General features: G+C 38.8%; 2 protein-coding genes across 2 annotated transcripts; both read left to right on the top strand.

Moving 5' to 3' along the window:
* Positions 1 to 49,358: 49,358 nt before the first annotated feature.
* Positions 49,359 to 49,889, top strand: LOC124775472 (protein FAM200A-like). The gene is made up of 2 exons (XM_047250304.1): positions 49,359 to 49,656; positions 49,735 to 49,889. Exons 1-2 carry the CDS (start codon positions 49,359 to 49,361, stop codon positions 49,887 to 49,889), a joined length of 453 nt encoding a protein of 150 aa, XP_047106260.1.
* Positions 49,890 to 55,466: 5,577 nt separating this feature from the next.
* On the top strand, positions 55,467 to 71,602 carry LOC124775470 (wiskott-Aldrich syndrome protein homolog 1-like). Its single transcript, XM_047250303.1, has 10 exons — positions 55,467 to 55,480; positions 55,961 to 56,038; positions 56,121 to 56,184; positions 57,716 to 57,918; positions 65,411 to 65,465; positions 69,773 to 69,876; positions 69,918 to 70,560; positions 70,849 to 70,987; positions 71,151 to 71,193; positions 71,566 to 71,602. The coding sequence occupies exons 1-10, from the start codon at positions 55,467 to 55,469 to the stop codon at positions 71,600 to 71,602; spliced, it is 1,380 nt and encodes a 459-aa protein (XP_047106259.1).
* The last annotated feature ends 487 nt before the right edge of the window (positions 71,603 to 72,089 follow it).

Raw genomic sequence — 72,089 nt, 5'->3', positions numbered from 1 at the left:
ATCATTAGCCCCTGCCCAAATGAGTGCAAAATCTTCATTTGTCAGCTTATGAAGGTCATTGCATTTTTGTAATATTACACTAATTGGGGCACCTGGTATCACCTTCTCTTCAATTTCATATTTATTTGAAGCTAAATTTAAAGTGTTTCTTGCACAGTCTCTGCTGTGGCTGTCACAGTCAATGAATATTTTGGGTCTCCTACTCACTATCTGACTCTCAGGAGCAAAGTTTTGCATTTTCATTGCTGCACCCTTAGATTGCTTTCCCTTCAAAATGCCTTCTTAGTTGTGATATGCACACCGTGTTGTGAATCGATCTTTATGTTGGATGCCTCGAATCTGTAGTTTTTACAAATTTCTTTCTTGGCTGATTCTCGCTTCTGGAGTTCGTTTGTTAGTACATAAGTAATTGTTTTCATATACTTGAGTTTCTTTCTTCTATTTTGAATTCGTTCTTTAACTTTTTGCACACACACGTTTTTAGCAAGTCTGTTTTGATTTCGTCCATATTGTCACATTCAGGATGAAAACAATCAATGCATTTCCAGCTTTTCACTCTATTTGTTGCATTTATGAACGAGTAATGGAATTTCCTCTTACACTTTGCACAACTTATGACTTTTTTTGCTGTTTTGTTACAGGAACATGGTTTATTTCACTCTTCCTCACTTATTTCATAAATAGTATTCAAATTTTCCAATCTGATAATGGCCATTGTGCATGAGTTAGCTACAAAACACTATATGTCCCTGTTATTTCAACAGATCACTATACTTTTAGTTATGCACAAAGAACAATTACTAATCCACATGTACACATAATAATATGTTTAGCTTAAGCTCATTATACTATCAAAGTAACTTATTTCATGTACATTATCAGTATACAGCCATTCCAAAAATCGTCCAGACTAATGCTGTTACTTACCTAAAGCAGACAAAATATAAAGTACTGCAGTTGACCCATTACCTATATATCAGTATTAACAGTTCCCTCATAAGGGAAGTGATTTGTTTGTGGTGGAACATGACAAAGCAAGAGCAAATCACCCAGACCATGGAACGAGTGAGACTCATCTGCAGTGTGGATGAGAGGAGACAGAGATTAAGTCAGAGATGTGTGAAAGAGTGGGTTAGACATGGTACTGCATAAGACAGCTTTAGTAGTATCTGAGCAGAGTGGCAGTGACAGGTTTTCAGAGGTGAATGAAAGTCATACTAAAAAAGTACTTCCACATATACAGTGAAACCTCTTTATAACATTCCTCCATATAATGTTTTCCTCTATATTACATCCGTTTTTTTCGGTCCCGACAAATAGCCCATATAAACAATGTTAAATTTTCCTCTTTACTGAGTTTCCTCTGTATTACAATTTCCTCCATGTAACACTCGTATTTTTGGAACCCTGGTCAATTATTTACCTCTTTATAACATTTAAGTGACTGGATGTAGACACATAGTTTTCCGTTCTGTGGATTCACAATTTGCACCAGCTCAGAAAGCCCGCGCTCAGCGTGTTTCATAGCTCAGTGGCAGAACCCGGTCACATGACATGTGATGCACATTCTGCTTGTGATCTTTTTGGTGCCATTTCAGTCAATGCTTTGTATTCATAGCGCTTTGTGTGAGCTGAGCAGCAAACAGTTTGTGTGTCTAGTGAGAGTGTGTCTTCGATATAACTTTCATCAGTGGACATGAGTGGAAAGTGGAAGAACATTTCTCTGGAAGAAAAGTTTTCTGTTATTAAAAATGTGGAGGCATCTCCTGGTGTGAGTCACGGGGAGCTAGCGAACCAATTTGAACTAGCCCCCTCAACACTCAAACTACTATGAAAAACAGATCGTTGATGATGGAAGGGTTTGAGAATTGTGAAAATTCGAAACGTATGCGTGTGAAACCATCGACTTACAGCGAAATGGAGGAAGTTTTATTAACTTGGTTTCAGCAAGCACGTCCTGCAAACATTCCTATAAACTGAACTATTCTGAAGGAGAATGTGCTTCATGCAGTTAGGAGTGGAAAATTTTAAGGCATCCAATGGATGGATTGATAAATTTTGACAGCATCATGGTGTTGTATACAAAGCAGAATGTGGAGAAAGTAAAAGTGTGGATGAACCAACTGTAACTCAGTGGATGCAGACTCTCCTTAATCTGATACATGGCTACAAACTGTGTGACATTTATAACGGTGATGAAACCAGCATGTTTTTCAATTTAATGCTGGATAAGACATTTACTTTTCGTGGGGAAAATTGCCATGGCGATAAGAAGAGCAAGGAACGTCTTACTGTTTTGTTGTGTACAAACGCTGATGGCAGTGAAAAACTGAAACCTTTGGTTATCGGGAAGCCAAAAAATCCGAGGTGCTTCAAAAAAATTTCCATGTTTCCGTGTAAATATACAAACAATGCCAAGGCGTTGATGATGAGTGATATATTTTTACGTTTTCTCAGAGAATTTGACGCCAAAATGGTGAGTGCTGCAAGGAAAGTGCAGCTGTTTGTGGATAGATGTGTGGCACATCCACCAGATGTATCCTTTCTGAGAAATGTGAAAGTAATTTTCCTGCCACCCAACTGCACCAGCCACCTGCAATCTTTGGACTTGGGAATGATATACACCCTGAAGGTTAAATATAGGACAGCCCTTGTAAAAAAGGCCTTGAATTTGATGGACCAAAGAAAACCGGGAAGCCAGCAAAGCTCACAACTGAAGCTGAATATTTTACAGGAAATGAATTTAATTATGCACTCGTGGAGGAAAGTCAGTGCTGAAACTATTAAAAGCTGTTTCACAAAAGCAGATTCTGTGAGAATGAGATGGCAGCTCCAGTGGAAGATGTTGCAAGTGATTTGCAAGAGTTTCAGGAATTAATACGCAGTGATTCTGTCACTTTTGAGGACTTTGTGGCTGTGGATGACAACGTGGCAACCACAGGAGTACAAAGTATTAAGGAGTTGACTGCAGATAGAAGCTTGGAGAATAATAGTGGTAGTGAAAGTGACAATGACAGTGACAAGGAAGATGACCCTGTGCCCTCATATACTAAGGCAGCTGAAGCCTTTGAAACATTCAGGAGATACATGATGACCCATAGACTTGAGGACAGAACGAGCAAGAAATGAATGCCATAGAGTCAAGGAGAAATAGAAAACAAACATGCTTGCTTGAATATTTTAAAAAATCATAGGTATGTGATTTTCAGATTGCATAGGTTCCTAGAGTTTTGTGCAAATTTAGGTTTCATTTCATAATTTAATTATCAAAGTAATTTTTTTGTAACTAATTCTTTTTTAATCTGTACCACTTACTGTGTTTTTATGTAATATGTGCAGTATATCATAAAAAAAATTTGGCTCATATTCTATAATTGGGTCAACTGAAGTATGGGATACCACCTGTCAGCTTTGGACAATGATGTCATATCTTAAGAATCTATTATAACTTTTTACTGTACAAACTGATCCATTTACTTTCACCCATCCACCTACCGGGCCCCACGTTTTAATTACAAAATACTTATCATTTGATACATTGATCATTTGCAATGAATATCATATTACAGTATTGTGAAAATGTAAAATGTCATCTGTGGTACCACTTGTCAAAGCTGATTAGTGGTATCCTTATCTTCAGTAATGCCCTATAATTATTATTTGGAAGCCTTCCTCTTTATAGTGTTTTCCTCTATACAGTGTTCAGAATTTGTGGTCCCTTGAAAAACGTTATACAGAGGTTTCACTGTATTGATTTGGGCTACAGTGGAACCCTTCAGGAAGAATAAATGCCAGAAGTGTAGACAGTTTTAGAGGAACGATTATATTGTGGGGGGAAAATCTGAACTGAAGACCAAAGGGCAGATGCAAGATAAAATAGAAGCAGGAGAACATGATTTAAGCCAACTCATATGCAGGAAAGCTAAAACACAAGACATGCAGGGGCAGACAGCATAAGGCCATTTGCCCAGTAGGAGGTCTCAGGCACAAGAGAATGAGTTTCAGAAGCACCTCTCTGCAAGAAAATGTAAGAAGCATTCACATGCTCTCCCTCCTGTGCCTTCAGATTGTTTATCAAAAGAATGCTCTGCTATGTGGTGTCTAAGAGCAGTCTCTGTACTGTCTTTTAGCTAATGATAATTGATATTAGGCACATCTAGCTGCCTGCTATGGTTGAGTACTGAATGTAAAATTACAGGTAGATGGAAAGACTTGTCAGGACACCTGGTATCACCTTCCCTTCAATGTTATATTTATTTGAAGCTAAATTTAAAATGTTTCTTGCACAGTCTCTGCTATGGTTGTCAGATGCAAAGAATATTTTGGGTCTCCTACTCACTAACTGATTCTCAGGAGCAAAGTTTTGCATTTTCATTGCTGCACTCTTAGATTGCTTTCCTTTTAAAACCGTGTTTTCAGTTGTGATATGCACACTGTGTTGTGAATCGATCTTTATGTTGGATGCCTCGAATCTGTAGTTTTTACACATTTCTTTCTTGGCTGATTCCCGCTTCTGGAGTTCGTCTGTTAGTACACAAGTAATGGCTTTCAAATACTTGAGTTTATTTCTTACTATTTTGAGTTTGTTCTTTAACTTTATGCACACACATGTTTTAAACAGGTCTTTTTTTATTTTGTCCATATTGTCACATTCAGGACAAAAACAATCTCTGCATTTCCAGCTTTTCACTCTCTTTCTATATAACCTTGCAACCAAGCAAGGAAAGCTATCATACTGGAAGCTACAGCTACTGGCACTAGACTTCATAAAATTCTTAGTAGAATACCAACTGATCCAGGAGGTACTCCAAGGGAGGTGGAAGGGGATATACAAGGACAGCACCTGAGTTGTTGGATGTGCTCCTCAAGACCCACTTCCTTCAGTGCACTCTGGCAGATAACACAGACCAGAGGTATTGCTTTAGAGTTAATCAAAGGGAAAAGTTTGAATCTGACAAAGAATATGTTTATTTAAAAAAAAAAAAAAAAAATCCAATGCGTGGTGGGAAACTTTTGATCATTCAAATCACCAGGCCCAGATGGATTCTTTCAGTTTCTGCTGCAACAAGCAAGAGTTGGTTAAATTGAATTCCTTTGTAGGTGGTGTAGGATCAGCCTAACAACAACAACCATTCCAAATACTTGGAGCTTAGTAATGGTTTTTTCCTTTGAATCCAGGGAGAACTGACCATACCAAGGCTAAGGAAAAAAGACTGACCTATTTGTTCTCCTTTCTTCTAAAGACATAAGATAAACTGGTTAATTTTCATGTTAAGGAAAGAGGTTAACTGAGTTTCCTCTGCATGTAAACAAAAACATTTATCAACCAGGGAAATTATGTGAAACAGCACTTCACCAATTTGTTGGGAAGATAGAAAAAGCTCTACATTTTCAGGAAACTGCTCTCTGCAACTTCCTGGATATAGTGTGGTTTTTCTAGAAATATGATCTTTGAATACATGGCCAGAGTTGCAGAAGAGCATGGCAGGTGGGTTAAGAACATGCTAAGTAGAAGAAAGGTAGAAGCCACCACCATGAAAGTGAAAATGGTGATCAACACCACCAGGAGTATCTGCAAGGTGGGGTTTTGTCCCCCCTGCTGTGGAATCTATAGTGGTGAATGAATTCATTGAAGAGTGATAATACTAGTTGCTACTTTTTCTAGGTATTTAGTCATAGTAATACTTGGCAAATTTGATAGTAATGCTAGAGTAATGGCACAATGATCACTGAACATTGTGCAAAACTGGTGCCAAAAGCAGGATCTGAGAGTCAGTTCGAAGAAAACCATTGTAGTACCTCATACAAGTAAGCATATTCAGCACAGGTATCACAATCACAATCTCCTTGATGAAATCATACCACTAAAGGGTATAGTGAGGTATCTAGGTGTACACCTGGATGCAAAAATATCATGGATGCCTCACATAAAGAATATACATTTCAACACTAAAGGCACTTAGAAAGGCCTGCGATAAAAACTGTGATTTATATCTCTGCAGTATGTGCTGGATATATACCACAATTGAACAAAGCTCCGGGGCCCAATGGATTCCCTATCAAATTCTATACTGAATTTGTGGCTGAGATAGCCCCTCTTCTAACTATAATCTGGTGTAGATCATTTGAACTAAAAACTGGGCCCAGCTCTTGGAAAAATGCACATGTCACACCCATCTACAAGAAAGCTAGTAGAAGTGATCCACATATCTGAAGTGATCCACATATCTACCATCCAGTATCCTTGTTGTAAATTTTTGTAGAATCTTAGAACATATTCTGAGCTCAAAAATAATGAGGTATCTTGAACAGAGTGACCCCCTGAATGCCAAACAGCATGGATTACAAAAACATTGATCATGCGAAACTTTTCTCACATGATGTATTGAAAGCTTTGGATCAAGGCAACCAGGTACATGTAGTATATCTGTATTTCCAAAAATCATTTGATTCACCACCAGACCTGTGCTTATTGTCAAAAGTATGATCGTATGGGGTACTGCATGAAATTTATGACTGGATGAGGACTTCTTGGTTGGGAGAACACATTATGTTATCTTGGGTGGAGAGTCTTCATTTAAATGTAGAAGTAACTCCATTTGTGCCCCAGGGAAGTGAGTTTGGACCCTTGCTGTTCATGTTGTATATTAATGATCTTGCAGACCATGTAAACAGTAACCTCAGACTTTTTGCAGATGATGCAGTTATCTATAAAAACAAGATCATATGACTATAATATCACTGCTGAAATTGGCCAACTCATAAAAATACTTCAGTGTAACAGTTTGTAGGGATATGAAATGGAATAATCAAATAGGCACAGTTGTGGATAAAGCAGATGGTAGACTTTGGTTTATTGCTAGAATACTGGGGAAGTGCAATCAGTCTACATAGGAGATTGTTTACAAATCACTCACGTGACTGGTTCTATAATATTGTTCAAGTGTATGGGATCTGTACCAAATGGGATTAACAACAGATGTTGAAAGTATAGAGGGAAGGGCATTATGAATGGTCTCAGATTTGTTTGATCCATGGGAGAGTGTCAGAGAGATACTGAAGGATCTGACCTGGAAGACTTGAAGGCAGATGTAAGTCTATTAACAAAACTTCAAGAACTGGCTTTAAATGAAATCTCTAGAAATATACTGCAACTTCCTATGTATTGCTTGCATAGAGATTGTGAGGATAAGAATAGAATAATTACCACACACTTTAACAACCTTATTTGTTATGCACAATTGGGTGACCGTTAATTGTAAAAACTGTTTGTGGCCAGCTCTAGTGGTAGTTTTGAAGAAAAAATACTTATCTTGTTTTTTGAGGGTCTCCTTCAATCAGTTGCTTGAATTTCTTTTGTCAGGAGACCAGATTCTCTTGCAGGTCTGGAAACCTAAAAGGTTGACCTGTTTCTTGAATAACATAGATGACGAACTGATTTGTATGTAAATTTCATATTTAATAGTCCTAGATGCCTTGCTCCCATCAATTATACTGTTTACTCAGTAGAAAAACACTGCATGTGCACACAACTTGAATTTGCATTTTGTCCAATAATTGAGTACAACAGAAAAACTTTACATCCCTCCTTCCTTCCCGCACTGAAAAAATGCAACACAACTCACACACTGTTAACATCATTCCAAAGTACATCAGTAAAGATAGTGTTCATACTAAGATTGAAACATAGAACATTAAGGGGCTCCGGAACGCCCTATACTTGCAATGTTAAAGTAACGCTTATAAATTACATCTTTCCTCACAAAGTATTTGAGGTAGGAAGTTGAACTTTTTACAGATTATTTATTGGAATATGGGCTACAACTTAACACAGGGATTTTACAAAATTTTAGTTCAGTTATTAAAGATGATTTTTTTTTCAATTGTAATGAAAATTCACAACATTTTTTTGCAATTTTTTATTTATATATTCAAAAATATACAGTTTTTTGGAAAAAGGCTGTGCTAAATTATGCAGAAGGTACTGTGTAACATTTACTGAAAGTTTGAAACAAATATGTTTGGAAGATCCCTAGAAAACATGTAATTAGTATGAGAAAATAAAAGTTTTGGGAATCGAGCGACAAAGATTGGATTAACTTTTTAGTGCATTCCAGGTCCATAGGATGGATTATCTTCATCCTCTGCAAACTCCTCCTCCAGCTTCCTCTTGTTCCTCCTCCTGTTTACTCTTGCTTGTATTTCTAGACTCTTTACAGCCCTGTCTGCAGCCTGAAGGCGTTCCTTGTCTAAAGCAAGCATCGCTCGTTGTTGTGTTCGTAGATTTTGCTACCATTTTCTTCAGTTGCAGTTACTGCAACACTGTTCCAAAAGGTGGTCATGTATGAACACTTATCACATTTCAGTTGTATTTCACTAGCAAGTCCTATGTGCTTTATTATGGAGAGTTCTAGACCAACTTCACTACAATGAATACATCTTACACAGTTTGAAAAAAGTCCTTTGAGAACCGACATATCAAATATTTCATTCACATCCGATTTGCCCATAAAACATTCATAGTTTTCAGTCATTGAACCAAGCTTCTTCTGTGAAGTATTTTCTTTCCCACTCTGACTGCTATGGGCAGGTGTACTTGAAAGGTTAGGTTCACTCACTTGGTTATCGTCTTTATTGTTTACAGTAATAACACAGACCTTTGGCTTTCCAACATTTCTCCTTTTCTTAAAAGCCTTCAGAGGATTTCTAATAACTTTACTTTTACTCATTATTATACTTCAACAAAACAGAGACTCAAGAAACAGAATTAATTACGAATATTTTTGAGATAACGACAGAGTAAATAAACATGAAACAATCGACAATCACACCAGCGATATATATTGAACCATCACAGGTTAGCCACAACACATACTTTATCTCACATCACTAAAATGTACCTGATGAACACGGACGTTAATAATAACACCATTTGACAGCAGTTTAACTGCGCCACAGTGGGTCACGCCCATGTAGAACACATTTCAAAAAAAATTTAAAAATAGTTGTAGTCTTCGGAATTGAATAAATTATATATCTATTAAAAGGTAATAGTCTGCAGATTCAGAAAACGCAAAAAAGTAAAAATTGAACTTTTCATGATTTTGAGCCTTTACGGAGCCCCTTAAATCAAAATAATTCACTTAACAGCACAATAGAACAATTATGATAATATATATTCACATAAACAAAAATGTATCTTTATGTAGTACAGTAATTTTATGAAATTTGATTTTTTAATCAGTTTTGCAAGATTTTGTAAAATAATTATTTTTTTTTATTCCTCTTTTTACTTAGGCATTTTTAGTTTGTTAAATGAGTTAAGTATTAAGTATCAGATTTTAAATATATTTTTCCAGTGTGAATTTTTTAGATGAATTAATTTCATAGGTGTCAGAGAAAATTTTATAACTGTGTTAGCATGACGTATACTATTACACAGTCAGAGTTTAAAACATTTCAAATAAGACTGAAAAGAGAATAAGATCATAAATTTGAGAATATATATGGTCCAAATGGCTTATTGCACATTACAAAACACAGAAGCATTCAGACGATCATTCTTCCTGCATCCCAAATGAGCAAAGAACGGGAAGAAACACTAATAACTGGTACTGTGGGATGTGCCCCTTGCTGTGCACTTCATGGTGGTTTGCAGAGTATAGATGTAGATATAGATATAGAAGGAAGTGGTGGAAGAATGAACCATGACACAGGTCTGGGGATATGGTATGGTTTACTGTGGTAGAAAACAGATGAAGCTGCTGTGCCCAGATTATGTGGGGTGCAGCCTAGACCAGCAATGTCTCTTTTCAAGCTGGCCACAGTATTCTCAGATTGTTGCAGAACGCCATGAAGCCCTTGTAAGACTAGGGGAAAGTAACAGGGTAAACCTACTGTGAGTGCCTTTTCAGTGAGTAATTAGTCACAATGAACAAGCTAAAAGACTGCCAGGAGAGATCTGATGACTCCATTTATTGGATTGAAACCTGTCCTCACCATCTCTAGGGTGATGATAAAATCAAAACTGTGTAGCTGTTTGAGGAGGCAGCAAGTACTGTAGGCCTATATTATGCTACTTATTAAAAGACAAAAATCTTTGTAGAGGTGTCTGGCCATTCGGATTATGTTTCTTGTCTCACGGACAAGTACTTCCTCACTGCTGCTTTGAAGAGAATTTGTCATTGTGTGTATGAATACCGTTTGTAGTTTGGCTGGATTTGTCTAATCATGTTTCTTCCAAACACAATATGTTACTCAGATGTTGACATATCTGCTGAGATTTGATTCCACTATGTACATAAATTTTTGCATCTCACACATTAAAGTTTTTTAGCATACTGTCACTTATAATGAGAAACTTGCTTTTAATATTTTTCTCATTTTCTTGTTTATGGTGTACAATAACTGGAGTTTCCACAGAAATGCAATTCTCTTGTTGCTTCAAGTCTTTATTTTCTTCCATCAATAATCATGTCTCACTTTTCAGTACATCTGTATCACTTAACTGCCATTTTGTAATTTGATGTTTCAATTCCACTGACAGTAACAGACACACATTTTATTCTTCCCAACAATCAGAACAGAACCACTGTAAATTCTTGCTAATGAATTTAATCTTACTTTGGCACTTAAACATGTGACTGGCAATCACTTTGCACATCACATTATAAGTGTGATAGTGGAGTTGTGATAAACAGCAAACATTCCAACAATATGTGCAATACTTCACAATGTTCAGAGCTGCATGTTGCTTGAGGAGCTGGGCATTAAACACTGACATTGTTCATGTAGTAATTGTCCCAAGATAGTAGTGGTGGTTGTGGTGGTGCTGATATGTGTAGGATGCTCAACTGCAAGGTCATCATTGTCAGTACTCAACTAATAGAATACCAGTGTGATTATGAGTTGTGAGAAACATGCAACAAAAGGAATTGGCTCCAGCTGACTTCCTCATGCATCACAACTGGCACTCTGTTTCACCATGTGACATCTAGGACTTTTATTTATATCACTTCCTTGTAAGGTAACAGTGGAAAAACAGCACAAAATTCGTATAACAGCTCCTTACACAATCTTCAATAAAAACACATTGTAACTGTGAGCACTGAGTTCCGATTTCATTTTCCTTATAGAGCTGCATCATACTCTTAACTATTGTATGCAATACCTGTAATTTCAAAACTTCTTCTTCACTTGTGGCTAAATTTTTGTATGTGCCATTCATACTGCTCTTATAATTCTTGAGCGTTTTAACAAATATTGCTACCCTTATATTCTGATCTGCAGAAATAAATTTTGTAAGAACATTGTCTTTTATAGTAAAGCTGCTTATCTGATTGTCTTTTAATCCATGTTCACTTAGATGTGAACATGGATTAAAGGGAATGAAATATGCAGTTTTACTATAAAAGAATATGTTCTTGCAAACTATTTCTGCAGACTGGAGTATAAGGGTGGAGGAGTATCAGTATTTGTTAAAAAAGCTGAGAATTATGAGAGCAGTATGGATAATACAGGCAAAAATTTACCCAAAAGTAGAGAGATATTCTGGAATTATAGGCATTGTGCACAAGAGTATTTTGTGTGTACTGACCATCAAGTGACGAAATTAATATTTTTCTACAAAAAAGTCCAATCTACTACACTGGGTAATATGCTTTGATTTTAATATTGATGTTGGAAGAGAGACAAAAAGAAAGCAAAAATTTGAGGAGCTGCTAATACAGTACAACATGCGGGTGTCTGTAATGGAACCTTGTAATCTTACTCTCCCATGCATCACTATTGAAATTCACTATCGCTGCACAAATTGTGAAAGCTCCAAGAGGTATAAGATATACAAAAGCAAAACTTTTTACTTATCTTCATTTTCTCTTGTTGTTGGCTGCAGTTCTCACATCTAGGAGTACATTCTTGAGGCTGAAATTTTGATTTTGTAGGTTCCTGTTGATTTGAATATTGTATGAATATTTGCCTGTTTTACTCTTGAATTATATTTTTTGTCATGTTTTTCAATGTCACACCATCTTTACAGTTTCCACTTCTATAACACCACAGATTACACTGTTAGTGTCAATCATACAAATATGTCTGTCTCCATCAGATGCATACCAACTATTCCTAGCATTATGCAGAACTCACAAAATTTCAAAGAGTTTACAAAACAAATGAGTTTACAAACTTTCTTGGCAAAAGAAGAATCTTCAAGTTATATCATTTTTTTAATAATGAATCCAGAAATAAATTTAATAATTAGCAATAGATTGTGCAATTAATAACATAAATTTTAAGCATGCCAGATATTTTGTAATTTCAAATATTTCAAAAAGAAGAATAATTTTAACATACCAATTGTAACAAATGAATTTCTTTTACTACATTTTAGCCTGGAATATAATACAGAATACACAAAAGCAAATGAAATTCTTTCAGTGAAACAGCTGAGAAAGTTCGCCTACACAAGATTTATAATAGTTTTTGGTATCGTCTATTTCTATAAAAAAAGTTATATTAGAAAAGGGTGTCCCATTACAACCTGCAACAGTAACTTTGGAGACTGAGTCAATTATTGATAATATCATCTCCAATAGAGAGTAGCAATGCATATAAAACAAAGCTTCCACAAACAGAACATTCTGATCATTTTGGATAGCTATGTGAAATATATGGAAATCTAAAGTCAAAACAGAAGATAAAAATGTAAAAAGAGATATTAGGCTTTTAAACCAACAAAACATCGACATATTTAAAGATATTTCTGAGAAAAGAGCAATGGGCAGATATCCTTCAAGCCCAGGGAACAAATGAAAAGTACAATGTCTTTCAAGAAACCATAACACATTACTTCAGTATAGCATTTCCAAATACCAAGAGGAAAAGAAAAATTCTCAAAAACAAACAGTGGATCATGGAAGAAATAACAGAACTTAAGGTAGCCTTAAGAGTAAGAAAACAGAGGCAAATTGCAAACAGCTCTAGAAGGAGTACAGGCAGTTGATAATACAAGAAAAAGCCAAATCAATTAATCAGATTACTTCAAAATCAACAAATAAAATGAAAACAGCCAGGGATATAATTAATTCCAAGACAAACAGCAAAAAATACACACAGAGAACAAATGAAATACAATGTATGAAAATGAGTGACAAAATCATTACAGATAAAACAAAAATTGCTAACATCCTGAATAATAACTACTTAGATACAGTAAAAAATCTAAAGCATGAATGTAATAACCAAGAAAGTCACCATACCATGATGACAGATAGAACAAGACACTCAGTGTTCTTGAAACTGGTACCTAAAGAGGAAGTGACAAAGGTTATAAAAAAACTTAAAGCATAGATGTCTGCTGGACATGATGAAGTGTCTAACTACCTAATCAAGTAGATGGAAGCAGAAATAATTACACCACTGTTGGATATTGACAACTGCCCATACCAAGGAAGAGTGTTCCACAATCTACTCAAATTAATTAAAATAGCACCTATACAAAAAGGAAAGGATGATGATCATAACAATTAAAGACTAGTGTCCTTAGTACAAGGCATGTACAAAATATTAGAAATGCTCATGCTCAACAGACTGCATACCAGGAAATGCATAATATAGTAGTAACTCCAGCATAGCATGGATACCAGAAAGAGAAATAGTTGTACTGCTAGTTAAGTTGGCAGTGGTACCTTAGTGCAACTTGACTTTCTATGTTCTTCGCTACAATTTTATCACCTGTGTAGTAGTCTTTTGTGTGTGTACAAGCATATAGAGAGCAAAATAAAATGTGTGGTTTTTATATGAATGTATTACTGTACAACCCAGTACAAAGCCTAACAACTGACGTGAGAAATTGAAGGAGAACTCAATGTATGAGCCTTTGTGTATAAATTTTTGCTGAAATAGTGTGTGGGGGGAAAATTGTCTGAATTAACTGTCAACTACATCCATGTCAGACACCAATAGCAAGTGTGAGGACAAGCAACTAGCAAAGAAGATTTAGGTGTCTGTGGACAATCCCAGTGTCATTGCAATGCCTATGTTCACAAAACAACTGCAGTGGGGTGTGTAGATTCAGATTCAGATTCATTATTGGTCATTCAGCATTATTACATGCATAGACTTCATCAGTTCACTTAACCTATTAATTTTACAAAATAAAGTTTTACATATTTATGTAATAGAGGGAAACATTCCACATGGGAAAAATATATCTAAAAACAAAGATGATGTAACTTACCAAATGAAAGCATTGGTATGTTGATAGACACACAAACAAACACAAACACACACACAAAATTCAAGGTGCCAATGATGTGTACAGGAATGAGTTACTGAATGCTGTGCACAACTTAAAGAAATTTCTGGACGGTACTAAGATGCAGAACATGATTGTCACTAGCATTCCTTTTAGACATGACCTTATCCCCACTTCGTGTGTAAACAGTGAAATTAGGGAAGCCAACTCACAATTTCAGGAAATATGCAAAATGCATCCAAATACAAACTTTCTTTGTACAGATTTTCTTAAGAGAGACTGCTTCACGAAACATGGGATGCATCTGAACAAAAAGGGCAAGAAACTTTTGTGTGGGAAAATCAGTGAAATGTTAGAGAGACTGAACAAACATAGTGACAGCAGGTCATTACCATTAGCTCCAGCAGTTTTAAAGCAAGCACCAGCAGAAGTATTTCCACAAAAAATACTAAAAGCATCAGAAACAATCACAGCAACAACAACAACAAAAGCAGCAACAGCAGCTACATCAACAGCAGAGCCACTTCTGCTACCAGCAACGGCAACAGAATCAATGGCAACTGGACCAACTCCGCCAAAAGTAGTAAAAGCATCAAGAACGGTTACACTAACAACAACAAATGCAGTAACAGCTCCATCAACTGCAGAGCCAGCCCTAATACCAGCAGGAAAATCAACAGCAAAAGCAACAGAACCCTCATTAGCAACAGCAGAACCATCCACAATAGCAGCAGAATCAACTCCAACATTAGCAGAACCAGTACTGTCAACTAAAAAAACTTAAGACAGCAGATGGAAGCCAGTGCCTCCATCCCATCTAAAGGATTTTGTAGTGGAGACCAGAAAGAGGAGAAAGCCCACAAGAGAAAGAGAGATTTGACCTTATTTAAGTCAGTAAAGCAGAGAAATCTACAACAAGGTATTTACAACTTTAAAATAATCCACCAGAATGTACAGGGCTTGAGCAAGAAACACGAACAATTAGACGTGTTTGTAAATGAAACTATGCCTGATGTACTTGGTATTGGTGAACACTGGCTATCTGATGCCAAATTAGAACTTTTTAAACCTCTAAACATGGTACTAGCTAATAAGTTTAGCAGATCTACTATCAGAGGTGGGGGTGTATCAATGTATGTAAAGAGCACATTTGATTTTAATTCTGTAAATGTAAGTAAATATTCATTAGAAGGAACAATTGAATTATGTGCAGCACATATAAAGATACCAAATGATGAAATTTATGTTATATGTTTATATAGACCGCCAGGTGGAAACTTCGAAGTTTTCTTAACAAAGTTTTGTGACATGATAGAGAATGTTTTTATATCCCACCTGAACAAGTTAGTAATTATAGGAGATTTCAACATAAATGTATTAGCAGATAAGTTACACACTAGACTATTCGAGAACACTCTGCTTGAATATAATGTAAGATACCTGATAAACACTGCAACCAGGGAGACTGAAACGTGCCAGTCTGCAATAGATAACATATTCACTGGTATTCATCTTTACGATCTCACATCTTCTGTTATTGTAAGTGCTTTGTCAGACCACCATGCAGTAGAACTAAGTGTGCACATAAATAAGGTTCCTACACACAGTTGCTATAGATATACACTCCTGGAAATTGAAATAAGAACACCGTGAATTCATTGTCCCAGGAAGGGGAAACTTTATTGACACATTCCTGGGGTCAGATACATCACATGATCACACTGACAGAACCACAGGCACATAGACACAGGCAAAAGAGCATGCACAATGTCGGCACTAGTACAGTGTATATCCACATTTCACAGCAATGCAGGCTGCTATTCTCCCATGGAGACGATCGTAGAGATGCTGGATGTAGTCCTGTGGAACGGCTTGCCATGCCACTTCCACCTGGCGCCTCAGTTGGACCAGCGTTCGTGCTGGACATGCAGACCGCATGAGACGACGCTTCATCCAGTCCCAAACATGCTCAATGGGGGACAGATCCGGAGATCTTGCTGACCAGGGTAGTTGACTTACACCTTCTAGAGCACGTTGGGTGGCACGGGATACATGCGGACGTGCATTGTCCTGTTGGAACAGCAAGTTCCCTTGCCGGTCTAGGAATGGTAGAACGATGGGTTCGATGACGGTTTGGATGTACCGTGCACTATTCAGTGTCCCCTTGACGATCACCAGTGGTGTACGGCCAGTGTAGGAGATCGCTCCCCACACCATGATGCCGGGTGTTGGCCCTGTGTGCCTCGGTCGTATGCAGTCCTGATTGTGGCGCTCACCTGTACGGCGCCAAACACGCATACGACCATCATTGGCACCAAGGCAGAAGCGACTCTCATCGCTGAAGACGACACGTCTCCATTCGTCCCTCCATTCACGCCTGTCGCGACACCACTGGAGGCGGGCTGCACGATGTTGGGGCGTGAGCGGAAGACGGCCTAACGGTGTGCGGGACCGTAGCCCAGCTTCATGGAGACGGTTGCGAATGGTCCTCGCCGATACCCCAGGAGCAACAGTGTCCCTAATTTGCTGGGAAGTGGCAGTGCGGTCCCCTGCGGCACTGCGTAGGATCCTACGGTCTTGGCGTGCATCCGTGCGTCGCTGCGGTCCGGTCCCAGGTCGACGGGCACGTGCACCTTCCGCCGACCACTGGCGACAACATCGATGTACTGTGTAGACCTCACGCCCCACGTGCTGAGCAATTCTGCGGTACGTGCACCCGGCCTCCCGCATGCCCACTATACACCCTCGCTCAAAGTCCGTCAACTGCACATACGGTTCACGTCCACGCTGTCGCGGCATGCTACCAGTGTTAAAGACTGCGATGGAGCTCCGAATGCCACGGCAAACTGGCTGACACTGACGGCGGCGGTGCACAAATGCTGCGCAGCTAGCGCCATTCGACGGCCAACACCGCGGTTCCTGGTGTGTCCGCTGTGCCGTGCGTGTGATCATTGCTTGTACAGCCCTCTCGCAGTGTCCGGAGCAAGTGTGGTGGGTCTGACACACCGGTGTCAATGTGTTCTTTTTTCCATTTCCAGGAGTGTATTAGGATGAATACAGACCAAAATAAAACTCAGTTGAATAATATGCTAAGGAATGTGGATTGGAACAGTGTTCTAACAACACTTCATATTTATGGCAAATTCTCAAGTGAACTATTCCACATTCTTAACCAAGCCTGCCCAATAATAAAAAAGAGAATTCAGTCACATGCTGTAACCCGAAACTGGATATCAAGTTCAGTCACTGAGGCTAGAGAAAACTAAGATGGTTTGAGTATGCTATGTTAAATGACTTGAGCAATAAAAAATTAAAAGAAGAGTTCAAAAAATATCAGAAATACTATGTAGACCTCCTAATTTCAGAAAAATTGAAACATTTTTAAAGTGTCATTCAGAACTGGTGTGAAAAAAATCGAAAAAGTGTTGGTAAAAGCTGAGCTATGTTGATCCTGTGGTGAAATTGGGTTGGTAAACAACGATGTGCACAAAGGTTAGGTGGTTGTGTTGCCGCCAAAACACGTTAAAGGGCGGAGAAATTTGGAAAAATTTCGAAAAAACTGCGTGTAAATGTATTAAAAGGAGTGGTTTTGTGGTGGCAGATTATGAAAATGAGGCTAACAATTGCCTGACGAAGAAATAATGACGTTAAAACCTGTGGGAAGCGGCTAAAAATGATCAGTGATTTGGGAAAAACGGAAATGGAAATAAAGAGAAAGTTGTTAGAACTAAGCATAATGGTTGTTTAATAGGTGAAAGGAACTGTTTGTGAACTGGGAACGGTGGATTTTATAGCAGCGGTAGTGTTGAAAGCGGAAAAAATTGTTTGGTTATGGTTTGGATATGGTTACGTATTATTGAGTATACATAGGCAAGATAAAATTGTATGGTGGATTATGGTAAAATGGAGAAAGTGAATACAAAGTGAAACTACTTGCACAAACACAAAGAGAAAGTAAGATGACAGAAAAGATTTTGAAATGCAACAGTGACAATAACAAACGTAATTGATGGGTTCAAATTAATGATATGAATATAATAGAGAGGAACATTCCATGTGGGAATAATATATCTAAAAACAAAGATGATGTAACTTACCAAACGAAAGTGTTGGTATGTTGATAGACACACAAACAAGCACACAAAATTCAAGCTTTCGCAACCAACGGTTGCTTCATCAGGAAAGAGGGAAGAAGAGGGAAAGACGAAAGGATGAAGGATGTGGGTTTTAAGGGAGAGGGTAAGGAGTCATTCCCATCCCGGGAGCGGAAAGACTTACCTTAGGGGGAAAAAAGGACAGGTATACACTTGCGCACACACACATATCCATCCACACATATACAGACACAAGCAGACATATGTAAAGGCAAAGAATTTGGGCAGAGATGTCAGTCGAGGCGGAAGTACAGAGACAAAGATGTTGTTGAATGACAGGTGAGGTATGAGTGGTGGCAACTTGAAATTAGCGGAGGTTGAGGCCTGGTGGGTAATGGGAAGAGAGGATATATTGAAGGGCAAGCTGCCATCTCTGGAGTTCTGATAGGTTGGTGTTAGTGGGAAGTATCCAGATAACCTGGATGGTGTAACACTGTGCCAAGATGTGCTGGCCATGCAGTTATAACAGCATGCCACCCTCTACATCCAAAAACTATCCAATCTCCAGGTTTCCCACCTCCAGAAAGGCAACACACTCACCCTCTTCAACCTTTTCAGCAAACCTAAACCTCCTGTCATTGCACACAGACCCAGTCTCTCCCATCTACTCAATCTCCCACTTCCAGCTCCACTCCCCCCAAAACCTCAAAATTCTAATCAACACAATCTGGAACCAAAACACCCTAATTCAGTAGTTAACCTTTCCTCCAAACCTCTCTCCCAATCCGAAACCTCTGTCCTATCCAAAGGCCTCACCTTGAGCCCTACTCCCAGATTCAACCAAACAGCCCTTGTCAAAGATTTACTGTCCTACACTCGTACTCTCTGCTGGAAATATCACTTTGCCACAAAGAAAAATAATCCTAATCCTACTCCTAATGATCCAACTCCCCAAGACACTATCCAAACTGAACCCTGCGTGGAACAGTTCCGTCCTCCGTCACAGTGGGACCCACCTCCTCTTCCTCAAAATCACCCTCTCCAAACCTTCCAGGAATTTCTCACTTCCAGCCTTGCCTCTCAATCCTTCTTGAAAAACCTTAATCTCACTCCCAACCTCACCACTGCTGAAGTCCAGGCTATCCATGATCTGAAGGCTGACCTATCCATCATCATTCTTCCGGCAGACAAAGGTTCCACGACCATGGTACTTGATCGTTGGGAGTATGTGGCTGAGGGACTGCATCAGCTTTCAGACAACACTACATACAAAGTTTGCCAAGGTAATCCCATTCCTGACGTCCAGGCGGAGCTTCAAGGAATCCTCAGAGCCTTAGGCCCCCTACAAAACCTTTCAACTGACTCCATCAACCTCCTGACCCCCCCCCCCCCCCCCCCGACACCCCGCACCCCTACCTTCTACCTACTTCACAAACCCAATCATCCTGGCCACCCCATTGTAGCTGGTTACCAAGCCCCCACAGAACGTATCTCAGCCTACGTAGATCAACACCTTCAACCCATTACATGCAGTCTCCCATCCTTCATCAAAGACACCAACCACTTTCTCGAACGCCTGGAATCCTTACCCAATCTGTTACCCCCAGAAACCATCCTTGTAACCATTGATGCCACTTCCTTATACACAAATATTCCGCACGTCCAGGGCCTCGCTGCGATAGAGCACTTCCTTTCACGCCGATCACCTGCCACCCTACCTAAAACCTCTTTCCTCATTTCCTTAGCCAGCTTCATCTTGACTTACAACTTTTTCACTTTCGAAGACCAGACATACCAACAATTAAAGGGAACAGCCATTGGTAGCAGGATGGCCCCCTCGTACGCCAACCTATTTATGGGTCGCTTAGAGGAAGCCTTCTTGGTTACCAAGGCCTGCCAACCCAAAGTTTGGTACAGATTTATTGATGACATCTTCATGATCTGGACTCACAGTGAAGAAGAACTCCAGAATTTCCTCTCCAACCTCAACTCCTTTGGTTCCATCAGATTCACCTGGTCCTACTCCAAATCCCATACCACTTTCATTGACATTGACCTCCATCTGTCCAATGGCCAACTTCACACATCTGTCCACATCAAACCCACCAGCAAGCAACAGTACCTCCATTATGACAGCTGCCACCCATTCCATATCAAACGGTTCCATCCCTACAGCCTAGGTCTTCGTGGCAAACGAATCTGCTCCAGTCCTGAATCCCTGAACCATTACACCAACAACTTGAAAACAGCTTTTGCATTCCGCAACTACCCTCCCAACCTGGTACAGAAGCAAATAACCAGAGCCACTTCCTCATCCCCTCAAACCCAGAACCTCCCACAGAAGAACCCCAAAAGTGCCCCACTTGTGACAGGATACTTTCCGGGACTGGATCAGACTCTTAATGTGGCTCTCCAGCAGCAATACGACTTCCTCAAATCCTGCCCACAAATTAGATCCATCCTCATGAAATCCTCCCCACTCCACCAAGAGTGTCTTTCCGCTGTCCACCTAACCTTCGTAACCTCTTGGTTCATCCCTATGAAATCCCCAAACCACCTTCCCTACCCTCTGGCTCCTACCCTTGTAACCGCCCCCACTGTAAAACCTGTCCCACGCACCCTCCCACCACCACCTACTCCAGTCCTGTAACCCGGAAGGTGTATACGATCAAAGGCAGAGCCATGTGTGAAAGCACGCACGTGATTTACCAACTGACCTGCCAACACTGTGAAGCTTTCTATGTGGCAATGACCAGCAACAAACTGTCCATTCGCATGAAGGGACACAGGCAGACAGTGTTTGTTGCTAATGGGGATCACCCTGTGGCTAAACATGCCTTGGTGCACGGCCAGCACATCTTGGCAGTGTTACACCGTCCGGGTTATCTGGATACTTCCCACTAACACCAACCTATCAGAACTCCAGAGATGGGAACTTGCCCTCCAATATATCCTCTCTTCCCGTTGCCCACCAGGCCTCAACCTCTGCTAATTTCAAGTTGCCGCCGCTTGTACCTCACCTGCCATTCAACATCTTTGCCTCTGTACTTCCGCCTTGACTGACATCTCTGCCCAAATTCTTTGCCTTTACATATGTCTGCTTGTGTCTGTATATGTGCGGATGGATATGTGTGTGTGCGTGAGTGTATACCTGTCCTTCCTTCCCCCTAAGGTAAGTCTTTCCACTCCCGGGACTGGAAAGACTCCTTACCCCTCTCCCTTAAAACCCACATCCTTTCATCTTTCCCTCTCCATCCCTTTTTCCTGATGAAGCAACCGTTGGTTGCGAAAGCTTGAATTTTGTGTGTGTTTGTGTTTGTTTGTGTGTCTATCAACATACCAATGCTTTCATTTTGTAAGTTACATCATCTTTGCTTTTAGATATGTTTTACATATTTAAGTTGATATTGGGCATTTCACAAAATTCTTCTAATGAATAGAATGGATTAGTTAACCAGAACTTATGTACATTTTCTTTACATAGTTTGTCAGGCTTGAATGACACATTCTTAGACAATTTGTTGTATATTTTCTTTGTCATATACTTGTAACTATTGTTAGTTTTAGCTAATCTATTTTGTGGCAACAGCAGAGAAGTACTGGTTCTTGTATAGTAGTCATGCCTTTGATTTGTTACACTTAAAGTAGGTAGTTCAGCATGTATGTAGTTATCACTGTCAAGAATATATTAATTAATAACTGTTAAAATTCTATATTTAATGAATAATGGTTTACAATGTGTCCTATTATCTACCTTAGCCATTACTCTGATTGCTTTCTTCTGGATCACCATAATTTTATTTATTTTTCTGCTGTTTCCCCAGAGTATTAACGCATACCTTAAAACAGATTGAAAAAAGGCAAAGTACACTGTCCTTATGTACTCAAATGTCACACAACACATCAGTCCCTTCAACAAATATATAACTCTTGACAACCTAACAACTATGTGGTCAACATGAGAGTTCCATGTTAGACTGCTGTCAAGTATGATACCTAAAAACTTTGCCTTTTGTTTTTCTATTTTTGTAGTCACTGATAGACTGAACCACATATTCTGGGTCCTTTTCTCATTTAATAGTAGACCATTTGCATTAAACCATGATGTTGCATTTTCTTTTGCCAATTTCATACCACTTACAAGGTTATCAAATACATGGCTTACAGATAGAAAAGTTGTATCATCTGCAAACATGTATGTCTTTACATCTATATTTCCTGGTTAGTCAATTATGTGTACAAGGAAGAGAAGTGGTGCCAGTTTAGATTCCTGTGGCACTCCATGTTGAACCTTGAGTGTGTTTGACAGATGACTTCCTGAACTCACTACCTGTTTCATTTTATTGAGGTATGATTTGATGAGTTTTAAACTTTTATCACATATTCCATAGTTCTTAAGTTTACAGAGCAAAAGTGAGTGGTCAACAGTGTCAAAGGCTTTGCTCAGATCACATAAGTTTACCTGTGTGTGAGCATGGTCCTTGAATGCTGCTAAAATGTCTCTGACTAAGAGCTCCATGGCATGTGTAGCTGACCTTCCTTTTCTGTAACCAAACTGTGAAGCACTTAACATATCATTTAGTTCTAGGTACTTGTACATCTGCTGATATGCCTTCAAAGACTTTTCCTGGTACTGGAATTAGTGAAATTGGTCTGTAGTTTGCAGGACCTGATTTGACCCTTTTTAATGACTGGAGTTACTTTGGATAGTTTGAGAGGATCAGGACAAACCCCTTCTATGAGACACAGGTTTATAGAATATGTTAATGGTGCTGCAATGTGATGTATGATGTCTTTCAATAGATTGTCTGACATATTAAAAATATTTGTACTGTTTGAATTTTTCATTTCTTTGACTATTTTAAGAACTTCATGTTGGCGTACCTCTTTAAAATGTTTCAATGATAATCTGGCCCTATTATGATTTAGATTTGCACTCTTAAGATAATCTATATATGTTACATTGGGTTTACTGATCAACTTTTTGATGTCATCAGCACAGCTTACAAAATAATTGTGGAATGTATCTGCGGGTAATGGGACTGTCTTGTCAAAGTTTCTGACTCAACCTTTAACAGCATTAATTACTGATCAGGCTGTTTTGCTTTTGTTTTTACTATCTTTTATGAGATTTGTGTTGCATCTTTGTTTCGCCAATTGTAACTCTTTCTTATACAGTTTCTTAGTGGTTTTTTCGAGATACTTAATTTCATTAGAATTATTTACTTTGCCAAGGCACTTTAACAGCAGTAGCTTATTTTTTTTAGATTCTCCAGTTCTTTGGTGTACCACAATTTACCCTTTCTTGTTTTATGATATTTCTTTTGAACAAGATGGGCTTTTAAAGTACTTGTTAAGTAATTGTGGAATGTTTCATATACTGTTTGGGCACTGGAATCACAGTTTTGAAATAATTTGTCCCAATGCTCAGCTGGTGTGTTAGTTTTCTGAGATTGTGTTTTGTTAATATTAAGGTATTAGATTTTGTTAACTTTTGTGCAGCCTTGCTCTCATCCCCTTTTATACAATCTCTTAACTCTACTGTTAACATGGAGTGGTCTGAGAAAACAAATTCCTTTGCCTTGGTGGAGCACATATCATAACCACAGTTGACAAAAGCATTATCTAAGCATGCTTGTAGTCTTATTGGTTCAGAATTTACATGATGGAAGTTGTGCTGCCTTAACATATTCAGTAACTTATTTACACTGGGTTTGTTACATGTTACATCAAAGCTAGAATTAAAGTCTTCCCCAGTTACAGTTACATATTGTTACCACTTTGTTATGTAGCAGAGTACACTGTCTACATTATCTGAAACAAGTTTTATCATCTGAGACTGGGGTAATTTTAAAGTGTGTGTTAAACAATTAGATACTCTTTTGTTGTACTTACGTAGAAAAAATAGGGGCATGGTAGTTGTTGGGGATTTTAACATAGGTTTCTTGGTTAATTCTCCCTGCAAGGTGGAGTTTGAAAATCTCATGTGCACGTACAACCTTGTTCCCGTGGTTAGCTCGCCCACCAGAACAACAACCTCTTCCAGTACTCTCATTGATAACGTTTTTGTTGATCAGAGTAAAGTCAACCATGTTAATATTGAAATGGTTATAAATGGTTTGTCTGACCATGATGGACAACGAGTTACTTTCAACAGCTTGGGAATTCCTCTGAGTGACACCTCACTTAGATGGAAAACATTAAGGAAAATAAGTGAGGAAGCTATTCAAACGTTCAGATCATGTCTTCAGCATACTGACTGGACACCTGTTTATCTAGCAGAAACTGCTAATTCAAAATACAATTTATTCACAAATGAGATAGCAGGTACCTTTGAAAGCGTATTTCCAAAAAAGTCATACAGAGTCCAACCTGCTAGGTCTGCAAAAAAAACCATGGCTCACTAAGGGCATCATAGCTTCCTGTTAGAGAAAAAGACAACTCTACATAGCATCAAAGACTTCTAACAACCCTGCTCAGCTAAAACATTATAAACTCTACTGTAAAATTCTTGCCAAAGTAATTAAAAACTCTAAAAGTATGTGTATAGCATCTGAAATTACTAATTCTGAAAATAAAATTAAAACAATCTGGAATGTGATAAAGAGAGAAACAGGGAATGTAAACTACACCAAAGACAAAAATATTGTTTTAACTGTTGACAACTCAGAGATAACTAATAGTGAGGAAATTGCTGAAATCTTTAACCAACATTTTTTAACTGTCCCAACACAGATAGGTTGCCATGGTTCTGTAGATAAAGCTGCCTGTATAATGAAAAATAATTTTCCAGAGCCTTTCAGTAAAATAAGTGTGCTTCCCATTACTGCCAATGAAATCAAAAAAATCATACAGTCTTTGAAAACTAAACATTCTGCTGGTATCGACGATATTTCAAGCAAGCTGTTGAAGGCTTGCTGTAGTGAAGTGGCCGAAGTTTTGTCTCACATCTGCAACACATCCATGCAACAAGGAGTGTTTCCAGACGGAATGAAATACTCTGTTGTCAGGCCCCTGTACAAAGCAGGGTTGGTTGGTTGGTTTGTTTGGGGAAGGAGACCAGACAGGGTGGTCATCGGTCTCAGCGGATTAGGGAAGGATGGGGAAGGAAGTTGGCCGTGCCCTTTCAGAGGAACCATCCCGGCATTTGCCTGGAGTGATTTAGGGAAATCACGGAAAACCTAAATCAGGATGGCCGGACGCGACATTGAACCGTCGTCCTCCCGAATGCGAGTCCAGTGTCTAACCACTGCGCCACCTCGCTCGGTACACAAAGCAGGGGATGCTACAAATGTGTCAAACTATTGCCCTATCTCTCTATTAACAATATTTTCAAAAGTCCTAGAAAAAGCTCTGTACAACAGGATTGTGGCACACCTTGGTGACCTGAACATCATTAACAGTCAGCAGTTTGATTTTCAAAAGGGAGTTTCAATAGATAACGCAATTTTCTCATTCACAAATGATGTTCTAGAGTCTATAAACAGCAAGAGGCTGTCAATTGGTGTCTTATGCGACCTATCAAAGGCGTTCGACTGTGTAGATCACCAGATACTCTTCAAGAAGGCCTGTCATTATAGAATTACAAGACCTGTTGGGAACTGGTCAAAATCGTACCTCGAAAATAGGAAGCAGAAGATTATTCTAGATGTTTCAGATAGTGTATCACAATATACAGTGGACTCTGAGTGGGGAATTGTGCAGCATGGAGTGCCACAGGGATCAGTGCTTGGGCCCTTGCTGTTCCTCATATATGTTAATGACCTGCCTTTATCCATCAATAAGCAGTGTAAATTTACAATGTTCGCTGATGATACGAGCATTGTGGTGGATAATGTGTCAACTACTGACTTAGAATCTGAGGTCAATGATATCCTTAAAGAAGTTCTGGGTTGGTTTAGTATTAACTCCCTTTCAATAAACCTGAAAAAAACCAATTTTATCCAGTTCCAGACAACCCACAAAAACCCAAAAGAAATAGTTATCACACAGAATGATCAGATGATAAAGCAAGCATACTTATCAAAATTCCTAGGCGTATACGTGGACAGTAGGCTGAACTGGGAACATCACGTTCTACAAACACTAAAACGGCTGATGTCGGCAACATTTGCTTTACGAATTTTGTCACGCTTCAATGACATTACCATCTCAAAGTCAGCTTACTTTGGCTATTTTCATTCAGTCATGTGTTATGGCATCATCTTCTGGGGCAATACACCTGCCGCAAAGAAAATCCTCACAGCACAAAAAAGAGCAATAAGAATCATTTGTGGTGTACCCCCATGAACCTCATGTCGAAATCTTTTTAAATGACTTGAAATACTGACAGCAACATCTCAGTACATATATTCACTGATGTGCTTCATAATAAATAACCCCACTCTTTATGAAATGAATTGCCTACATCATGAACATAACACCAGAAGAAAAGAGGATTTCCACTGTGAGTTAAAGAACTTGACACTTATTCAGAAAGGGGTAAAGTACGCTGGAACGAAAATTTTCAATTCCCTACCCAACAGCATCAAAAGTATAAGGAGTAGTACATCAGCATTTAAACGTAGCTTGAAAAATTATTTACTTGAGACCTCACTTTATTCACTAGAAGAATTCTTTCAGAGAAATAAATAAAACCCAGATTGGAAATATGTTTTTAAATTTTTTTGACACTGTTTACTGTTAAACTAATGTAATAATGCCCTAATGTAAAAATTCCTGTTTTTCTCATTTCCATTTATGGGTCACTTTTAAACCCAAAGTGGGAAGTTTTGATTACTGTTCAAGGTTAAAATAAATGCAATAACGCCCTAAATATGAAACTGCTATCTTCACATTTATGTTGACTAGTTTTTAAGCTAATAAGTATGACTTTTGTGCACTGTTATTAATACTATAACAATGTCTTTATTCTATGTATTTTATTATGTATATTGACACGTTCCACATCTGAGTGACTTGCTCACATGTACAGATATATGGAACAAGTATATAAATAAATAAATAAAATAAATAAATAAAAATGGTAGATACATACTATGATAAGTTTCATTATATCCTGATAATTTCAAAGTGTTTCTCTACACATGCCCAACTAAGATCTAATGCTCTACTCTCTATTTCATTTGAAACATAGATAACAGTACCACCATTACAGTACTGAGATCTGCAAACACTGTTTCCATGTCTATAACCTTCTGGTACATAGTATTGTATTTGTTCTGGTTTAAGCCAATGTTCAGATAGTCATAAGAAAGGATACTTATTCTGTGACAATGACTCCTCCAGAATTTCAACTTTACTTTCAAGACCCTGAATGTTTAAAAATAAAATGTTGCTGTGACTTATTTGAGTTAGCAGGCTGGTTTTTCACATTTTTATTTTCTTCTTGGCTTGAAACCATAAAAAATTATCACTGAATGACACAGATGTATTTTTCCTTTGGCTCCTCCTTAAGCATTGCTGTGTTGTTGCTCCAGTTGTTGTTGGTTCTGCTACTGCTGCTGCTGTTCTTGTTGCTGTTGCTGTTGTTGCTGCTGCTGTTGCTGCTTCTGATGATAATGATGGTGCTACTGCTGTTACACTTATTTCTGGTGTTTGTTGTTCCACAACTGCTCTGCCTTTCAGTGAACTGTTACCATTTGGGGTGTTCACTTGTATTAATAAAATTTCACGTTTGTCTTGGAGAGGTGTAGCTTCACTGACAGCAGATTTCATATTTGAGTCTCTAGGTAACAAACACTTCCTGTCCATGAGAGGTATGACTTTTCTATCATCACACTGCACATTTGAGATTTTATTTACTTATTCTAAAATTTTTGTTACTATTACATTTTTTGCAAGGGCATTTAGATGAGAACCATGTGTTGTGTGAAATCTTTCCCCTAAATTGCTGATGTTCACAAATGTTACATTTTAAAACTGCTTACAAATATTTTGCATCTCTTTATTTGCATTCTCAATTTCTTTATTTACATTATATTTACATATATCTATTACGAAAAATAAGTTCATTGTGCAAACAAACTACCTACTGAGTCTCATCGGATTTGAGTATGCAGCTCTTACCAGTGACCTACCATATCCTCAGAAGCCAGATAGAAATGGACTGAATACTAGTGATAAAAAAGTAGAAGCTGTGCAGAAAGCTTTGAAGCCAACAACCCAAACTCAGATCTTGTCATTTTCTGGTATGATGAACTATTATGGAAAATTTTTACCAAACTTGTCTAGAATTCTAAGTCCTCTGTATTCAAGTGCCAGCAAACCAAAGTTTGAATGGAATACAAATAGTGACAAAGCATTCAAAGAAGCTGAATGTACGTTGCTGTTTTGCAAATATTTGTATCATTATGACCCATCATTGCCACTAGCTTTAGATTGTGATGTTGCTGAGCCGGTGAGTGCATGTCTTTCTCATGTATATCCTGATGGAACTTAAAGACCATTGATGTTTGGTAGTTCCACCTGGAGCAAAGCAGAATAGAATTATTTTATCTTGGGTAAGGAAGCTAGAGCCATTTTATGGAGTGTAAAAAAGTGTGATCTGTACCTGAGAGGTCATCACTTTACTGTGATAACAAATCATAAACCACACATTTATAATTTCAGTCACTGCCTTCCATTTGTGATAGGAAATGGCAAAGATGGGCTGAATTTTTATTTCAGTATGATTATGACATGAAATAACATAAAAACAGTGAAAACTGTAATGCTGATTGTTTATCAAGACTGTTGTTACCTGGGCAGATTGAACCTGATGATTGTGCTGTGTATGTAAATTTCCTCATGCTTGATAGTGGTGCTGTTACAGCTAAATAAATTTCCAAAGAGACATTCAAATATAAAATACCACCTGTGTATTGAACTGTGTCAAAAATAACCAATGGCCAAATAATGTACCAGACATTCTTAAAGAGTATTCAATGCATTGAAATGAGTAATCTACTAATCATAACTGTGTTGTTGAAATCCCAACTACTCTAAGGCCTCAGATTTTAAAAGAAATACACTCAGGCCATTTGAGACTCACAAAAATTAAGTCTATAACTCGAAACTTCATATGGTGGCCTTGGATTGAATAAAGAAATAGAACAAACCATAGCTGTTTTGCAGTGGATGTTCTAGAGTCTGCTAAGGCCCCTTACCATGCATGGGAATGGCCTAGAGAGCCATGGGAGAGGTTTCAGATTGATTTTGCAGAATTTTATGACTCTGTATCTAATATTTGTAGGTGCCCACAGCAACTGGCCAGAAGTAAACAAGATGCCCTCTACCAACTTTTCATCATTTTGCATAAAAAATGGAATTAGGCATTTAACCACTGCACCTTACCATCCCAATTCAAATGGCCAAGCTTACTGAGATGTCCAAAGTTTTAAGCAGGCACTGAAAGCCAGTATGTTTGAAGAAACATTAACATTGATAAATTGTATACATGGCTACTTGCATATCGGAATGTAGAACATGTATTCTCAGGCCAAAGCCTAGCCATGCTTGTATTTGGGAGGTATCTAGGGACTTGATTAAGCCTAATCAAATCATTTGACACCCAGCGACAGATCAGACCAAATTTAATACAAGAGAAGAAGTTAGAAGCACTAAGTGCTGCACACCTCAAGAATCTGTAAAGGGATCTATCTTATTCAATTTATTTGTAAATGATGTATGAACATATGAAATGAAAATAAGGTACCGTATGCAGACGGTATGACTATGCGAAATCTTTCCAGCAATATTGAAGCACTTGTGAAAATACAGCAAAATGGCTCATGGAAAATGAGTTACTTATCATTCTGAAAACAATTACACTGAACCAAAACATTATGACCACCTGCTTAATAGCTTTTGTGTCCATCTTTATAATGAAATATTTCACTGATCAAGTATACCAAGGATCTGACACTTTGTGGACATATGTGGCTTTAAATGTCTACACACAGGTCTACATCTACAGGTCTACATCCCAATGGTGTGTGGTGGAGGGCACTTTACGTGCCACTGTCATTACCTCCCTGTTCTGTTCCAGTCGCATATGATTCGCGGGAAGAACGACTGCCGGAAAGCCTCCGTGCACGCTCGAATCTCTCTAATTTTACATTCGTGATCTCCTCGGGAGGTATAAATAGGGAGAAGCAATATATTTGATACCTCATCCAGAAATGCACCCTCTCGAAACCTGGACATCAAGCTACACCGCGATGCAGGGCGCCTCTCTTGCAGAGTCTGCCACTTGAGCTTGCTAAACATCTCCGTAACGCTATCACACTTACCAAATAACCCTGTGATGAAACACACCACTCTTCTTTGGATCTTCTCTATCTCCTCCGTCAACCCGATCTGGTATGGATCCCACACTGATGGGCAATACTTGAGTATAGGCCAAACGAGTGTTTTGTAAGCCACCTCCTTTGTTGATGGACTACATTTTCTAAGGACTCTCCCAATGAATCTCAACCTGGTACCTGCCTTACCAACAATTAATTTTATATGATCATTCCACTTCAAATCGTTCCGCACGCATACTCCCAGATATTTTGCAGGAGTAACTGCTACCAGTGTTTGTTCCGCTATCATATAATGATACAATAAAGGATCCTTCTTTCTATGTATTCGCAATACATTACATTTGTCTATGTTAAGGGTCAGATCTTCCTGCATTTCGCTACAATTATCTAATGCTGCAATTTCTCTGTATACTACAGCATCATCCGCGAAAAGCCACATGGAACTATCGACACTATCTACTAGGTCATTTATATATAGTGAAAAGCAATGGTCCCATAACACTCCCCTGTGGCACGCCAGAGGTTACTTTAACATCTGTAGACGTCTCTCCATTGAGAACAACATGCTGTGTTCTGTTTGCTAAAAACTATTCAATCCAGCCATACAGCTGGTCTGATATTCCGTAGGCTCTTACTTTGTTCATCAGACGACAGTGCGGAACTGTATCGAATGCCTTCCGGAAGTCAAGGAAAATAGCATCTACCTGGGAGCCTGTATCTAATATTTTCTGGGTCTCATGAACAAATAAAGCGAGTTGAGTCTCACATGGTCACTGTTTCCAGAATCCATGTTGATTCCTACAGAATAGATTCTGGGTTTCCAGAAACAACATGATACGTGAGCAAAAAAACATGTTCTAAAATTCTACAACAGATCGATGTCAGAGATATAGGTCTATAGTTTTGCGCATCTGCTTGACGATCCTTCTTGAAGACTGGGACTACCTGTGCTCTTTTCCAATCATTTGGAACCTTTCGTTCCTCTAGAGACTTGCAGTACACGGCTGTTAGAAGGGGGGCAAGTTCTTTCGCATACTCTGTGTAGAATAGAATTGGTGTCCTGTCAGGTCTACATCTACTACATCTACATCCATACTCCGCGAGCCACCTGATGGTGTGTGGCCGAGGGTACCTTGAGTACCTCTATCGGTTCTCCCTTCTATTCCATTCTCGTATTGTTCATGGAAAGAAGGATTGTCGGTATGCCTCTGTGTGGGCTCTAATCTCTCTGATTTTATCCTCATGGTCTCTTCACGAGATATACGTAGGAGGGAGCAATATACTGCTTGACTCTTCAGTGAAGGTATGTTCTCGGAACTTTGACAAAAGCCCGTACCGAGCGCTACTGAGCGTCTCTCCCGCAGAGTCTTCCACTGGAGTTTATCTATCATCTCCGTAACGCTTTCGCGATTACTAAATGATCCTGTAACGAAGCGCGCTGCTCTCCGTTGGATCTTCTCTATATCTTCTATCAACCCTATCTGGTACGGATTCCACACTGCTGAGCAGTATTCAAGCAGTGGGCGAACAAGCGTACTGTAACCTACTTCCTTTGTTTTCGGATTGCATTTCCTTAGGATTCTTCCAATGAATCTCAGTCTGCTTTACCGACGATCAACATTATATGATCATTCCATTTTAAATCACTCCTAATGCGTACTCCCAGATAATTTATGGTATTAACTGCTTCCAGTTGCTGACCTGCTATTTTGTAGCTAAATGATAAAGGATCTATCTTTCTGTGTATTCGCAGCACATTACACTTGTCTACATTGAGATTCAATTGCCATTCCCTGCACCATGCGTCAATTCGCTGCAGATCCTCCTGCATTTCAGTACAATTTTCCATTGTTACAACCTCTCGATACACCACAGCATCATCCGCAAAAAGCCTCAGTGAACTTCCGATGTCATCAACAAGGTCACTTATGTATGTTGTGAATAGCAACGGTCCTATGACACTCCCCTGCAGCACACCTGAAATCACTCTTACTTCGGAAGACTTCTGGGGTTTCACATGACTGTCTTTTTCGAAACCCATGCTGATTCCTACAGAGTAGATTTCTAGTCTCCAGAAATGTCATTATACTCGAACACAATACGTGTTCCAAAATTCTACAACTGATCGACGTTAGAGATATAGGTCTATAGTTCTGCACATCTGCTCGACGTCCCTTCTTGAAAACGGGGATGACCTGCGCCCTTTTCCAATCCTTTGGAACGCTACGCTCTTCTAGAGACCTACGGTACACCGCTGCAAGAAGGGGGGCAAGTTCCTTCACGTACTCTGTGTAAAATTGGACTGGTATCCCATCAGGTCCAGAGGCCTTTCCTCTTTTGAGCGATTTTAATTGTTTCTCTATCCCTCTGTTGTCTATTTCGATATCTACCATTTTGTCATCTGTGCGACAATCTAGAGAAGGAACTACAGTGCAATCTTCCTCTGTGAAACAACTTTGGAAAAAGACATTTAGTATTTCGGCCTTGAGTCTGTCATCCTCTGTTTCAGTACCATTTTGGTCACAGAGTGTCTGGACATTTTGTTTTGATCCACCTACCGCTTTGACATAAGACCAAAATTTCTTAGGATTTTCTGCCACGTCAGTACATAGAACTTTACTTTCGAATTCATTGAACGCCTCTCGCATAGCCCTCCTCACACTACATTTCGCTTCGCGTAATTTTTGTTTGTCTGCAAGGCTTTGGCTATGTTTATGTTTGCTGTGAAGTTCCCTTTGCTTCCGCAGCAGTTTTCTAACTCGGTTGTTGTAGCATGGTGGCTCTTTTCCATCTCTTACGATCTTGCTTGGCACATACTCATCTAACGCATTATGTACGACGGTTTTGAACTTTGTCCACTGATCCTCAACACTATCTGTACTTGAGACAAAACTTTTGTGTTGAGCCAACAGGTACTCTGAAATCTGCTTTTTGTCACTTTTTCTAAACAGAAAAATCTTCCTACCCTTTTTAATATTCCTATTTACGGCTGAAATCATCGATGCCGTAACCGCTTTATGATCGCTGATTCCCTGTTCTGCGTTAACTTTTTCAAATAGTTCGGGTCTGTTTGTCACCAGAAGGTCTAATATGTTATCGCCACGGGTCGGTTCTCTGTTTAACTGCTCAAGGTAGTTTTCAGATAAAGCACTTAAAAAAATTTCACTGGATTCTTTGTCCTTGCCACCCGTTATGAACGTCTGAGTCTCGCAGTCTATATCCGGCAAATTAAAATCTCCACCCAGAACTATAACATGGTGGGGAAATCTACTCGAAATATTTTCCAAATTATCCTTCAGGTGCTCAGCCACAACAGCTGCTGAGCCAGGGGGCCTATAGAGACATCCAATTACCATGTCTGAGCCTGCTTTAACCATGACCTTCACCCAAATCATTTCACATTTCGGATCTCCGTCAATTTCCTTCGATACTATTGCACTTCTTATCGCTATAAACACGCCTCCCCCTTCACTGTCCAGTCTGTCTCTGCTGTATACATTCCAATCTGAGTTTAGGATTTCATTACTATTTACATCTGATTTCAGCCAACTTTCTGTCCCTAGTACTATATGGGCATTGTGACTGTTTATTAATGAGAGCAGTTCTGGGACCTTTCTGTAGACGCTCCTGCAGTTTACTATTAGCACATTAATATTGTTATTCCCTGTTGCATTTTGCCTACTCCTACCTTGCTGCGTCTCAGGAGGCGTCTTGTCGGGCCTAGGGAGGGGATTCTCTAACCTAAAAAACCCCCATGTGCACTCCACACGTACTCCGCCGCCCTTGTAGCCACTTCCAGCATGTAGCGCATGCCTGACCTATTCAGGGGGACCCTACATTTCTCCACCCGATAGCGGAGGTCGAGAAATTTGCACCCCAGATCTCTGCAGAATCGTCTGAGCCTCTGGTTTAAGCCTTCCACTCGGCTCCAAACCAGAGGACCGCGATCGGTTCTGGGAACGATACTACAAATAGTTAGCTCTGATTTCACCCCACGAGCGAGGCTTTCCGCCTTCACCAATTCCGCCAACCGCCTGTACGAACTGAGGATGACCTCTGAACCCAGACGGCAGGAGTCATTGGTGCCAACATGAGCAACAATTTGCAGTCGGGTGCACCCAGTGCTCTCTATCGCCGCCGGCAGAGCCTCCTCCACATCTCGGATGAGACCCCCTGGCAAGCAGACAGAGTGAACACTGGCCTTCTTCCCCGACCTTCCCGCTATTTCCCTAAGGGGCTCCATCACCCGCCTAACGTTGGAGCTCCCAATAACTAATATGCTCGGACCTTGCTGAAGGAGCAGCCACATGTCCACTCACAGGCAGAACGGGCGATGCCACACGGCCAGCCTCCACATTGACCCTCCGCCTCGTGCGCCGCGAACGCCGCGGAACCCGCCACTCCCCTTGGGGAGAGGGTGGCCCAACCGCGCCCAGTACACGCGAAGATGTCTCGACAGCAGGGACAGTGGGTGAAGCATGTAACACATGGGGTGTACCTTGCAATGCACCAGACTCCCCACTGCCGCTACACTCCAAGGCAGCAGCCTGAAGACGGCTGACCGCGGCCATCAACACGCTCAGCTGTTCGCGAACAGTGGCCAGCTCCTCCTGCGTCCGTACACAGCAGTCACACATCCTATCCATCCTAAGGAATCAATTTACTGAAGAGAGTTAATCAACCTTTAACTAGACTGCTAATTTACTAAAGGCGGCTGTTTATTAACTAAACTGTGGTTGCTAGGCACTTCTTGTAGAAAACAATGAAAATAGCACTACCTGTCTCTGGACTGTATTGAAAACAAACACTAGCACTACTGGGACCATGGCTGACTAAAGGGACTCTCTCTGACTGTATTCAAAACAAACACGAAATCTATGGAACACTATTAATAGCACCCGACAATTAAAGCTTCCTAAAAGCAAATACACGCGGAAGAAGAAGTGACAAGTAAGAAAAATACAGTTAATACTTAAATTAAGGTAGCTCGCTGCACAGCAGACGTGAAGCAGGCAGCAGTTACGACTTTCCTCTGTTGAGTGATTCCAGTTGCTTTTCTATTCCTTGGACACTTATTTTGATGTCAGCCATTTTTTTGTTTGTGCAAGGATTTAGAGAAGGACCTGCAGTTTGGTCTTCCTCTGTGAAACAGCTTTGGTAAAAGGTGTTTAGTATTTCAGCTTTACATGTGTCATCCTAGGTTTCAATGCCATCATCATCCCAGAGTGTCTGGATATGCAATTTTGAGCCACTTACTGATTTAATGCAAGACCAGAAGTTCCTAGGATTTTCTGTCAAGTCAGTACATAGAATTTTACTTTCGAATTCACTGAACACTTCACGCATAGCCCTCCTTACGCTAACTTTGACATCGTTTAGCTTCTGTTTGTCTGAGAGGTTTTGGTTGCATTTAAACTTGCAGTGAAACTCTCTTTGCTTTCGCAGTAGTTTCCTAACCTTATTGTTGAACCATGGTGGGTTTTTCCCATCCCTCACAGTTTTACTCGGCACGTACCTGTCTAAAAAGCATTTTATGATTGCCTTGAACTTTTTTCGTAAACACTCAACACTGTCAGTGTTGGAACAGAAATTTTCATTTTGATCTGTTAGGTAGTCTGAAATCTGCCTTCTATTACTCTTGCTAAACAGATAAAGCTTCCTCCCTTTTTTTATATTCCTATTTACTTCCATATTCAGGGATGGTGCAATGGCCTTATGATCACTGATTCCCTGTTCTGCACTTACAGAGTTGAAAAGTTTGGGTCTGTTTGTTATCAGTAGGTCCAAGGTGTTATCTCCATGAATCGGTTCTCTGTTTAATTGCTCAAGGTAATTTTTGGATAGTGCCCTCAGTATAATGTCACTCGATGCTCTGTCCCTACCACCCGTCCTAAACATCTGAGTGTCCCAGTCTATATCTGGTAAATTGAAATCTCCACCTAAGACTATAACATGCTGAGAAAATTTATGTGAAATGTATTCCAGATTTTCTCTCAGTTGTTCTGCCACTAATGCTGCAGAGTCAGGAGGTCGGTAAAAGGAGCCAATTATTAACCTAGCTCGGTTGTTGAGTGTAACCTCCACCCATAATAATTCACAGAAACTATCCACTTCTACTTCACTACAGGATAAACTACTGCTAACAGTGACAAAAATTCCACCAACGGTTGCGTGCAATCTATCCTTTCTAAACACCATCTGTGCCTTTGTAAAAATTTCAGCAGAATTTATCTCTGGCTTCAGCCAGCTTTCTGTACCTATAACGATTTCAGCTTCGGTGCTTTCTATCAGCGTGTGAAGTTCCGGTACTTTACCAATGCAGCTTCGGCAGTTTACAATTACAATACCGATTGCTGCTGGTCCCCACATGTCCTGATTTTGCCCCGCACCCTTTGAGGCCGTTGCCCTTTCTGTACTTGCCCGAGGCCATCTAACCTAAAATACCACACAGTCCACGCCACACAACCCCTGCTACCTGTGTAGCCACCTGCTGCGTGTAGTGGACTCCTGACCTATCCAGTGGATCCCAAAACCCCACCACCCTATGGCACAAGTCGAGGAATCTGCTACCCACATGGTTGCAGAACCATCTCAGCCTCTGATTCAGACCCTCCACTCGGCTCTGTACCAAAGGTTCGCAGTCAGTACTATAAACAATGCTGCAGATGGTGAGCTCTGCTTTCATCTCGCTAGTGAGACTGGCAGTCTTCACCAAATCAGATAGCCGCCAGAAGGCAGAGAGGATTTCCTCCGATCCATAGCGACACATATCATTGGTATGTGAGGATTTGAAACTGCGTCAGGTCTGTGTCTTTTAGCCATTCTCCTTGTTCGCTGTCCATCTTTGGCCCTTCACCGGATATGTTTCTGTTTCTATGCGTTTGGGCGCTGATGACCATGCTGTTTAGTGCCCGAAAACCTCAAACCACACACACACAAACACACACATCGACATGAGTGACCATCTGCAGATGGGTGCACCCTGTACCCTTCATGGCATCCAGAAGGACCCTTTCCACATCTGGAATGACTCCCCCCAGTATGCACATGGAGTGCACATTGGTTTTCTTCCCCTCTCTTGCTGCCATATCCCTAAGGCACCTGAAGTTGGAGCTCCCAGCTACCAGTAAGCCTATCCTCTGTGACCGCCCGGATCTCACAGACTGCGGGGCAAACTCTGGAACAGGTCAAGCAGCCATGTCCGGCCAAAGATCAGTGTCAGCCGGAGACAGAGCCTGAAACCGGTTCGTCAGACAAACTGGAGAGGCCTTCTGTTCAGCCCTCCAGAATGTCTTTCGCCCCTTGCCACACCTCGAGATGACCTCCCACTCTACCACGGGTGAGGGGTCAGCCTCAATGTGGGCAGTATCCCAGGTAGCCACAGTTGCAGTCTGATCGGGGGATGCATGGGACGAGGTGGCTGTCCCCAACAAACCCCCATCCGGACCCCCACAGTGATGCACATTGGCAACAGCCTCAAGCTGTGTGACCAAAGCCAACACCGCCTGAAGCTGGGAGCAAAGGGATGTCAACTCAGCCCACATCTGATCACAACAGTTGCAGTCCCTATCCATGCTAAAAACTGTTGTGCAAAGAATGTCTGAACTAATCTACAGAGAGCACAAACAATTCGACACAAAATTTAAATGGTCATTAAAATACAAGATCGCCTAGTAAATGCAGTAATGCTGCTACTTGCGCACTGCTGACACACTGCTCAGCGGCGGAAGGAGTCTACGCAATTTTATACTATTCAGGTATTAAAACTTGATGCTACAACTCCCAAATACTATAATACACCTGAAATTTATGAATTAAACAATGCAAGTACCCAAAAACACACAAAGAAATTAAGAATTAAACTATGTAACAAATAAGTGAGCTAAGAGTATACGACTTGTTGCTGGCTGCTGCTTATCCAACGGTATCATGGAGGTCATATAATTCATGTAAATAAGGAGCCATTGATTTATGTATGCTTTGATGGGATCTGATAGTGGCCCAGATCGGTTCAGTAAGATTTACATCAGGTGAATTTGGTCACTGAGACTTCAGTTTGAGTTCACTATAATGCCCTCAAACCACAGATAATTGTCATTCCCTTGAAGATCCAACATGTTCCCATTGATCAATGGTTGAATCTCCAAGGTCTCATGACCACTGCAATTGTAACTGATGATGTTGTTGGGTCAACATGTGAATGCATAGGGGTGGTCCGCTGAGGAGCTCCATCTTCAACAATGGGTGTGATGAATAGCATGCACCAAAACATTTGTATGTGCACCAGTATTATGGTCTTTCAGCAGAGATGCCACAGGTCAACATCTATCCTACTTTACAGAGCTGACAAGCCTCCAAATCCCACTTTCTGTGATGAGTTGTGGACATCCAGTCACTTAGCACCCAGTGGTAGGTTCACTTCCTTCTACCTCTTTTTGTAAATACTCACAGCAGTAGCATGTGAACATCTGACCAGCTTCACCATTTTTAAGATACTCATTCACAGACCTTACATAATAATAATCTGCCCTTTGTCAAAGCCACTAATGTCAATGGATGTCCCCATTTTCAGCCCATATCTTCACTAGGATGATCCCCCATCTGTGCCTACTCTGCTTACATACTTTTGTTCTCATGTCACGTGCCTGCAACACTGTCGTACAGCATCCAACATTGCAGTGGACAGTGGTAATAATGATTTGCCATATCAGTGTATACGGTTTTCAGCAATAAACAAAAAGGAGAACACACAGACATTTTTATAGGTGAAATAGAACTGGAAGAAGCAACTTTAGTTAAAAAGTTTGTAGGTTTAACAGTAGACAGTGAGCTGAATTGGAAGCTGCTGATAAATGCTGATCCCAATACATTAAGCTCAGTGATATTTGTTGTGATACAACAGGCTCAGTATGCACGTCAAGACCACTTCTACACTGTTTAGCATGGACTTCTTGAACCATGCATACAGTGTGGAATCACAGCGTGGGGGAACTCAACCACACAGGAATGAAAAGAATATTCATACTGCAGAAGAAAGTTATCTGAATTACACTGAAGTGCCAAAGAAACTGGTATAGACACTCGTATTCAAATACAGAGATATGTAAACATGCAGAATATGGCACTGCGGTCAGCAGTCCTATATAAGACAAATGTCTTGTGCAGTTGTTAGATTGGTTACTGCTGCTACAATGGTAGGTTATCAAGATTTAAGTGGGTTTGAATTGCATGAGCAATGGGACATGGCATCTCTGAGGTAGTGATGAAGTGGGGACTTACCCAGACAACCATTTCACAAGTGTACCATGAATATCACTAATCCGGTAAAACATCAAATCTCCAACATTGATGCAGCCAGAAAAAGATCCTGCAAGAATGGGGCCAATGACAAATGAAGAGAATCATTCAACGTGACAGAAGTGCTACTGTTCCACAAACTGCTGAAGATTTCAATGCTGTGCCATCAACAAGTGTCAGTGTGAGAACCATTCAATGAAACATCATCAATATGAGCTTTCGGAGCCGAGGGCCCACTCGTGTACCCTTGATGACTGCACAACACAAAGCTTTACATCTTGTCTGGTCCATAAACACCAACATTGGACTGCTGATGACTAGAAACATGTTGCCTAGTCAGATGAATCTTGTTTCATATTGTATCAAGCATATGGACATATACGGATATGGAGACAACTTCATGAATCCATGGACCCTGCATGTCAGCAGGGGACTGTTCAAGCTGTTGGAGGCCCTTTAATGGTGTGGGGCACGTGCAGTTGGAGTGATATGGGACCCTTAAAAGTCTGTATATGACTCTGTAAGGTAACATGTACGTAAGCATCCTGTCTGATCACCAGCACCCATTCATGTCCATTGTGCATTCTAACAGACTTGGGCAATTCCAGCAGGACAATGCTACACCCCATACATCCAGAATTTCTACAGAGTGGCTCAAGGAAGAACACTCTTCTGAGTTTAAACACTTCCACTGGCTGCCAAACTCCCCAGACATGAACATTATTGAGCATATCTGGGATCCCTTGCAAGGTATTGTTCAGAAAAGATCTCCACCCCCTAATACTCTTACAGATTTATGAACAACCCTGTAGGATTCAAGGTGTCAATTCCTTTCAGCACTACTGCAGACATTAGTCAAGTCCATGCCATGTTGTGCTGCAGCACCTTTGTGTGTTTGTGGGGGCCCTACACAGTATTAGGCAGTTATATCACTTTCTTTGGCTCTTCAGTGCATATTGAAAAAGAAGCAAAAAGAATGTTGCAGAAACTATTTAAAACATTTTAGTATTTTCATATTTCCATGACAACATATATTCAAGACTATTGTGACTAAATTATAAGATCCCACAAAACTGAAGACCAATGAAACTGTTCATCCTCATAACATAAGGAACAGAAAACAATTGTGGTGCATTTCACATAGACTTCACATTTTTGGAAAAGTACCTAAATTCTACAGTATCAAGTTAACACAAACATTAACAAGAGACTTACAAAATCTCAAAACTGTGAAGATGTTCCCTGCAACCCTAAAAGCACTTATAATAGAAGAAGAATTCAATAGTGTGGCTGAGTACACGGACAATGAGGGAAAGTTCAGTGATAAATTTTATGCAGCGCATTAAGTGAAACTAGAACTAGGAATTAGTGTTAGAGAGTAAACTAGAATTAAAACAATTCATTTATGATATAAAAAATGTTACAGATCCAGAATGATCCATGTACAATATAAGTACAATTTATGTCACAAAATTGTACCTTTTGTACATCTCTATAGCTATGTACCCGTAACATATGACATGTCACTATGCATAAAGTCAAGACAGTATAACATGGGACACATGATTATGATTACAATCTAGAAAATATATAGTGTCTAGATTGTAAACATAATGACATGTCCTATGTTACAGGTACATAGCTGTACAAGAGATAATTTACAGGACCATAAAAATCACAGTCTCAGGCATGTCTTTGAAACATCAGCTAACTACAAGGTGATTAGGCCTATAATTAAGGTTCAACATTATACAAAATGTACCACTGCTCAGAATTATGTCAAATTTGAATAGAATATTATTGAAGAATGTGGAAACATTATGGAAAGAAAAGATATTTAAAGGATATTTTATCATTAGATGGCACTGTAAGCAGCAGAATATGCAAAATAAAAGATGTGGGGTAGACAGTAGTTCCCCAGTTTCTATCTGAAACAATCGACGTGACTGACTCAATGCAGGGTCACACACTGCTTTCGCAGGATTGGTAACTATGTGCCAATAGTTGTGCAGAAATTCTGGACACTCAGTGGCTTGGAAAAAAGTATTGTTCTTATGTCTGCAAAGTGTCTGGAGAAAATGATTATGAAATTCAAAAAGACAGGTTTGTTTGTAGTGCATTGTGGCAAAGAGAGAAAAGCCATTAAACCAACATCAGTAGAAGATGTGTTCACAACATTGCAGGAGGGGTTCAGCGGTGGTGTGCAAACAGGCAGGGCACTATAAATGGCCCAAAATTTGGACATGTCTGTGAGCATGGTGTGTAAGATTCTATGAACATCTTGCATTGCTACCCACAAAAATTATCCATGTTCAGGAGTTGCTTAATGCTGGTCTGCCAGTAAGACAAATGTTTGTCCTAGAATTTCTTGTTTGCATGGAAGTGGACAATGAATGGTTGTAGAACATTCTGTGGACAGATGAAGCCTATTTACATGTCAGTTCTGTACAGAATTGCAGAATGTGGGCAGTGGTGTCACTGGTAAATGCCGTAAGAGTCTTTCACGCACTAATTTCATTCTAATCCCGTAATAGCCTGGATGCGTGGGTAGAACCATTTTTATGCAGTATGACGCTCCTCCAAACCCTGCACAGCCAGTGAAGCAGCTGCTGCAAAAGCATTTGGGAAATGCTGGAATTATCAGTTATCATTTCCTTATAGCTGGCCATCCAAATTACCTGATTTTAATCCATGTGAATTCTGGCTATAGGGTTATCTGAAAGATGTGTTCAGTGCTCCAATTACAAATGTAGCTGAACTGAAGGCACTCATTGCACTATGCATTCTGAACATGACCTCTGAGACACTCTGATCTGCTGCAGAACATACCATTTTCTGAGTTCAACTTGTGCAAGAAAAAGGTGGACAGCATATTTAACATGTCTTGCACCACTCTTGCGACACTTAAAAACCAATTTCATTGTTGCTTTTGTGCAGTTCTTGGCCTTGAGACAATTAAAAATGGACTTCATTGTTGGTTTTTATGCATTTTTTAGCCTTAGGACAATTAAAAACCAATGTCAATGTAGCTCTTTATGTGGTTTTTGCCCTCAGGTCAATGAACAACTAATTTTTCCCATCTGATGTGGCTTACCCAACTAACAGTGCCACAACTATTGAATACCAAACTTGTGTGGTCCTTTGCATTGCACAGTGCTGTTTGGTTTAATGTGCAATTCATACCATAGGTGCCATATTGTGATTCATCTGTCATTTGCAACTGAACCCATTTACAGCACCATCTAGTGGAAAAATGTTTGATGAAATTTTTTTTGGTTTCCATAACATTTTCTCCTTCTTTGATAATATTTGATTCAAATTTCTCATCGTTCTGAGCAGCAGTTCTTGTTTTACTGTATTTTGAAACTGAAACATTAACTATAATCACCATGTACTTGCATCAATAAAGAGAGAATGAAAATAAAATTAATAAGACTGGATTGTGATAAATTAGCAAACGAAAGTCATTATACATATCTCATCTTTATATGGACATCTGCAAACTGAATACTGAAATACATAACAGAAAAAAAAGAAAGCAATGATCGCAGAAAAGACAAGAGTCCACTACACATAGGAAGTGGCTACATAGGTAGCAGGGGTTGTGTGGAAAGGACTGAGCAGTTTTTAGGTTATAGGGTCTCAGTAAACCACAGAAAGGGCATCCAGCTAAAAGGGGGCAGGTAAAACACAGTAAGGTAGTTATAGAAACGATTGGTATTCTAGTTGTAAATTGTTGTAGCTGTGTTGGGAAAGAACCAGAGCTCCAAGCCCTAATAGAAAGCACTGAAGCTCAAATAATTATAGGTACAGAAAGCTGACTAAAGCCAGAAATAAGTCCAGCTAAAATTTTTTCAAATCATCTAACAGTGTTCAAAAAGGATAGATGAAATACAGTTGGTTGTGGAGTATTTATTGCTATCAGAAGTAGTTTGTCTTGTAGTGAAATTGAAGTAGATAGTTTGTGCAAAATAGTATGGGTAGAGCTTATACTTGACAATCAGACTAAACTATGAATTGGATCATTTTACCCACCCCCCAATTCAGAAGATATAATTATTGAACAGTTCAAAGAAAACTTGAGTCTTGTTTCATATAGGTACCCCACTCATACAATTAAAGTCAATGGTGACTTCAATCTACCCTTGATATGCTGGAAAAATTATATGTTTAAAGCCAACAGCGGACATAAAATGTTATCCAGAATTGTACTGAATACTTTCTCTGAAAATTATTTTGAACAATTAGATCATGAGGCCACTCAAAGCATAAATGGTTGTGAAAGCATACTTGATCTCTTAGCAACAAATAATTCTGGACAAATAGGGAGTATCATGATGAATACAGGGATGAGTGACCACAAGGCAGTTACTGCTAGGCTGAATACTGAACACCCACAACCATCAAAAAGAAACCCAAAGTACATCGATTTAAAAAAGCAGACAAAAATGCTCTCAAAGCCTTTTTTAAGAGACAGTCTCCACTCCTTCTGATCTGATCATGTAAGCATAGAAAAGATACAGAATGATTTCAAAGTGATAGTATTGATGGCAATTGAGAGATATATACCACATAAATTAATAAGTACTCAAAATGGGTGAGATTGCTGTTGCAGAAGCAAAAAAAACACAAAATCCCCAAGATTGGAAAAGTTTTGCAGAAGTTTGAAACACAGTGCATGTTTCAATACAAGATGCTTTTAATAATTTCCACAGCAAAATTCTGTCTCAGAATCTCGCAGAAAACCCAAAGAGATTAAGGTCATATATAAACCACACCACTCGCAAAACGTAATCAATATCTTCATTGGGTGATAACAATGATGAAGTCATTGATGACAGTGCCATGAAAGCAGAGTTATTAAACACAGTTTTTCAAAACTGCTTCACCAAATAAGACCAAGTAAATATTCCCAAATTCCAATCAAGAACAACTGCGAAAATGAGAAACATAGAGGTAGATATCCTCAGTGTAGCAAACCAGCTTAAATCACTTAATAAAGGCAAGGCCTCTGATCCAGATTGTATACCAGTCAGGTTCCTTTCAGAGTATGCTGGTGCAATAGCTCCATATTTAGCAATTATATACCACCACTTGCTCACAGAAAGTTCTGTACCTAAAGACAGGAAAGTTGCTCAAGTCACACCAATAGCCAAAAAGGGAAATACGAGTAACCTGCTGAATTACAGGCCCATATCATTAATGTTGATTCTCAGTAGGGTTTTGGAACATATACTGTATTGGAACATTATGAAGTACCTCAAAGAAAATAATTTATTGACACATAGTCAGCACGGATTTAGAAAATATCGTTCTTGCAGAACACAGCTAACTCCATATTTTTGGATTTCCATAAGGCATTCGATACCGTTTCTCACAAGCATCTTTTTAACCAAACTGCATGCCTATGCAATATCGCCTCAGTTGTGCAACTGGATTCATGATTTCCTGTCAGAAAGGACACAGTTTGTAGTACTAGATGGAAAGTCATCGAGCGAAACAGAATTAATATCCAGCATTCCCCAAGGAAGTGTTATAGGCTTTCTATTGTTCCTGATCTGTATTAATGACATAGGAGACAATTTGAGTAACCATCTTAGATTATTTGCAGGTGATGCTGTCATTTACGATCTTGTAAAGTCATCAGATGACGAAAATGAATTGCAAAACAATTTAGATAAGATATTTGTGTGGTGCAAAAAGTGGCGATTGACCCTGAATAAATAAAAGTGTCATGTTATTCACATGAGTACTAAAAGAAATCTGCTAAATTTCGATTACACAATAAGTCACACACATCTGAAGGCTGTAAATTCAACTAAATACTTAGGGATTACAATTACAAAAAACCTAAATTGGAATGATCACATAGATAATGTTGTGGGTAGAGCAAATCAAAGACTGTGATTCATTGTCAGAACACTTAGAAGGTGCAACAGATCTACTAAAGAGGCTGCTAACACCACACTTGTCCACCCTATTCCGGAGTATTGCTGTGTGGTGTGGGATCTGCATGAGGTGGGACTGACGGATGACATTGAAAAAGTTCAAAGAAGGGCAGCTCATTATGTATTATGAGCAAATAGGGGAGATAGTGCCACAGAATTGTGAATTGGAATGGCAGTTATTAAAACAAAGGCAACAGGATCTTCCCATGAAGTTTCAATCACCAGTTTTCTTCTCCAATTGCAAAAACATTCTGTTGGCACCCACCTACATAGGGAGAAATGATCATCATGATAAAATAAGAGAAATCAGGGCTCACACACAAAAATGTAAGTGCTTGTTTTTCCCACGTGCCATTCGAGAGTGGAATGGTAGAGAGATGGCATGACAGTGGTTCATTGAGCCCTCCGCCAGCAACTTAATTGTGAATAGCAGAGTAATCACATAGATGTAGAAGTGGGAAAATTTTACTGTTCCTTTTATTGCTTGCATGAAGTACATCTTTAAAAAACAATGACAGTATGTTGTTTTTAAGATGTGATACAACTATTTTAGTTGTTACTTATTGCTATTTTTCAGAAATTCATTTGGTTCAGTGGCCTACAGAAAGTGCTAGTGGGAGGTCTGCTTTTAACTCATAATTAAAACTTGGTAGACTCAATTTCATTAAGGTTTGAAATTTCTTGTGCAGTTCTTGGTGCTCTGATGTTTTCAATTTCAGATGTGAGACACTGTTTAGTGAACATAAAAAGTGGTGCACATATTCTTAAATCTCTCATGGCTGCAATGCAACATGTGCCTCTTGGCCAGAAACCTATACTCATAAGGTGTGCACAAGCAAATAGCATCAAATTAATTGGAACTGTCATGTGACTCATGTTAGATGTTGTTACATGTCTGTTGTGCCTAACTGAAATGTATTCTCTACCTGTGAATAAGGGAAAAAAGTTTCTGAATGTACTTCGTAATTAAAGAACTTGCATTGTGTGAACAAAAACACCATACAATTAATTATGCATTATTTTAACATTCTGTTATTATGTGTCGAACACTTCATAACTGATGCGTGAAAGTAAAATTCAATGAGAAAGAAAAACAGAGAAAGAAAGTGCTTAGGATGGAGTGTGATGCCAGAAAGAATGAAAATGATAGAAAATCACACACAGCTTGGATACTCCTTGGAGCAGCTTGGATACTCCATGGATGTCAATTCACATATTCCTAAGCATGAGCTTTTGAAGGTGATATTAAATCTTTTTCAAAGAATAATTTTAAACAGAATGTAAATACAACAGTATGGATTTCCTGTTTCACTTAATACCTGAAAATACGTATATGGTAATACAAGAGTTTTTTTTTTTCTTTTCCAATGGCTGTCGTATCCAGCTGGGCAGATCAGCAGTTTTAAGGCTCCACTTAGCAAGTCATCTAGTGTTATGTTTAAATCAACAAAGCACAATGCTGATGATCCTGGCAACAGAAAACAGTCCCTTGTGACAAGCAGCAGAATTGGCTGGCTCAACTGGCAGTGGACATGTGGCAACAGCATGGAATTTGCTGACCCTAGCAACATGGCATGGGCAGGTTGTAGCAGCAGCAGGGCTAGCTCAACTGTGCTGCCAGTGGTGAAATATTGGTGGCCGTATAGTGCGCCACTCGGAGTGATGACATTAGTGTGCTTTGGAATGACAATCGTACTGCTGACTGCAGTGCATTCATATATAGCCAGGGATATCCAGTGCAGATTAAATGAGAGCAAGTGGTCCAGATAATTTAGTGTCAATTTACCCACTGTTCCTTTGAATACGGCCAGTTTAAAAATATAAGTGTATGAGTCCCAACTAGGTACATGCATACTCTAGGTCAGAGATCGGCAACAGGCGGACCACAGTCTGTGTACGGACTGTGGAAGGTCGAACCTCGGACCGCCAAATATTCTTAAATACAGTCCGACATCCAACTAAGTATCCCGGTGCCTCATTCACACTAGGCTAGTAATTTAGTCGAGTACTGAGTAATTTAGTAACTAAACGTGTCTGAAAAACATAAATTTAGTCAAGTAGATTAGCAAATCATTTAGTCGAGTCGACCCATTTCATTCTATTTTTTTCGGCGAGTAGCGCCTCCCACCATGCGTCACTGCTCACTCGTTCATTTGCTAAACAAGTCCAAACCTGTTGTTTTAGTCAAAGAGAGCACAGTGGGTAGTAGGTCTTGACTTCATTTTGTCAATTGCACATGGGCCGCAGAGAATTATTCATTTGTTTTACAATTTGTCGTGTGAAAAACCTTTTCGCACATACATACCTACATTAATAATGGGTCCTAAAAAGCGAAAAGTGTACACTGAAAATAGGAGATTTATGACTGAATGGACTGAACAATATTGTTTTACACTGCCTGATAGGTAGGCTTCAAGTGGTTCCAGTTTGCTTAATATGTAATAAAACTGTTGCTGCTATTAAAAGTGGCAATTTAAAGCAACACTACAAAACAACTCATCAGCAATTCCACAAAAACTTTCCTCTTGACAGTGAGGCCCGTAAAGAAAAACTACAGGTAATATAATTCTATTAGATAATGTATAAAGGATATAAGACGAACATCAACAAAAGCAAAACGAGAATAATGGAATGTAGTCCAATTAAATCGGGTGATGCTGAGGGAATTAGATTAGGAAATGAGACACTTAAAGTAGTAAAGGAGTTTTGCTATTTGGGGAGCAAAATAACTGATGATGGTCGAGAGGATATAAAATGTAGACTGGCAATGGCAAGGAAAGCGTTTCTGAAGACGAGAAATTTGTTAACATCGAGTATAGATTTAAGTGTCAGGAAGTCGTTTCAGAAAGTATTTGTATGGAGTGTAGCCATGTATGGAAGTGAAACATGGATGATAAATAGTTTAGACAAGAAGAGAATAGAAGCTTTCGAAATGTGGTGCTACAGAAGAATGCTGAAGATTAGATGGGTAGATCACATAACTAATGAGGAGGTATTGAATAGGATTGGGGAGAAGAGAAGTTTGTTGCACAACTTGACCAGAAGAAGGGATCGGTTGGTAGGACATGTTCTGAGGCATCAAGGGATCACCAGTTTAGTATTGGAGGGAAGTGTGGAGGGTAAAAATCGTAGAGGGAGACCAAGGGATGAATACACTAAGCAGATTCAGAACGATGTAGGTTGCAGTAGGTACTGGGAGATGAAGAAGCTTGCACAGGATAGAGTAGCATGGAGAGCTGCATCAAACCAGTCTCAGGACTGAAGACCACAACAACAACAACAATAAATGTGGTATGTATAACTGCTCTGTATAATTATCATGATAAAATTTAGATTACAGGAATATCTCACTTCTTATGAAAAAAGCACGAAATTGCTGGTTCGCTGCATGAGTGAGGAAGAAAAATTGGCAGAAGCAGGGTAACGTGTGTGCTGGACACTTAGTAAATACCAAAAACCATTTTCAGATTCTGAAATAATGAAAGAATGTATATTGGAAGTTGCCTCGGCATTTTTTGAAGAAAAAAAGGATGATGTCGCTGCAATTCGTGGTATTCCAATGTCGGCAAGAAGTAATACAAGAAGAATGGAAATTTTAGCTACTGATATTAAAAGCACTCTGCTTGAACTTTTGGAAAAGGCACCATGCTATGCCATTGCACTTGACGAATCATGTGATATTGTTGATGATGAGAAAATATCTATTTTTGTGAGATTTTTCGACATTGAAAATAAGATATTCAGGGAAGAATTGCTTGCAATATTGCCTTTGAAAGGTAACACTTGAGGAGAAGATTTATTCAAAGCTTCTGACAAATTTATTAATAATTCCAACATTCGTTATGATAAAATAGTGTCACTTTCAACTGGCGGCACCCCATCAATGACTGGCAAAGAAAAAGGTGTAGTAAAGAAAATCAGGGATCAGAATCCAGGCCTAATATCATATCAGTGTATAATTCATCAGACTGCCCTTTATGGAAAACTCAGTGCCACACTGAAGAAGTAATGGACAGCTTGGTGCAGTTGATTAATTTTATGAGTCTCATTCTTCTCTTCAACATGGAAAGTTCAAGAAGTTTCTTTCAGAATGTGATGCAGTGTATTCTGACTTATTGCAATACAACAATGTTCATTGGTTAAGTAAAGGTCAAGTTGTTGAACGTTTCTGGCTAATAAAGGAAGAAGTAACCTCCTTCTTGCAAATCTTGGATACACATAGAGCAAAGAAGCACTTAGAGTTCATAACAAATGAGCACAATATGCTAGATATGGCTTTTCTGAAGGATATTCTGAAGTATTTAAATGCACTCTACATAGAGTTACAAGGGAATGGGAAATTAGTGTGTGATCTGACACAAAGCGCGTCTGCTTTTTGACGTAAGCTGGAGATTTTTGAAAAAAATATTGCAAGGCAAGAATTTATTCATTTTCCAATAATTCTAGAGTATAAAAGAGAGAACTCAGTAGAAGACATTGCAGTGTTTGTAAGATTTCTGTCCAATCTATGGGACGAATTTGCTACAAGATTTCAAGACTGCAAAAATTGGAAAGCTCTCTCAATTCCTAAAATTTCCTTATGAAGTTGATGCATCGGCAGAATGGACTGATGTGGCTGCTAAGTTGTTCAGTGTTTCAAAGTCTTCACTTCAAGTGGAGATAATCGACTTGCAAGAAGATATTTCTTTGCAAATGTATAAAACTGTATCCACTGAAGAATTTTGGGGTAAACATGTTTCAGAAAAATATCAAAATTTTAAGAAAGTAGCTATCAATCTGGCCACTATGTTTGGTTTGACATATATATGTGAATCGTCATTCTCGAAAATGAATTTTTCGAGGAACACATATAAGTCAAGGTCGACGGACGCCCATCTCGAAGACATACTTTGCATTTGCTGTACCCCTCGTACTCCGAACTTTAAAAAACTGGCTCAAGACTGTCGATGTAATTTCTCACATTGAATATATTAGAATATTAACTGAGAACTACTTGTTTTACTTGGTTTGCCCTTTTTTTGGAAACTAACTCGACTTGAAAACAAATTTAAAAGCAGTACCTTTTAATTATTGGTTTTTTTCTGGACCTCCATAAAAATTTTTACACTGAATCTAGACCCCACTGAAAACTACTTGCTGACCCCTGCTCTAGGTACATCCATATTCTAATCAGCAGATTGTGCAAAATGATTTGAGGGTGGTGTGAGCTGAATGGAAGATGTGGCTCATTGGGGACAAATGAGTCATACTTAAAGTCTGTGTTGTTCTTCTTTTTCTCCTGGCCTTATTCCATGTGTTCATAGACTTGGCATTTTACTCTGGATTTGAAGTTTTATTGATACATGTGTGGGTACACTGTTATCCATGTGAAACTGTGGGAACATTTTAAAAAATGTTTGTGCATCATGTAATTGAAGCAAGATGTGGATGCCAGCCTAGTACTCATTTAGTCAGATGAAGAAAACTGCTTGGAAAACACATGTAGGCTGACTAACACACCACCCCTTGTCTCATTTACAGAATGGTGACATGACTGAATGTGCCCATGAGTTCCAAAAGCCCAGTTATTTAAAGAGCAGAGCTTGCACCTATGACACAGTGGCTCTAGGTGGATGGACTAATCTGCATTAGTTTATCAGACTTGCCAGCATCCCTTGCCTCATTGAATTGGCTCAGTAATTATCCTTGGTTGTCAAGCTTGGGTCTTTCTGGAATGTCTGAGTATTGCACTTATGCTCTAGTGCTTGAAGTTATGATGTGTTGCTTCATATTGAGCTATTATGATGTATCGCAGTGTTTGCTCTTTTGCCTCCCTCATTTGGAAGTTGTGTAGCAATGTGTGACTAGTGCCTCACCTTCTGCTAAATTGGTAGTGTGCTTTGATGACATACTGATTGACACACTTTTACTGCTGCTAACGTATGTTTTGTGTAAGGACCATGAAGATAAGGATGAGATAAATTAGTCCTCATATTGAGGCATAGAGCAGTAAGTTTTTTACTTTTCTCCATTTGCAAGAAGAACAAGAAAGGAAGAGACTAATAGTGATATGAGGTACCCTCTGGCAGGTGAATTGTGTGACATGTATGCAATACAGATTTAGAATATAAATCTTAGTCAGACAAAAAGACATTAAAAATCATTAATTTCTTGGGGTGTATAATGCGACTGACAACTGGAGGTGTACAGTCCCTCCCTATTTCGAAAGGACTATGGTACATGGGTGAAGGAATCCTATGAGGAGCTTATAGACTAATGGGTAACATAGTTTAGCCACTGTGCTCAATGAGAGACAAAAATGAAGTGAGAGGTGTCTAAAAGAGGAAGTCAGATACAGTATACCAATAAACACTGTACAGCTTCAGTCCAGAGATGATATATACACAGTGAGGAGTAAAGATAAATGAAAATAAATGAACAGTATAATTAAAAATTAAAATATATATATATATATATATATATATATATATATATATATATATATATATAAAAAACAAAGATGAGGTGACTTACCGAACAAAAGCGCTGGCAGGTCGATAGACACACAAACAAACACAAACATACACACAAAATTCAAGCTTTCGCAACAAACTGTTGCCTCATCAGGAAAGAGGGAAGGAGAGGGGAAGACGAAAGGAAGTGGGTTTTAAGGGAGAGGGTAAGGAGTCATTCCAATCCCGGGAGCGGAAAGACTTACCTTAGGGGGAAAAAAGGACAGGTATACACTCGCACACACGCACATATCCATCCACACATACAGACACAAGCAGACATATGATAATATGAAAATAATATGAAAACACTGTACAGCTTCAGTCCAGAGATGATATATACACAGTGAGGAGTAAAGATAAATGAAAATAAATGAACAGTATAATTAAAAATTAAAATATATATATATATATATATATATATATATATATATATATATATATATATATATATATATATAACCTTGGTTGCTGTCTGCCTGGCCAACAAAATCATTATCCTTAATTGCTTCTTTTCTGAGGACCAGAGTGATAAACTGCTCTGCAAATGAGGATGGCCCTATCCTTTGTCAGCATTTTGAGATACACATGGTAGAGGTGTTTCTGAAGGCCAGCAGCCATAGATCCTAACTAGGTACAAATCTGTCAGTGATATGTTTGTCTTCTGCTCATATGGTGAATTACTCCTGCCTATCCTGCAACAAATCAACTCATTTTCCAATCTACCTTGACACTAACCTTCACCCCCACTGATGGCCACTTCCAGACACTAACTGTATAAAAACTACCACAAAGCAACACAATCCACACTTTGTCAGCTGATGTCCATTTCACATCAAATGCACAATTTCTTGCTGCCTAGGGATCCACAGCAAATGTATCTGCTCCACCACAAGTGCACTCAGCACCCATGCTATTGTTCACTGCCAGCCTGTCCTCTACCAAAACTACTACAAAACTTTATGAGATACATTCCCCTGTCACCCTCCTACTAATTTAGCACCCACACACAAAAAATTCAGCCACTAATCTCCCATCAGCAACTACCATACAAGCTATAAATGATTTTTCCATGATGATAGGCCATATCAGTCTTCACTTTGCCCTATCTGCAGCCCATGTTGTGACAACAATGATCCCACATTCATCTCTGCTCTGCTGAGTTACTCCCCTTGCTGCTTCATGTGCCCGAAGTGCCATGAATTTTGATTCAGTGGTGTGAGGGATGCTTCTTTCCTCTTCTTTGCCTACCCTTGTTCTCACTACATATGGAACTCTGTCATGTTGTGGTCTGAGTGACTTGCCCAGCATGTATTATCCTCCTCAACAAATTCCTTAAAGTACTTTTAGTTCTGAAATCTGGTTAGTGTGTCTCTTTTACTTTTATATATGTCTGCTGACAATACTATACATTTTGACTACTGAAGATAAGTACTAACCTGGTTTCTGCCTCAAAGTTTAGATATATAATAACAGTGGTAGAGAAATTGAAGAGACATTGTAATATCACACTGACAACTGAATTCTACTATTTTTTATGTTTAATGATAACTACGAAGGTTACACCTCTTTTGTCACAAAGGTAAAGTGTATGTCCTTTGTTCTTCAGACTTGTGTAATACTATGATGACATAAAAAAGTCAGAATAACAAAGGCACAGTATAGCAAAGCATAATTTCAAAGTTGAAAGTGTGAGAAGTAACTGTTAATACTACAACAATGAATGGTTAATGAATAATTGGATGTGTTGTTCAGAATGCTCTACAACTGATTGTTCTTGTTACCCACTGTTTTGTGGCCACTGTTCATATGACTGGATAGTCTACTGATGGGAACACATATTTAGGTTAGTGCTTATTGGTTACAATACGTGAAATTTAGTCACTTACACAGATAATGTAAGCATTGATGGAGTAATAAATGCAAACAGTATGGGTGCAATATGAGATGGTATTAGAATGTCAAATAATTCAAAGGAAACCCGGTGAATAACAATGAATAGCTCAGACTAAATACGGAGGGAAATATAAGATATGAATAATGTTGAGCATGGTCCATGGTGGTTACCTTATCAAAATCATATGGAACAAGATGATAGTTGAATAAAATTGGAAAATTTATGGTTAACATTTATCTTAGACTAGCAAAGAAATATGCTGGACTTAACAAGTAAATAATTTATAAGGTCGTGAAAGTAAAAATAGCCCATAAAGTTCTCCCCGGACTCCAGACATACTAATGAGATACTTCAGTGTAATAATAGCAAGTATTCTTTGAGTTCATGTAACTACGGTAGACTGTTTACACCATATCCCATCTGAAGAATTAACTGACTGATGGTTCCAGATGTGCCACCAACAATTCATTCAGAAATCAGCAACAGGACTGAACATGCTCAGGCTTCTCTGGAAGCATTTACTATATATGGATGAATATGCAAGCCCATCTTACTGTTAATACAAATATTTATGAATATCTACTAGTGCGCAGCTAACCCGTGTTGTGAGTTTGTCTCAATATCTGAAGAATAACTTTCATTTAAGAAATGTATTATTACGTCCAGACTGATTCACAGTAGTTTTTTAATGCTCTATTTACAGTTTAGATTACATTTTCAGATAATGTGGCTCACAGGTTTTGGAACAGTTTTACTTCAGTCACCATGTGAATCTTACCATGCACAACAAATTTCTCAAAATACTCAAATTGCTGAAAAAAGAAAAGCTGTGAGTGGAATCAGTCTGTGAAATGCCCCCAAGCACTCAGTAAATTGTCACTATTGTCAGTGTAGTATGTAGGGTTTCTTGACCCCCAATCTCAACAGTTCCTACAGAAGAAGAGTAATCATGAGAGCAGTGAAACTACTAATTATTATCAGCAAGACATATCTTGTATTATTTACAAAAAGACAAAAATTACTCTCCATGTCCTTGTAAATGTAACTGTGAAAGGAAGAATAAAAGTGGAAAACAGTTTTCCCACAGTTTGAAGCTAATATATTAACTGAACAAATAAGTACTGGAGAATAAAGTACCACTAATTAGAAGTAACATAAAGTAAACTGCAAAATAAATTGGAATGTGTAAATTATCTCAATGAAAATAGTGTTGTAATGTAGTCTTTCATCATTTCTGAATGGTATGGATTCATAGACCAATAGTCACAAGTCTAGCATAGGCTAATAGCCTGGCTGCATGCTCAGAAATTTGTATACTAACAGTACATTTATAGAAATTAACTCATGTGGCACATAACTGTTTCCATATGCTAATTGTAGTGTTGCGAGGGACAGCAAAATGGTTCTATCATTGTACATACATCCTTCTTTATTTAGTTTTCTTGTGAATTTAGTTATTTTTTATTAGAATACTTGCTTTTTGTGTGTGTGTGTGTTTATTACAAATAATTATCCTCATAGCTTCAGGTGATGATTTCTTTTATAGGCTGCAATAAAATAGAGATATGAATTATTCACTGACGCATTTAAGAAAACCTAACAAATATTAACAATTTTTATTAATTTGTGTAACCAGTGTAGGGATTATTGCACATTTCAGTGTTATTATCACTAAATTTTATCTCCAAATAGAAAGAATTATGTCACAACTTATGTTCCTTTAGTATATAGATACCAGATATGCAGCATTATTAGTAGCACAGTTCTAGAGTTTATCATTCAGATAATTTTTATTTCTTTAAAAATATACCCTTTTCTAATCTCATTGTTTATTTCAACATTACCATCCAAGACACAAGCGCCAAGAGCTCCACGTATTGAAGCAACAAATCCTGTGGATCAAATTAAATCCGGCCGTGAGTATATTTTCTGATAGATGTAATGAGTCTAATTTTAAACTCTTTTGTGTATCTCATAACTGCACACCCTCATAGGTGACTTTGTACCATAATTTGCCTGCTGCTTGAACCTTTGTATCTCATCACATAGCCTGATGTTTATTTGTGTACATGTAGCATGTACTTTATGATGATAATCTGCCACACACCATCAGGTGGCTTGCGGAGTATGGATGTAGATGTAGATGCAGATAATCAGCTTGTAAGAGGACGTATATAAAATGTGGTTATTGTATAAAGGAATAAATGTAATCTTTAAAAAAGCTATAACTCTCATACAAATTGATGATTTTTTTCTTTTTTTAATCATTATTTTGTGTATGTGTGGGGGGGGGATGTTGGTACCAGTTTACTGCGTTTCCGATTGTTCAGTTTCTGGAGAAGAGAGGTTTTTGTTCTGCTAATATAGTTGCTCATGACTCTATGAGGTCAAAATGTGAAACTGTTTTCTAAAGTGTCTTACTGTCAATTTCCTCTATTGTATAAATCTGAATATTTTTGGTATAGGCTTTAAAAAGATGAGGTATATTCAGAAAAACTAAATTTTCTTATCTATAATATTTTTGGCTTTTTGCTAGCTTTGTTCGCTATTCTTGTTTGGAGTACTATATTGTTCTGTCTTAAGTTTTAACAATTTAACATTCCCTACATTTCTGTCTGAGGAAGATGAAGCAGTTCTGAAAGTTAAGATAACCTTTCGTACTTTTGTGTGTACTTATTACAAAGTGCAGCAGATGCCATGCCTTGTAATTTTAGATCACTTACTGTTTTATACAGTACCCGAAAGTATGTTTGATGTGTATGAGAATGAATTGGAAGTGTAATTTTTGTTAAGTGAGATATTTTATGTGGTTACCTAGTTATTACGAGTAACAATAGTCAAAATGTTTTCTCTGGTGAATTTTGCTTGTGATATGTAGGCTAGATTATTCATAATTTTAAATTATGTCACACCTTGCTCCAATATTCTTAAAAACTTATCATTGTTAGTGAGTTTCCTCAATTGTAAAGTGACAGTTAGTGACACTGTGAGAAAGGGGTGTCTGTCATATTTAGTGTTCAAAATAAGGAAAAATCTCAAACGACACAAATTGTGATCTTGGGGGACTTTACTCACATCAAAGTAAATTCAAATACCAAGTAGATAATTCATAGAGCAATGACCAAATTGTACATCATGTCTTAGTGATACATATAGGGAAGCTGTAGCAGTCATCAAAGCTACCCACACACAATGTTTACCCTATCATGTGACAAAAGCCTGCCTGATTTAAATGTTTACCTGTGCACTTTGCTCCTTTGCTTCTCATACACTTGTTCATGGAGAGTACTATTGCATTGAAATATATATATAAAACATTTTTTTATTAGGAGATGGGTATGCTGGTAGTCTCTTACTGTGTTTAAATTTTACATTATGTGTAAATCATGACATTTTCCATCCTGGTCAACCATAAATTATACTCAAGGTTACATTAATGTTTTCCAGAGTTCAAACTTAAAAAAACTGGTCGGCAATTGTCATCAGCAGGAGAAGCGCAATTGTCTACATCAGTTGATGTTGCACCGCCACAACTGCCCGCACCACAAGAACAAGTGCAAACCTCTTCATCAGCTGATGCACCACCTATTGCACCCCCGCCACCACCAGGTGGTGGGCAACCAACTGAAGCTCAAGCTCCAACAACACAGGTTTGTATTAACAAGTGTGAAACTATGTGAATTGCATCAATCTCATGGTTTATATGGGATTTGATATAGTTTATTGTAATTCCCTTGAAATTTAATTTTTATGAATAATGAATTCATGATATGTGATATGTGAAGTAACAGTTCTCAGGTGTTTGCTTGATACCCACAAGAAGAATATATGAGGGCATTCATCTTATCATTGGTAAATGGGTTCCAGCTTGTAATCTTTGGCTTCCAAAATAAAATTTTCCAGGATAGTGTAACATTTTCATATGGCAAACTTACAGCGGAGAAAACTGAAGTGGTAGATTACCTACATTCTGTTAGTTTAAAATTATAAAAGTCGTTGATATGTATCAAATGCAAATTCCATCAAGAAAACTAATAATTTATGAGTCAGAGTTGATTGCTGGTACTTACCTTAACTAAACAAAATGCACAGTTTTCCAACAGACATATTACCTAAACATCAGAGTTGGGTTGGGTTGTTTGGGGGAAGAGACCAAACAGTGAGGTCATCGGTCTCATCGGATCAGGGAAGGAAGTCGGCCGTGCCCTTTCAAAGGAACCATCCCAGCATTTGCCTGAAGCGATGAAGGGAAATCACAGAAAACATTAGAGTTAATAGTTCCCTTAGCAAAGATGGGATGTATATGTTGCAGAACATTACATAGGAAGAGGAAGTCACTCAAACTGTTAAGATGAGAGAGATTCACCTGTGCTATGGACTGAGAGAGTAAGTCAGACATGATGCACTCTGAAACACTATACCAGCTGTTGTCCAGAGATAATATAGATACATTGAGAAGTAAAATTAGATTGTAAAAAAAAAAAAAAAAAGAGAGAGAGAGATTTGAACAGTGCAGTAAGAATTTTAATAGGTGTGTACAACCTTGGTTGTTGTCTCTGTAGGCAACTTCAACATTCATAAATTTAGGGCAACATTGTCTGTAGAGCACAGTGATCTGGTGCTATACTTTGGTTAAAACAATAGTCAAGATTGCAATAACATTTGTTTATTATGACCAGTTTCGACTTTTGTTAAAGCCATCCTCAGTTTTTTTGCCCCCCTTCTCCACCCCCCCCCCCCATCCCCCCTCCCCATGGCTGGTGCTGGTGGCTCCTCTGTTTATCAAGTGATACCACGATCGTACCATGTGAAAAACTTATCTGCCAGCACCAGCCATAGGGGCTCAAAAAATCTGAGAATGGCTTTAACATAAGCTGAAATCAGTCTCAAGTATTGTTTTAACCAACTTCATCATTAACCAAAATACTTCACTTTTGAAGATCAGACTGACAAACTACTGTGGAAACCTCCTATCCTACAACAACATTGGCCATGTGGAAGTGGCATTTCTCAAAGTGCAGAAGCTGGGAACCCTTGCTTGGAATACATCTACTAATAAGACATGTGAGGTTTGATCATGCAGCAAAGAATAACTCTTGCAGCAACATAACTTCTATCCCCATCTGAAATTCATCTGATCCAAGACCTCCCTCTATTCCAGCCTTAACCTCAACTGTGCTCACATCCAAACTCAGCCTGTATAAAATTTACCAATAAGCAATATAACCTATATTTTCACAGGTGTCACCACTTTCACTACAAATTCACACTGCCTTGCTGCCTAGGAATCCATAGCAGAGTAGTCTGCTCCACCACAGCAGCACTCAACCCCAACAATCACAACCACTCCAAAACCTTCCTGTACTGCAGTTGTTTCACAGATCTTATTCATAAATAAACTTCGCAAGCAATATCTTCTTCTCTTACTACTATTAATACTGCTCTCACTTACCAGTCTTCACATTTTCAAGTCACTTATGTTGCTGAACTGCCCTATCCACAGCCCATGTTGTCATTGTAATAATTTCAAATTCATCTCTGCTGTGCTAATGTAATATCTTAACTGCCTCATGTGCCAACAAGACCACAAAGTTGTGTTTGGTCTTGAGGTGGATGCCTCCTCCCTCTTCTGTGACTACCCTCTTCATCACCACAGGTGAGCCTCTGTCATATCGAGGTCTGACTGACCTGCCCTACTTGTATTATGCTCCCCAAAATAACCCTCTTACCTCCTCAATGAAGACACTTTTAGTTCTGAAAGCTAAGTAGAGTGTCTTTTTAACTTTTATACTTGTCTGCTAGTAGTACTACACATTTTGAATCCTGAAGGTAAGTGGTGATGGCTTTCATTTATGCCTCAAAACTTAGATCTATGCTGACTGCACTAGAAAAATTAATAGACATTCTAATATCCCACTGGCAATTGAGTTCTGCTGTTTTTTATGTTTAGTGGTGATTACAGAAATTATAGAGTTTTCTTTACAAAGGTGAAATGTATGTTTTTTGTTGTTTAAACTTGTGAAATGATATAAAAATACTTAAGACAATGAAAACACATTATGGTAAAGAATAATCCAAATTATAAGAATATTGGTAGTAGCTATTAAGGTGAATGAGTGATTGAATGTGTTGTGAAGAATACTCTACTATTTGGTGGACTACTTAGCCACTATACACAATTTTATCATTGCTATACAAATGGAGAGATCGTCTATTCAAGGAAACACCTATGTTGATTAATAATCACTGATTACAGGAAACTATGTGTAATTTAGCTGCTTACTCATGCAACATAGCCAGTTATGAGGTAACAAATGTCAGAAATGGAGCTGCAATAGGATATGGTGTTATGGCCTGAAGAATGCAAAGAATCTCATTGAAAAATAATGAAAATGTTTGAAGTGCATACAAAAAGAAACATAACAAATAAATGCTGTTGAGCATGGGCCACTTTGATTACCTTATCCGGATAAAGAAGTAGAAGATGATAATTGAATAAATCCATGAAATGTGTAGTTAATGTATATTAATGGCCTGTGAAAGAAATATTTTTGGATATAATTTACATAATAGTGGAAGTAAAAATACCCCAGAAATATCTCACTGGGCACCAAACTTACTAATCAGAAAGTTCTGGTTCATAATATCACAGATTCTTTGAATTTATGTAACTAGGCTCCTTATGTCATCTGCCTAAAACACACTGACTGAAGATTCCAAATGTGCCACCACCATGTCATTCAGAAATCAACAATGGAACAGAATGTGCTCATCCTTCTCTGGAAGCACAAACCAGCTCAACAGAAGATATGTGTGAATGAATATGCAGCCTTCTTGTTAGTGTTTTTCCACAAATATCTTTTAATTCCATCCTGTGCTCAACTAACTGACATCATTATTAAATCTGAATTTCTTCAGGCTACCATTTGAGCAATATTTGCTGGTACTTGGACTCATTTAGGATTATTCTCTAATGCCCTCGTTACTGTCTGTACTGCATTATCATGAAATACAGAAAACCCATATTGGAGCAGTTTTCCCCCCTTGCCACCCTGTAAATCTCACAACACCTTTCCAAAAATAGTAAAATTTCAATAGACTTGTCTGATTAAAACTGTAAAACCATTATTTCAATCAGTCTGTAAAATACCCTACATAAAATGATGCTGTTGTTGTCGCGGTGTTATTGCCTCCCAGTCTCTACAGATACAACAAAAGAAGATTAATTGGTAGACCTGTGAAACTGGAAATTATTATTATCTAGGATGTTTATTGCATTATTATTAAAAAGATAAAAATTGCATTCTGTCTCCTCATAAATACAACTGTGAAAGTAAGATTAACCCAAGCGCATAAAATGAAGAGCTGTTGCTGTGGCATTTAAATCATATGATAAGCTCAGGTTGCAAACACATACTTCATTATATGAATGTGTGGAGTTCCATTTCTAGCCAATAGACAGCTCTTAATGTATTCTAAAATGAAGTACAGGCTATGTGTGTCATGAAGTTGCTGATCTTAGTGAGCAAGCAGCATGATGAAGGGAGAAGTTTGTTATGACAAAAAGCAGATTCAGCAAATGGTAGAGTGTGCATGTCTATCTGAGTACTTTGTTCAGAGCCAACCATCAATGAGTACCACCACAATGAGACTTCAGGCAAAACTATGGGCTCATTTTGCAGTTCACACATTCCCAACTGAGAAGAAAATAATGTCATAAAAGGGTGTGTTATGTGCTACTCAAGAGGGGAAAGCATTGAAAGTGCATGCCAGTGTAAAAAGTGTGCACACCAGTGTAAAAAGCATGGCATTACTCTACATTTAGAACACTGTTTTGAGGTCTGTCATTTCCAACAATCATACTAGCTGATTTCACAAGAGCAAGTAGTGTGTTTGAGTATGATGCCATTGGATTGAGAGGGAAAATAGTTTTCCTGCACTCACTTTGAGGTTACTGTGTTAGCTAAAGAAAAAAGTATTGATAAGTGAAATACCTTTAATTGGAAACAAAAAGAAGGTTAAGTCTAAAAGAAATCTTAATGAAAACAGTGTTGTACTGAAATATTTCGTCATTTCTGAATGTACTGGCTTGATAGACTACCTGTTACATGACCTGTTTAGATTACAGTCTGGCTGTATAACCAGAAAATGGTTTATTAACTGTACATTTTTGCTGATTCTCTTATGTGTTACACATACAATATCATTGTGATGACAGTACTACAGTTATTTAGTTTCATGTTATGTGAATCTCTTGTAGCATTAATCACGTAGAGGTGTAAGCTAACAATTACTACTCACCATCCTTTATACATTACAAAATACCTTCTATGGTATTGGAGTTGTCAAGAGAAACTTTTTCAGTTTGCTTTCAAATTTCACTTTAGACATTATATACCATTACATTATCAACTGAAACTGTTGGTGACACAATTTTACACACATTTTGTGCTAAAGACAACCTTAATGTGGAGTAGTGAATATCACTTTTCCTTATAGTCTTGTAATTATGTACATCATAGTTCCTTTTGAGCTGCAGTTTCTTATTTACAACAAACTCCATGAGGGAATAAATGTACTGTGAGGGGGTAATCAAAATGCTTAATTCCTTAAACAGATGTCAACAAGATGATCATGGGTGAGCACTTCATATTATTCTTACAATGCATTTTCGGATAATGGACTATTTACTTCTCAAAGTGTTACCACAGATCAATACTCCATATGATTATATTGAATGAAAATAAATAGCTTACTATCAAAGATGGACACCTGTTGTTTGCAAAAAATTGAGATAAATGTCATTTTTTAACATGAAGTGTGAAGTTAACATATTTCCTTGCTGCTTTAGCTTTAGGCAGCATTAACTTTAATACTGCTGGAATGGTTTTGAAAAGTACTCAAGATCAGTTTAATTAGATAAACCAGCCAAAATTACCTTTGAAACTACAGATGTTAGTCTTTGAAGAAAACAAGTGTAGATGATCACTTGTAAACATACTTGCAATTACCTGTTTTTAATGCACCCGAATTCAGTTTGTACTACTGTGGATGTTTACAAGCATATAAGCTAGGAAAGCTTTTGTAAGCATCCAAAAATTCTCAAAAATTAAAGAATTTCTCATGCAATTACACAACAAAATTAGTTAGCCCAAGTAAGGATAGGCCTAATGTTGTCAAAAATTTCTAAAAGTCCACAATTTAAGTTTAGGCTTGTAAGTGATGATGATAGCATCAGTTTATCTTGGCTAAAATGTTCTAAATTTCACAATTCACATGAGTAAGGACAGTGTCAATGAAAGATTATGCAGATGCAACATGAACAATAAAATATTACAATCTATAATTTCTAATAGGCAAAGAATTCTGGACCATGTGCTATGACTTAAAGGAAATTTCAGAACTCAGCTTCCAAATGTAAATAAAATTTAGTGACAATATTATCGTTTCTCAAGAGGCTACTATTCAAATATTCATCACCTCAAAAATTTTGGAAAATGGGGTCAGTAGACAAACAGGTAGGTAATTGCTGACATCTCCCCTATCACCTTTAATAACAAGAGGTTTAACAAATACATATTTCAGTCTCTATGGAGAAATCCTTTGAGTTAGTGATGCATTATGTATTATTAAGTATTTCAAAAAAGACAGTGCTTATTATGTAGTAAAAGTCTTAAGTACTCTGTTGGAACTGCCATCAAATTTAGACAAACTTTTATTTATAAGAGAATGTATAATTTTCCTAATTTAAGGAGAAGTAGTGTGTGAGCATCCAAATGAGTGAATTTTGTGCTTGTTCAACATACTGCTTGTTTCTTCTCTTGAGCTGTTCATCCATGTATTTTCTGTTACATTTAGGACATGATTATTAGACATATCTGCTATTTATTAATGATAATTTATAGCCCTTCCATTTTACTACATTCCATATTCCTTATGCCTGTTGCTGGAATAAGAAGTTTCTAATATTATGTGTACATTTCTTGATTTTTGACTGACTTTTCTTTGTAATTTTTAGTAGTTTTTGTAGAACACAGCTACTGCAGGATCTTTACCTTGGTTTTTACATAGGTGTATAATGTTCTTTCTGATTAGCTTATATCATGATATACATCAATCTTTTGTGAACATTTAGTTCATTATAAATTTCATCGCACATCACCACTTGTAAACTTTTCTTGAAAATGTGTCATAATATAAGACAACAACTAATAGTGTGACCACCAAAGAAAGAGTTTATTAGCATGTGCTGTGACATGTGCACAAGTTGCCAGCAGCCTCCAGTGGCTGGCGTATGTGGATGTTGATGGCAAAGTGCCAGCAGCCACGCCAGCAATATGTATCCAGGTGTAATATAAGGGGTTATAGCAACATGTTTGTCCTGGAATCATTAATTATTCTAAAAGATTTCCAATGAGGAGTATCTGTCCTGTGGGGCACTATCTTATTTATCCTAACAGTACATCACAATCAGAGATAGCATTTGTTACTCGGTATACAGCTTCATCAAAGAAAACATAATGAATTAGGATACTGCTGTCTTTATTGACATATGTTGGAAAGTTAATTGCTGAAATCAAATTGTTTGATCCTAACAAAGTTTCTAGATCATTTTCCCACAGACAGACTGTTACCTGCTAGCTGCTGTCTGACAGTGTTGTAAGGAATTCGTGGCAACATAAACGCTTCAAAATTTCCCATTGGTGATCTATATACAATTACAAATTGTAGCTTACCATTTTGCCATTCTATATCAGAAAATATTTTAAAATTCATGAAAGTAGTGCATGTGATGTTTATTATAAATAATTATCCTCACAGTCTCCCTAAAAGCATAAAATGAAACTGATTTATTTTATAGACTGAAATGTGATAAAAACATGAATTTTCCATTGATGCAGTTAAAATCTAACAGTTCTTAATCATTTGTATTAATTTCTATGTATTTGTGTAATAATTATAATGCTTAATTATTGCTATTCTCATTAAATTTTATTTCCTGTTGGAAATAATTATATCACAACTTATCTCCCTTTAGCATACTCAAACCAGGTATACAGCCACATTGGCACTCCAGTTCTGCAGTTTGTTATTCACATGGTTGCTAATTCTTTAAATAAATATTTTTTCCTTATTTTGTAGATTACTCCCACATCACCACCCAAGGCGTCAGGGGGATTCGAAGAACTTATCAGCAGTGAGTATATTTGGTGAAGATATCATGAGTTTAATTTCAAACACTTATTTATTTGATAACTGCACACTTCCATTTTTGACAATGGACCAAGTTTCACTTACTGTATAATCAGAACTATCTCATTTAGGCAGTAGATTTCCTAGTGGTATTTCATGCTAATAGTCAGCTTATTAGAGGAAGCCTCAGAAAATGTGGTTGTTATATAAGAAGATAAACAGCATCTTAGAAAACATTTCTGAAAGTAATAAAAATTGATGTCAAAATTTTCATTTTGGGGGAGGGAAGAGAGATATACTTTGACTGGGCATCCATCTGTGCAGTTTCTCCTAATATAATAAGTGACGGCCACAGTGCGTCCAAATGAGAAGCTGTTTCCTACAGAGACTTATTGTTTAGTTTCCATTTGTTGTGCCACATCTTTTTTGTAAGAGTATCTTTTTTGAAAATTTTGAGTGAGTGTTAGAAGATGTACGTTCAAAACAGCTATTTTTACTGTTTATAATATTTTGCACTATTTCCTAAGTTTAATTACATTTATCATTCAGAGTATTATCTTATCCTGTATTACGTGTTATAACAACTCCCCTCTTCTCTATGAGTAAGAGTAGTTATTTGGAAAGTCAAGATAGTCTTTTGTACTTACATGTATATTTTTTGTGGCTCTCTAGTTGTTCAAAATGTTTTCTATAGAAAATTTTGCTTCTGATGCATATGAGTTGGCATGTAATTTCAGCTTTTGCTGCACCTTGGCTCTTCTTAAAATTCTTATTGTTCATGAGGGTCATCAATTACAAAGTGACACTTGCTGACACTAACTCATTGGCATTTATCTTATTTATTGCTCAGAATGAGAAAAATTTTAGTCAGAATACTGAAACCTGGGAACCCATCATTACTTCTTACATGTCAGTAATCTCTACCACTAAACAGTTGATCTCCAATTCCCTTTTGGTAGCTTTCCCATCTAGATGCACGGATCGTACCAATAAGAGAGATGATTCATTACTATTATGATGCTGGTTTATTCCCACAACTCAATGGTCAGCTCATATTGCACAGTACAAGGTTGTAAACCAAACTGACTTATCTGGAGTCCATGCAGATATGCCACTGAGCCATCAGTGTCCTCTGGTTAAAGGCATTACCTGTGCTGGTGTGAGGCTCCCCCGCCCCCCCCTCCCCCCCTCTCATAGTGCAGAGCACTGGAGGGATTGGATGTCAGGGTGTGTCAATGTGCAAGTGCTCATGCACAGATGTGCTCAATCAGGCATGTTATGGCCAGCTGCTGAACAGAACATGGCTGGACCATTTCTTGATGTCAGCATGGTGTGATGAAAGAGACCAACCATGCTGTGGCTGGCTGCAAAGGAGGAAACAGTTGGACAACTGCTAGTCATGTACTGGCCACAGCACTCATGCTGCATAGATGATACATGCCAGATGTTGAGCAGGATGGCTGGGAAAACTATACCAAGATTCAATTAGGGCAAGTGGCAACAAGGCTTGGGCAGTTGGGTGAGGCATTGGTAGTGGGATCTGAAGAAGTCTGTGACGTAGTTTGTGGTAGCTGTCATTGGGGGTTCCCTCAGTAATAGTGAGCTTACGATCTGTCAACAGATGCCAATATATGGAAGAGTAATCGACATTTGTAGGTAATTGACATGTGTGTATGGTTTGATGAGCTATCAGTCTGTTACCTGTTGTACTATTGTTACAGCAGGCATCCACTATCAGATGATTGTCTAGAAGGTTTCACATAAATATTCTCTGGATCAAAGCCTCTGATGTCAAGTTTAATGATGACTAGCTCCTGGGAGTCTGAATTAGCTGTCTGCATGTAAGGGGTAAATGACCACATGGATCATTTTCTATTTTTTTCCAGGTCTACAGAGTGTGTTGTTGCTTTTCTGTTGAACAAAATCTCAAAAGCATGAGTAATATATTTTAAAACTTTGTATGGGAGTGAGTAGGGTTGCTGTAAAGCTGGTCAGCTTGTATCGTCATGTAACAGTACAAATTCACAGTTACTCAGTGCCTAGTGCATGAAAAATTTCAGATTGGGATGCAGGTACATGGTGGCACCTGCATATCTAAATTGGGCCATGCAAGTGTCAATGAACACACAATCTTTTGACTCACCTGTAATGTAATTATTTGTGTTTACTTGCACCCTATGAACAACTAGTCAATAATATATAATAAGTATCTGTGACATTCTCATTCCAGAAAGGGACCAATGAGGTCTAGGTGCACATGTCAGACCAAACTATGGTATACCTGATCCTGCATTGATAAGGAAGTATTTACATGTGCTTTGATTAAATATATAGAGTCTTCCTCCCGATGGTGGAAGTGGCGCAAAGGATGTTTGTCCCATGTGTTGTTCGCATTGGTGTCTTGACTTACCACCACAGACTGGTACACCTACTGTAGCATGTGTTTGGAGTTTGGAAGGTTGCAGTACCTTCAAGGAAGCTGGCAGTTACATGGACTGGTGACAAACTAGGCATGAAAACCAACAATTAGGTGACCTTGAGGCAGTGGTGGTGCTCAGTTGCTTGGTGCATCATTGCCAGCTAGGAGAGCAGTGGTGTGCATGATGCATAGGTCAGCATTCTGGTTTAGGGCAGTGATGTCACTGTCCTGCACTTTCATCGTGTGTTGGAGTGCTTCAGTGTGCATGGTATTTGACTGAGATCTAGTGCCGCATGACATGTTATTGTCCTCAGCATTGATGTATTGTCTATGCTATAGCACAGTGAACAATCTGTCTGCCAAGCAGAGTTCCTTCTCTAGCAACTTTGCTTCATGAGCAATCATGGCAAGTTGTAGCTGCAGCAGAAATTTGAAAATTCATGGAGTCCATAATGCAGTATCTGGCATGAGGTTCAGACCAAGTATTGTCTGTAACCAGTGCCATAGCTGGGACATTGACTTGTCAGTGAGCTGTTAATCATAGACTGCCTGTTTCAGTAGTTATTCTGTGGTTTATGGCAGGCATTAGGGCAAGGCAGTTTTGGCTACTTCATATTTGTTTTTTCAGGCAGCGAAAGGATGACGTTGCTGGTAGTATTAGCATGTTCTGCTAATTGGCAAGTTAATGTCATAAATTGAGAGTTATTATCCAATATTCTCAGTGAAATAAACAAAAATTCTGCTGTCGCAACCCAAAGTCCCAATTGTTCTGGTCCAAATGGTGCCAACTTGGGTTGTGACTGGACTGATGCTGCATGCAAAATGGTTAATCAATGAGGTATTGTGGGGCACTCACAGCACACTTGCAAATCCAGTAAACCTGTTGGTAAAGTGTAGTGTGCTGCATGCTCCTATACATGGCAGTCATATTTCCTAATACTGTTTACAATGCAGCTGATGCAGTTAGTGTGGGAGTCACATTATTGTTCATATTTAGCCTGATTTGTTTTGCTGAATCACAAACTGGTAAGTCCAACAGTAGACTGTTTGACGGTGGTGATTTTTGTGATGTGCTAGAGCCTGCATTGTTTTGAGAAGCAACACCTTTACTCATATTCAGTTCATATGTGAGCACTGGATGACTATTATTATGTTGATTACACTGCTGATGTACATCATTAACATTAACCCTCAAAGTGGAGTCTTGAGGGGCTGGTGATTTCGTGTAACTGATGCAAGACGGCTACATTGTTACTGCGTATTACTGAGATATGGAATGAAACATCTCCTGTCATGTTATGTGGTTGTCACAGGTCGCTACTAGGTGCAGGGGTCATCCCAATTCTGGAGACAACATGTTGATATTGAGATACTGCTTTATTCTCATAAAATGACATACAGCATATCCACAAAGTATAAGATTTTAAACCAAATTGACTTCTCTGGAGTCTACCCAGGTACTCCACTCAGCCATGTGTGTCCTCTGGTCAGAAGTGTTCCTTGTGCTGGTGTTGCCATACCCTCATTGTGACATATTTGTTACTGATATTTCTAGGAAAGCTGTAGCAGTAGTAGGCAGTTATTGTCCAAGTTACTCACTCATGACTTTCTCCATATCATGTGACAATACCTAGTTACTTTCTGGCTTGTATGTTTTGCTCCTCCATTACTCACATTATTGTTCATTGATGGACAAGAATGTCAGTGAAAGATATGCCACATATTCATAGATATCAAGGAAGGAAGAACATATTTTATTTTATATCAGCAGACTGGTATGCAGATACTGGTTACCTTTTGCTGTAATTACAATTTATATTCTGCGTAGGACATGAAATATTCCATCTTGGAATTCCTCAAAACTTATCTGAGGTTTTGTAAATTGTTTCCAGGGGCTGCACTTCGCAGGACTAGCAAGTCTCAACAGACGGATCAGAGAGCACCACAACAGCAGGAGGAACGGCCTCCAACCCCTCTGCCTCCTGGATCCAGTGCAGCACCTGCTGCATCCCCACCACCTCCACTTCCTGGATCAAGTGCAGGACCTGCTCCACCCCCACCACCTCCACTTCCTGGATCAAGTGCAGGACCTGCTCCACCCCCACCACCTCCGCTTCCTGGGTCAAGTGCAGGACCTGCTCCACCCCCACCAGCTCCGCTTCCTGGATCAAGTGCAGGACCTGCTCCACCCCCACCACCTCCGATTCCTGGATCAAGTGCAGGACCTGCTCCACCCCCACCACCTCCACTTCCTGGATCAAGTGCAGGACCTGCTCCACCCCCACCACCTCCGCTTCCTGGATCAAGTGCAGGACCTGCTCCACCCCCACCAGCTCCGCTTCCTGGATCAAGTGCAGGACCTGCTCCACCCCCACCACCTCCACTTCCTGGATCAAGTGCAGGACCTGCTCCACCCCCACCACCTCCGCTTCCTGGATCAAGTGCAGGACCTGCTCCACCCCCACCAGCTCCGCTTCCTGGATCAAGTGCAGGACCTGCTCCACCCCCACCACCTCCAATTCCTGGATCAAGTGCAGGACCTGCTCCACCCCCACCACCTCCACTTCCTGGATCAAGTGCAGGACCTGCTCCACCCCCACCACCTCCACTTCCTGGATCAAGTGGAGCACCTGCTCCACCCCCACCACCTCCTCCACCCCCACCACCTCCTCCTCCTCAGGTTAGTATTAAGAAATGTGAAACTGTTTAATCTGTTTTAGTTTCAAATTTTGTAAGAGATTCTATTTTACCTAATGACTCACTATTGAAGTTAGATTTTTCTTTATCATTATTTCATTACATATAAAGTGGAATTTCTTGAATGCCTGAATGGTACATATCTCAAGAATGTAGTACCATAACATGTGTGGGCGATCTTCTCTCCGTTAATTAATATTAATTTTCAGTCTTTGGATTCGTCTTTGATATATTGAAGATGGCATAACATTTTCATTCTGTAAACTTTCAGCAGAGATTAATTATTGCAAAAGACTTGAAGATATTTCAAATGGAAGTTACTTGCTGTTTAGAATTTTTAAGTTTAGTTAGATGTTCCAAAGGAAAATTCCTCAACGAAACTAATAATTTGTATGACAGAATTCTGGCCGGTAAATATCTTCAGTACTGAAAAGTTTAGTGCTGCCAACAGACATGTATTAATATAAAATGGATACACTAGCTACACATCAGAATTCAAAGTCTTTAATAATGGTGGAGAAATAGATATGTTGGGGAAGGTTAAAAAGTATGGGTAAGTCACTCAGACCCCAGGGTTAGATAGACATTGCTGTAGTGTGGACAAAGAGACACAAAGGTGAATTTAGAGCTGTCTTGAAGAACTAGTCAGAAATGGTACTTTAATGAACACTGTGCCAGCTTTAGTTACAAGATAATGTGAACCCACCTTTCCCATAACTACTTCATTTTTGAGGATCAGACCATAAAACTGCAATGGGAACCATGATGCCCTACCAAGTGCAAACTTGTTATGTGTCACTTCAAAGAAGCTTTCCTCAAGACATGCAGTCTGGAATCCCTACCCACTACAAATTCTTGATATTTTTGTGGTCTGGCCTTGTGGTGATGAATAAGTCCTCTCCGTGCAGCAAGGACTTAACTAATATACCCAAATTAAAATGTTCTGGATCTTTACTGAATCCAAAGACATTTCTGTTCATTCTTTCAGCTCACTGGTACCTATATCCAAACATCCTTATGTATAAAATCATCTGATAAGCAACACACCCCACACTTTATGAGCTGCTATTCCTTTCACATCAAATACAGATTTCCATATTACATACAAATCCACAGAAAATAAGTCTCTTGTACCACTGAAGCACTCAGCATCTACAGTGACAACCAGGCTGTGGATGGCTAAATGATTTTGCATTCACCTCTGCCCTAATTGAAAACTCTGCATATTGCAATGTGTGCTCACAGTGCCATGAAGCTGTGTTTAACCTCATAATGGATGACTCTGCCTACCTTTGTCCTCAATACAGGTGGGTCAGTTGCATTCTGCAGTTTAAGCAACCAGCCCTTCCTGTATTATCTTCCCAATATAACTCTCAGTTCTCATACATGTAGGCACTACCAGTTCTGAAAGCTAGTTAGTTTACTTTTTTATATGTTTGTTGGCAGAACTGTACTTATTGCATTCTGAAGGAATATTCTGGGCAGCTTTCAGCCTCAAAGTTTACATATACC

Source organism: Schistocerca piceifrons, chromosome 2 (genome assembly GCF_021461385.2).
Source record: "Schistocerca piceifrons isolate TAMUIC-IGC-003096 chromosome 2, iqSchPice1.1, whole genome shotgun sequence".
NCBI lineage: Eukaryota > Metazoa > Arthropoda > Insecta > Orthoptera > Acrididae > Schistocerca > Schistocerca piceifrons.
This window is presented reverse-complemented; position numbering and strand designations above follow the sequence as displayed.

Bases quoted from the DNA above. Each gene is read 5' to 3' on its own strand.
- LOC124775470 (XM_047250303.1), top strand. The intron at 56,185-57,715 runs GTGAGTATATTT...AATGTTTTCCAG, and splicing joins GGATCAAATTAAATCCGGCC to AGTTCAAACTTAAAAAAACT. The intron at 69,877-69,917 runs GCACCTGCTGCA...TCCTGGATCAAG, and splicing joins TGCCTCCTGGATCCAGTGCA to TGCAGGACCTGCTCCACCCC.
- LOC124775472 (XM_047250304.1), top strand. From the start codon at position 49,359: ATGAAAGAATGTATATTGGAAGTTGCCTCGGCATTTTTTGAAGAAAAA. The intron at 49,657-49,734 runs GTAACACTTGAG...ATGATAAAATAG, and splicing joins TGCAATATTGCCTTTGAAAG to TGTCACTTTCAACTGGCGGC.